Below are 71,582 nucleotides of genomic sequence, written 5' to 3' on the forward strand. Positions count from 1 at the left end.
CCGGCCTCGCCCTCAGCCCGCGGCCTGGCTGGCCTGGCTGCCTCCCCGGCCCAGCCGGATCCGCACCGGGCCGCCTCCACGCGCCGTGGCCCACGCGGCCTGGCCTCTCCCCCGCGCGGCCTAAGGGTTTCCGCCGCCCAGCGCGCTAACCACCGCGCCCGGTCGGTGGGCCAGTCCGACCGGACAGGCCACCGGCCTCTCCGGCCCAGGATCCGGTCGGCTGGCCTGCTGACCGGCTGGGCATCTTTTTTAGCCATTTTTATGCGTTTTTCACCCCGTTTCTTCCCCAACGGTTATTTCTTCTTCCCCCACTATAAATACCTTTCTCCTACCTTGAGACACCCACTTCTTCCCCTTTCTCTCACCTCCATTGTTGCTTTTGAAGAAGTTGCTCTCTCCCTTGATTCCTCCAACCGTTCTTGCTCATATTTGAGGATTTGAGAGAGGAGATCTAGATCTACACTTCCACCAAACCGTTTCTTCTCTAAGTGAGGGAATCTCTTGGGATCTAGATCTTGGAGTCTTTGGTTGACTTTCCCCCTTGTTCTTCCTCTCCAATCTCATCCTAGCATTCGTTGCTTTGGTGGGATTTGAGTGTGAAGGACTTGAACACCTCCGGTGTTCTTGCTTTGCATCATTGCATAGTGTTGAGCTCTCCACCACGATTTGTTCGAGTGAGAGACCGTGAGCTTGTTACTCTTGGAGGGTGACCTCCTAGTTGGCTTGGTTGGTGCCCCGGTGATCTCTTCGTGGAAGATTGTGAAGGGGCCCGGGCTTCTCCTTCGTGGAGCTTGTGAAGTGGTTGTGGAGCTTGCCATCTCCGGAGCGGAGGAAAAGCTAACCATAAGGAAAGGGCCATTATCCTTCGTGGGTGTGGTTCGGAGAATAGGGTGAGCCTTCGTGGCGCGGGGAATCCTTCGTGGGACCTCCACTCCTCCAAACGTGACGTACCTTGTTGCAAAGCAAGGGAACACGGGAATACATCCTCGTCTCCGCGTGCCTCGGTTATTTCTATACCCGAGCTCTCTTTCCTTGTGATAGCCATCGTGCTTGAAGTATATATATCTTGCTATCACTTGTGCTACATATATCTTGTGCCTATCTTGCTTAGCTCTAGTTGCTATTGTTACACTTAGTTGAGCTTAGCATATTTAGGGTTTGTGCTTGTAAACTAAACGATAGTTTAATTCCGCATTCTTACAAGACAAATCCGCAAGAATTTGTAATTGCCTATTCACCCCCCCCTCTAGGCGACATCTCGATCTTTCAATTATTTTATTTACTACTTTGTTTGCTGCATTATATCAAAACACAAAAAAAATTAGTTGCTAGCTTTACTTTATTTACTGTCTTGCACTCTATATCAAAAACACAAAAAAATTAGTTACTTTATCTAGTTTGCTTTATTTACTGTTGCTAAAATGGGTACTCCTGAAAATACTAAGTTGTGTGACTTCACAACCACAAATAATAATAATTTCTTGTGCACACCTATTGCTCCACCTGCTACTACAGCAGAATTCTTTGAAATTAAACCTGCTTTACTGAATCTTGTTATGCGAGAGCAATTTTACTAGTGTTAGTTCCGATGATGCTGCTGCCCATCTCAATAATTTTGTTGAACTATGTGAAATGCAAAAGTATAAAGATGTAGATGGTGACATTATAAAATTAAAATTGTTCCCTTTCTCATTAAGAGGAAGAGCTAAAGATTGGTTGCTATCTCCGCCTAAGAATAGTATTGATTCATGGACTAAATGCAAGGATGCTTTTATTGGTAGATATTATCCCCCTGCTAAAATTATATCTTTGAGGAGTAGCATAATGAATTTTAAACAATTAGATACTGAACATGTTGCACAAGCATGGGAAAGAATGAAATCTTTGGTTAAAAATTGCCCAACACATGGACTGACTACTTGGATGATCATCCAAACCTTCTATGCAGGACTAAATTTTTCTTCGCGGAATTTATTGGATTCAGCTGCTTGGAGGTACCTTTATGTCCATCACTCTTGGTGAAGCAACAAAGCTTCTTGATAATATGATGATCAACTACTCCGAATGGCACACGGAAAGAGCTCCACAAGGTAAGAAGGTAAATTCCGTCGAAGAAACCTCTTCCTTGAGTGATAAGATTGATGCTATTATGTCTATGCTTGTGAATGATAGGACTAATATTGATCCTAATAATGTTCCGTTAGCTTCATTGGTTGCCCAAGAAGAACATGTTGATGTAAACTTCATTAAAAATAATAATTTCAACAACAATGCTTATCGGAACAATTCTAGTAATAACTATAGGCCATATCCTTATAATAATGGTAACGGTTATGCTAATTCTTATGGGAATTCTTACAATAATAATAGGAACACACCCCCTGAACTTGAAGCTATGCTTAAAGAATTTATTAGTACACAAACTGCCTTTAACAAATCTGTTGAAGAAAAGCTTGGGAAAATTGATATACTTGCTTATAAAGTCGATAGTCTTGCCTTTGACGTTGATCTTTTGAAATCAAAAGTTATGCCTAGTAGGGATATTGAAAATAAAATTGTTACTACAGCAAATGCCATCCAAGTTAGAATTAATGAGAATATAAGATTAATGGCTGAATTGCGTGCTAGGTGGGATAGAGAAGAAAATGAAAAACTAGCTAAAGAGAAGAATGTAGCTAAAGTTTAGACTATTACCACCACTAGTAATGCTAATGCTACACATGTTGCTGCACCTCCTACTATTAATAATAAAATAATTGGTGTTAGCAATGTTTTCACTTCTAATGCAAAGCGCGAGAAACTGCCTGAAATTGCTAAAACTGCTGAAACTGCCTGTGATAAAACTGCTGAAATTTTTTCCAACCTTGGGGATGATGATCCCATTGCTGTAGCTCATAATGATTTAGATGATTGCCACATCTCTGAAGTTATAAAGTTCTTACAAAAACTTGCTAAGAGTCCCAACGCTAGCGCTGTAAACTTGGCTTTCACGCGACATATTACAAATGCTCTCATAAAAGCTAGAGAAGAGAAACTAGAGCGCGAAGCCTCTATTCCTAGAAAGCTAGAGGATGGTTGGGAACCCATCATTAAGATGAAAGTTAAAGATTTTGATTGTAATGCTTTATGTGATCTTGGTGCAAGTATTTCCGTTATGCCTAAGAAAATTTATAATATGCTTGACTTGCCACCGCTGAAAAATTGTTATTTGGATGTTAATCTTGCTGATCATTCTACAAAGAAACATTTGGGAAAAGTTGATAATGTTCGCATTACCGTTAACAATAACCTTGTCCCCGTTGATTTTGTTGTCTTGGATATTGAATGCAATGCATCTTGTCCCATTATATTGGGAAGACCTTTTCTTCGAACTGTTGGTGCTATCATTGATATGAAGGAAGGTAATATAAAATATCAATTTCCTATCAAGAAAGGTATAGAACACTTCCCTAGAAAGAGAATGAAGTTACCTTTTGATTTTATTATTAGAACAAATTATGATGTTGACACTTCGTCTCTTGATAATACTTGATACACACTTTCTGCGCCTAGCTGAAAGGCGTTAAAGAAAAGCGCTTATGGGAGACAACCCATGGTTTTTACTACAGTAATTTGTTTTTATTTTGAGTCGTGGAAGTTGTTTACTACTGTAGCAACCTCTCCTTATCTTAGTTTTGTGTTTTGTTGTGCCAAGTAAAGTCTTTGATAGTAAAGTTCATACTAGATTTGGATTACTGCGCAGTTTCAGATTTCTTTGCTGTCACGAATTCCGACCTGCCTCCCTGTAGGTAGCTCAGAAAAATATGCCAATTTACGTGCGTGATCCTCAGATATGTACGCAACTTTCATTCAATTTGGGCATTTTCATTTGAGCAAGTCTGGTGCCATTTTAAAATTCGTCTTTACGAACTGTTCTGTTTTGACAGATTCTGCCTTTTATTTCGTATTGCCTCTTTTGCTATGTTGGATGAATTTCTTTGATCCATTAATGTCCAGTAGCTTTATGCAATGTCCAGAAGTGTTAAGAATGATTATGTCACCTCTGAACATGTTAATTTTTATTGTGCACTAACCCTCTAATGAGTTATTTCGAGTTTGGTGTGGAGGAAGTTTTCAAGGATCAAGAGAGGAGTATGATGCAACATGATCAAGGAGAGTGAAAGCTCTAAGCTTGGGGATGCCCCGGTGGTTCACCCCTGCATATTATAAGAAGACTCAAGCGTCTAAGCTTGGGGATGCCCAAGGCATCCCCTTCTTCATCGACAACATTATCGAGTTCCTCCCCTGAAACTATATTTTTATTCCATCACATCTTATGTGCTTTGCTTGGAGCGTCGGTTTGTTTTTGTTTTTTGTTTTGTTTGAATAAAATGGATCCTAGCATTCACTTTGTGGGAGAGAGACACGCTCCGCTGTAGCATATGGACAAGTATGTCCTTAGTTTCTACTCATAGTATTCATGGCGAAGTTTCTTCTTCGTTAAATTGTTATATGGTTGGAATTTGAAAATGATACATGTAGTAATTGCTATAATGTCTTGGATAATGTGATACTTGGCAATTGTTGTGCTCATGTTTAAGCTCTTGCATCATATGCTTTGGACCTATTAATGAAGAAATACATAGAGCATGCGAAAATTTGGTTTGCATATTTGGTCTCTCTAAAGTCTAGATAATATCTAGTATTGAGTTTGAACAACAAGGAAGACGGTGTAGATTCTTATAATGTTTACAATATGTCTTTTATGTGAGTTTTGCTGCGCCGTTCATCCTTGTGTTTGTTTCAAATAACCTTGCTAGCCTAAACCTTGTATCGAGAGGGAATACTTCTCATGCATCCAAAATACTTGAGCCAACCACTATGCCATTTGTGTCCACCATACCTACCTACTACATGGTATTTCTCCGCCATTCCAAAGTAAATTGCTTGAGTGCTACCTTTAAAATTCCATCATTCGCCTTTGCAATATATAGCTCATGGGACAAATAGCTTAAAAACTATTGTGGTATTGAATATGTACTTATGCACTTTATCTCTTATTAAGTTGCTTGTTGTGCGATAACCATGTTTCGGGGACGCCATCAACTATTCTTTGTTGAATATCATGTGAGTTGCTATGCATGTTCGTCTTGTCTGAAGTAAGAGAGATCTACCACCTTATGGTTAAGCATGCATATTGTTAGAGAAGAACATTGGGCCGCTAACTAAAGCCATGATCCATGGTGGAAGTTTCAGTTTTGGACAATATCCTCAATCTCAAATGAGAAAATTAATTGTTGTTACATGCTTATGCATAAAAGAGGAGTCCTTTACCTGTTGTCTATGTTGTCCCGGTATGGATGTCTAAGTTGAGAATAATCAATAGCGAGAAATCCAATGCGAGCTTTCTCCTTACACCTTTGTACAGGCGGCATAGAGGTACCCCATTGTGACACTTGGTTAAAACATGTGTATTGCGATGATACGGTAGTCCAAGCTAATTAGGACAAGGTGCGGGCACTATTAGTATACTATGCATGAGGCTTGCAACTTGTAAGATATAATTTACATGATACATATGCTTTATTACTACCGTTGACAAAATTGTTTCATGTTTTCAAAATCAAAGCTCTAGCACAAATATAGCAATCGATGCTTTTCCTCTTTGAAGGACCATTCTTTTACTTTCATTGTTAAGTCAGTTCACCTATTTCTCTCCACCTCAAGAAGCAAACACTTGTGTGAACTGTGCATTGATTCCTACATACTTGCATATTGCACTTATTATATTACTCTATGTTGACAATTATCCATGAGATATACATGTTACAAGTTGAAAGCAACCGCTGAAACTTAATCTTCCTTTGTGTTGCTTCAATGCCTTTACTTTGATTTATTGCTTTATGAGTTAACTCTTATGCAAGACTTATTGATGCTTGTCTTGAAGTGCTATTCATGAAAAGTCTTTGCTATATGATTCACTTGTTTACTCATGTCATATACATTGTTTTGATCGCTGCATTCACTACATATGCTTTACAAATAGTATGATCAAGGTTATGATGGCATGTCACTCCAGAAATTATCTTTGTTATCGTTTTACCTGCTCGGGACGAGCAGAACTAAGCTTGGGGATGCTGATACGTCTCCGACGTATCGTTAATTTTTTATGTTCCATGCCACATTATTGATGTTATCTACATGTTTTATGCACACTTTATGTCATATTCGTGCATTTTCTGGAACTAACCTATTAACAAGATGCCGAAGTGCCAATTGATGTTTTCTGCTGTTTTTGGTTTCAGAAATCCTAGTAACGAAATATTCTCGGAATTGGACGAAATCAACGCCCAGGGTCCTATTTTGCCACGAAGCTTCCAGAAGACCGAAGAAGAGACGAAGTGGGGCCACGAGGTGGCCAAACCCTAGGGCGGCGCGGCCTGGCCCTTGGCCGCACCGACCTGTGGTGTGGGGCCCTCGTGTGGCCCCCTGACCTGCCCTTCCGCCTACTTAAAGCCTCCATCGCGAAACCCCCGAGTACCGAGAGCCACGATACGGAAAACCTATCGAGACGCCGCCGCCGCCAATCCCATCTCGGGGGATTCGAGAGATCGCCTCCGGCACCCTGCCGGAGAGGGGATTCATCTCCCGGAGGACTCTACGCCGCCATGGTCGCCTCCGGAGTGATGTGTGAGTAGTTCACCCCTGGACTATGGGTCCATAGCAGTAGCTAGATGGTTGTCTTCTCCCCATTGTGCTTCATTGTTGGATCTTGTGAGCTGCCTAACATGATCAAGATCACCTATCTGTAATGCTATATGTTGTATTTGTCGGGATCCGATGGATAGAGAATACTATGTTATGTTGATTATCAATCTATTACCTATGTGTTGTTTATGATCTTGCATGCTCTCCGTTATTAGTAGAGGCTCTGGCCAAGTTTTTACTCTTAACTCCAAGAGGGAGTATTTATGCTCGATAGTGGGTTCATGCCTCCATTAAATCTGGGACGGTGACAGAAAGTTCTAAGGTTGTGGATGTGCTTGTTGCCACTAGGGATAAAACATTGTTGCTATGTCCGAGGATGTAGTTATTGATTACATTACGCACCATACTTAATGCAATTGTCTGTTGTTTGCAACTTAATACTGGAAGGGGTTCGGATGATAACCTGAAGGTGGACTTTTTAGGCATAGATGCATGCTGGATAGCGGTCTATGTACTTTGTCATAATGCCCAATTAAATCTCACAATACTCATCATAATATGTATGTGCATTGTTATGCTCTCTCTATTTGTCAATTGCCCAACTGTAATTTGTTCACCCAACATGCTGTTTATCTTATGGGAGAGACACCTCTAGTGAACTGTGGACCCCGGTCCAATTCTCTATACTGAAATACAATCTACTGCAATATTGTTTTACTGTTTTCTGCAAACAATCATCATCCACACTATACATCTAATCCTTTGTTACAGACAAGCCGGTGAGATTGACAACCTCGCTGTTTCGTTGGGGCAAAGTACTTTGGTTGTGTTGTGCGGGTTTCACGTTGGCGCCGGAATCTACGGTGTTGCGCCGCACTACATCCCGCCGCCATCAACCTTCAACGTGCTTCTTGGCTCCTACTGGTTCGATAAACCTTGGTTTCATACTGAGGGAAAACTTGCCGCTGTACGCATCACACCTTCCTCTTGGGGTTCCCAACGGACGCGTGTTGTACGTGTATCACCATTCAGGATGACGCTCGGCATCCCGATAAGAAGTCGGCTCGGAAACGACAGAGAGACCATACTGACTAGGAGAGTAACGAGCTGGAGCATGACGCTGACGGATAGACCGTGAAGGGGGAAGGTCATCAGCAGAGGACAACTCATCAGAAGAAGCGGAAGAAGGGACAGCATCTGAAGGATCCGAAGCCGGGGAACGAGGAGTACTAGGTGGACTAGACAGAGGAGAGGACAGCGCCGAAGGGGGCGCATCAAGACTAGGAGTGGGAGGAGATGGGATAGCAGGGGGTGCATCCGGAAAAAGAAGAAAAGAGATATCATCCACCGGGTAAGTACCCGAGGTGGGACGAGGATAGAAGGGACGCGTCTCATCAAACGTGACATCACGAGAGATGCGCATCCGACGACCAACGGGGTCCCAACAGCGATAGCCCTTATGCTCATCACTGTATCCGAGAAAAACACACTCAACAGACTGAGCGGTCAGCTTGGTGCGATCGCGAGGAGGGAGAAGAACGTAGCAAACGCAACCAAATAAACGAAGTGTCGAGTAATCTGGAGAGCAACCAGAAAGACGCTCCAGAGGAATGCCACCTTGAAGGGTAGCAGAAGGCTGAATGTTAATCAGGTAAGTCGACGTAGCGACAGCCTCAGCCCAGAAATGCGGCGGAAGAGAGGAAGCAATTATCATAGCACGGGTAGTCTCAAGAATATGACGATGCTTACGCTCGGCGACACCATTTTGAGCATGGGCGCCGGGACACGAGAACTGGGCAAGGGTGCCCTGCTCAGCAAGAACACCACGCGAGTGCTTGGGAGATATACTCGCCCGCGGAGTCAGCACGAAACACACGAATAGGCGTGGAATACTGAGTACGAACCATGGCTGCAAAACGCTGATAAATAGAAAGCACCTCACTGCGAGAGTGCATAAGAAAACAACCAGGTGTATCGCGAAAAATCATCAATAAACAAAATATAGTATCGATGACCCCCTTTCGAAGGAAAGGGAGCCGGACCCCAAACATCCGAATGAACTAAATCAAAAGCTCTGATACCATGTTAAGCTTAATGCACTAACCACTTGAACCAAAAGTCCGAACTGATGGAAAGGGCTAGGCAATCTACTTTATACACGTCAACACCCCCTCTCACGTGTGACGGGAAGACGAGAAGACAAGTCAACACGTGTAGAGAGGCAAAGAGGCAGCGGAAGGCCGGATACACACGGCGGGGATTTTTAGAATAAATTGGGAAAGTCAGGATTTGAACTCGAGACCTAGGGCTCTGATACCATGTTAGGAAATATACTTGTTGTATTACCAGGGGGCCAAAGGCCACAATATATAGTACATGTACAGGTGCACATATGCAGAAAGCCCCCTAACATATGGGAAAACTACAATACATATATACATCTAACAATTTGATCAGTACGTGATGGCGCGAGGTCTCGTCCCCACTCAATGGAAACAAATCGGTCGGTCAGATGGCCGGGTTGACCTTGTCATTGCTATACTCGGCGGCTGCTAAGAATTGAGACGTTCTGGTTTTCTATTCTGGTTGATGGAGCATAGGGGTAGTTAGCGGGCATATGGCTTTGTTTTGTTTAGATTTGTTCCTTTGCATGTCTAGCGCATACAGGATGCTTCTATGCGGCCCTGCTTCGTGAATTGCTTCATTTTCTACTACTGCTTCCAAAACGCCCGTCCATCCGCTGGCATGCACGTGCCTTTCCGTACGTGAAAACCATCGATCGACTGCCTCAGTGAGAATCAATCGCGTGTATAAAAAATATCTTGCGCAATGCATCCGCTAAGAGCAACTTTAACGAAGACGCTAAATGGATTGCACGCTAAAATAATTACTAATTTGCAGCGTGGCCGGCAGGCGCGGTAAAATTGCCCGCGCTAAAACATTTACCGTGCGTCTGAAAAAGCGGTGACGCACACGCTTTCTTTCATGCCCCGGTGCGCGCTATATAAAAGACGTGCCACGCGTGTCCTCCAACCATCTGACATTTCAGCGCGCGCTTCCCCCTCCCCACAGATATAACGCCACCGCAATGTAGTCGCGACGCCATTCGAGCTCTGGGTATTGCGGCGTCCACGGGCACCCCAATGACGCCTTCTACGTGGGGATCCGGACCGGCGACGAGCGCATCGGCCTCGGAAAGTTCGAGACCGCGCACGAGGCGGCGCACGCGTACGACGCCCTGGCCTGGCGGCTCGGGCGCCCGCGTCGGACGATGAACTTCCATGACGTGTGGACCCGCCAGTAGGCCGAGGCCCTCGCGCCGCCGCCGCGCCTTATCACGCAAGAGGAGCAGCGCCCCTGCAAGAGCTGGAGCGCCATTTTCTCATCGCCGAGCGGGATGAGCATGTGTTGCTCGAGTGGGCGGCCGGCTTCCCTGAGGGTGTTGCGGCCGAGAAGAAGCACTTTGCGACTGCAAGGAGGGGCAGACGGCCGCGAGGAGGTCAGCCTCGCCTGGATGGCCGACAAGGCGGTGAGGCGGGCCTTCATCGAGGCGTAGATGGCCGGTCCGATGACCATCTCCGAGGATAACCCCCGTTGGGCTGACATGTTCTCGTCGACTTCAGTGTCGACCACGACACCGGACTCGTCCGATGTCGAGTTTTTAGATTAGGTTTATTTTTATCTACACTAGTTTGTAAAATATAAACTATCTCTATTTTCTTCTATCTAAACTAGCTTTATCATATTTTCTAGATCTTGTTTTATGCTATTTCTTTGCAAAATGGTGTTTACGGCGCTGCATTTTAACACCCCTGCTGAAGGGAGATTTTGGCAATTTTTTGCGCGTGGCTTTTTAGCACTTCCGGTGGAGAACAAACTGATGTCACGTGCTATATAAGGATGCAGCGCAGTCACTGTGGCCGCGTGACATTTCTAACCTTTTTGACACGAAAATAGATGGCAAGTGAAGAGAATCCGTTTGTCTACAGAATGGAATGGGATCGAGGCTCCAGCCTAACCGGTGGACGAATTTCTATATCCTGAAAGTACCCTTTAATGGGCAGAAATTTACCTATTTTACTCTTTTGTGAAAAAATACTACTCCTTTGCATAACAAGTATTGATCAATCTCAGCCCTTAGATCTGGGTAGTTGGACGGTTGATGCGTCTCTGTCCCTACCGTAAAAGACTCGTTGTTAGAATACAAGTACGGCTGAGATTAGACTAGAATTAGATCATCTTGTACTCCAAATCTATCTCCTCTTTGTACCTCTATATATACCTTCAAAGAGTCATGACAATACAACAACACAATTCTAGAGTTCTACAATTTCTATACTCGTATTCAGGAAAGAAAATACCACCTCCGGAAATCTGAGCAAAATATCAGCTCTTATGCTTCAACCTAGCATGCAAAATGTGGTACCGAGTAGGACTAAACAAACCGTATTTAACGGGAGTACTTGTACCCAAAAAAGAAAGAAAAAGAAAAGAAAATACAGGTCAGAAAATCTAAGCAAAAGACCGGCTTTTATGATTCAATCTAGCATGCAAAATCTTGGTTGTCGGTTAATCTACGTCTCAGCAGGCCCCTTTCACAAAAAGGGTAAACAACATACGTTGGTAAAAGTGACCACCGGCGTCAATGTCACCTTTGAAAAACGTCGCAATCTTTGTCCACGCGTATTTACTTGCAAGCAAGGTAACGCCACATTTACGTACGTAGTAGTATGTTAATACTGCATGATCAGTTCATATTTCGCCATCTCGAAATGTTGCAGTCTCAAAATCCTCTTTTTGCTCTTCGTGCGTGCGTGTTGTTACCGTTGCCCGTGCGACCACCCGACGTTGATTGATCCCGTTCGCGTACGTGCGTCTGGTTTGCGATTTCGACTGATCAACCTACCTGCATACTACTATAAGTCTATAAGCAAATGGCAGTCCAATGGCTTGGTCGCACGAAGCAAACCTAGCTGGTCTTGAGTCTAGAAGAGATCTATTCACGCCGTTCTAAAAGTATCTCCACCCGTTGGGCCTCAGTGCCGGTCCTAAGATTTTTGGGGCCTGGGGCGGAACCCAAATCCAGGGCCTATTTATAGGAATCAAAAAGAATAATTTGTATTTGTATATATCAATGTTTCCAATGAACTTGTAAAGCAGATAGAAGTCCTAAAGTACAAAAAAACAATATATTGATGATAAATAATGTATAAAATTTTAAAAAATCTTATAACATAACTAGATACGAAGATAATGGTGTGTCAATGTGCCTAGAACCATGTCACCGCAGGGGCGTCGATGCAGCGTATATTTGCCCCTCTCAGCGACTCGGCTTCTTCTTGTCGATGTTTGGTTTGGTAGTTTCCAGTTTCAAGAATGGTGGAACGGTGCAGCCCTCATTTAGTGGCCTCGCAGTTTCATATGTTCAAGCGATCAGGAAAATCAAGGCGTAATAAAAAAGAAAATTGAGCCGATTCTTTTTGTACTAGAAGACAAAATAAGTTGGTTTATTTATTATTAATCTATTTTAGAAAAGTTCTTTTTTAGTGGAAGAAAGAAAACGAGCCGTGTGCTGTATTTCTGGATCATTTCTTTATCAACCGGGCCCCATGCTCACGCTAAATGAAGTGAAAAGCCCAAGTTAAGAAAACGGACAAAAGGCCCAAGTCCACAAGTACGACGCATACGTTATCGCTTCGTTTTCGTCTCTCTGAATCGCACGAGAGAACCTCCTGATCAGCTCTAATGGCGCTGCGAAAATTAGCTCTTCGTCTGCTGTGTTTGCCTTATCTAAGTAGGATTTGGGGGCCCTTTGGTTCGGGGGCCTGGGGTGGCCGCCCTGCCTGCCCCCCCTTAGGGCCGGCCCTGGTTGGGCTCCCCAGGTCGTAAAGCCGGATAGATGTATTTTTTGGTATGAGGAGATCCATTTTTTTAGCAGCGAGTCCAGAATGGATGAAAAATTTTAACAAAAAATTACGAATTCAAACAAAACAAGGCGAAATTCGTTCAAACATAAGCGAAATTTAAAGATATTTAACATATATATGCGAGTTCGTACATATATAGGCCGAATTCGTACATATATTTGAATTCGAACGGCATTCTACATGCCGAAATGGCGGTAAAAGGACGTGTAGTCGCCGCCGCCGTCGTCGTCGCTCGAGTTGCCGGCGTCCTCGGACGGCCGCGCCTCGTACCAACGGCTAGAACCCTGGCCAGGGTCGTCGGTGCGTGGCGGTGTCGGCCGGTAGAGCTCATCGTCGCTGCTCTCCTCGAGCTTGATCAGCGGCACGGGCCTGGGCGCGACGTTCGTTGCGGCGGCCGGTGCGGCGGCGCGGACGGTGTGTTGTCGCGCGGCAGCCAGGTTCAGCAGGCGACGCTGTTGCTCCGCCTCCTGCCACTCCGAGTCCCGCCTGGACCAGTGGAGCGCGGCGTCCATGGGGAGCTCGTTGTCGGCGGGGACCAGGTCGTTGAGCGACCTGGCGATTGCCTCCGCCACCGCGGCGTCCTCGGCGCGCTTGGCCTCCTCCTCCTCGGCGAGCTGGTTCGCGGCGGCGGCGACGGCGTCTTCCTTCTTCGATGACTTCCTCTTGCGGCTGGCGAAGACTGACCGGCGGCAGACTTTTACAGCGCGCGGAAGATAATGCGATGAGGACGACGATCGGAATTTCTCGCCGACAAATCGGGGCACCAGCCGCGCGGGAAGTTTTCTCGGCGTTTCTCGCGCTTTCGTTTCGTCCGGAGTCCCCGAGCGCTCGCTGGGGGGACGGGGATGACCTAGGTTCCCCGAATGGATGAAAGCATAAACCCGAGCGAAAACGAGGATATGGGGACACACTGAATCGTTTTCTTCTATCCGGGAAATGCTCTAAAATGTTGTATATTCTGTGCGACTCTCTATCCTTGGAGTAGTGCTAGCTGTTGGGCAGCTTTCGAGATCGTGTGTCGTGGCCTCGATCTCGCAGTTGCAATTGGGGCATCCGGGATGGTCTCCGTCGCAAAGATAGGCTAATAAGAACAACACACCAATTGGACCAGCACATCTATCCAAGTCCTACTACAGTCTAGAGCGTGCACCACCGATCGATCGACCAGCTGCTGACTAACTGCATCATCATCAAGGTTGAAAAGGGTACTACCAATATGGATGTCTCTGTCCGGATTTAACAGATTTTCCAGCTGCGTTTGGCCACTGCAAGATCCAGGAGCGACCGTTGCAGGAGCGACCGTTACAAACAGCTTAGTTGCTGACTTCGTTAATGGAAGATGGTCATTTCATCGGTGCTGTTTGTTGGTACCCGGAGAGCTGAGAGCCTTAGCGACGAAGTTAAACAGGGTTAGCGACAGTAGAAAATGAGCCGCGAAGGTAAGCCGGCAAAGTATGTTCCGTGCCGTCTCGGCCAGGTATATGATTCCGGCGGGGGACCGACGGTAGGTTAGGACGTTAGGTGCACGAAACGAAGTTCCTGACGGGAACGTGGTGTCGACTGTCGACAGAGAACGCGGTGGAGGAGCAGGGCCGACACGACGTATAAACAGGCTACTATATACGTGAGGTGTTGGTGAGTTCCTCAAGTATTAATCGCTTTGTTGTCGCAGTCGCCGTCGAAACGGACATATATATTCTCTGGGAATAGATCGATCCTACGCAATTTTACTCAGACTGCTAGAATTTAACTTTGGAGATAGTGACTAGTCCTGACTGATGCAAGAATTCAACACGTAGCAGGAAGACGTCCATATTATTTATCGAAAGAAAATGCCACCCAGCAACGAAAAAGCCAAAAGCACGGAGCAAAAGCCAAAGCCGAATGGACTGCACGTAGAGGAGGGCTGCGCCTGGCTCGAAGGTTCTATACTTTGATCGGTCTTCACGACCGATCGAGAAGAAGATTCGATGGTGGCAACCGCGCGAAGCAACTGACGGACGGATCAACAGGGGCGCGTTTGGTATCTGTATCCATTTCGTGGCTCACTACGTCAGCAAGATAGGCTTACCTGTGCATCATGAATGGGTCATGTGTCATGAAAGTCGGGTCATTTGGTAGCCTATACGGTCTTTTGCGCGAAAAAAGAAGTTAGGTCCCATCGTTTGGTTGCATGTTTCCACTATTTTCTTCGCTGCTGGTGCATCCCACAACGTCTTTGGTTGCACATAGCTGCTACTATGGTAACTCCTTTCCTTATAGTGGTGAGGTTACCTAGTACTGAATAACAGAATAACAACACACATATCAGATTCAGTTCATCATAAAATGTGTTGGTAATACACAGTAACTACTTAGTGGACGATGCATCACGAGCGAAGCAACTATACTTCGTGATGCATCACATGTTCATCACACGAGGGGTTAATATATACCACCTCAACAAATACTTCATTACATACCGAGGATCAGGTTGTAGCAAGTCCTAGCTATTGAGGGATACAAGATCACCTCCCAAAATCAGCATGCCACTGCATGGTGTAGTACGCAAGTCGTTAATATAACACAAGGGAAACACCGTTCCACTCAGATTACATCCCTCAGAGTGGTATAACATAAACATATGCGAGTCCAAAGCATGTCTATAGAAGGATAGATGAACTGTTTACAGAAGATCAACATAGCCTCCTACTTTACAGTGAGGTAAAACTTCAAATAAAGCTCCAAAAGAATAACTCGTAGCCTATATTATTGCTAACACTAGCTCTAGAGATACTTGGCTTGCTATAGAATTTTAGCTACTTAGGTGCTAGGATTAGGTGAATGGTTCCCTTCTATTACTAGTCTAGGTTTCCACTCTAGCTGATGCAGAAGCTGACTCCATTGACTTCATTGATTGAGTTTTCCATCTTGTTGTAGTTGACTCTTTGTCTTCGAGTTCCGCGGTAGTTCCTCCTCCGATGATTTTGATCTAAGAAGGGGTTCAAAAGGGAGGGAATGAGTACGAGCGTACTCGGCAAGTTCATTATAGGAAATATGTGTATCATTCGCTAGCTACAGCCATAGACCAGAAAATCATAGGCGAATGCAAGTTTTTGTAAATATTTCTTCAAAAGATTTATTTTATTCTGAAAACTATGCCTGCCAGTCTTCACAGGTTGACCAGAACTTCACGGAGTTCCTTTCCTACCGCATTCGTAGTTCCCTTCCCGGAACAGGGAGTGACAGCCACAATTTAATACACTCTGCAGAGGTGCGTTACTTTTCCCATAAGAGAACTTATCCTTGTTGCCAACCGGGCAGCTTATTCTCATCCACACTTCCTTTGGTGTGAGGCCCAGTATGATCCAAGTCAATCACTGTTCTTCTCCGCAGCCTCGCATACCCACCCTTTTGTAAGTCTGTCCTGTCATTTATCTATAGGTAGACTAACACAGACATTTGTTCTCTCCTTTACCATTAAGGTAGACTGATACGAACAATCCACACGCATGGTCCTATACACTATAGATAGACTAACCCGGACAACTCTTACAATCCATCATAGACCTTTAACAAGTCTGCCCTTTCCTATATCTATTGGTAGACTGTTACGGACCGATGTCCTCACCTTTACCAATAGATAGACTGATACAGGAGAGGAAAAAGATACAGCTGGCTTCTCGAGAGCCATTATAGATCTCATGGTTAACGCGATATGTACGGCGCTAGAATCAGTAGACGGCATTGGTGATTAGTCCTAGATGAGTAGTACCCTTGCAATGGAACCTCCACCATCAACACATACCATGGTTCCATTACCCACCACATAGTCATATTCATAATTGTAAAGTAATGTTTTGATTTTCAATGCAGGAGTGATAAGTATAGTATTTTGCATAATTTGATAAAAATAATCAAATGATATGTGCAAGCGATGAACTTTCCTTTCTTGACTGCAAGATTATGCGGGCAAAAGCTTCGATACATGATAACTTCAAATTCTGAAATTCCATCATCGTCTGGTAAGGACAATGTTTAAAGAACTGGCAAAGATGCTATAATGCATAGTACGAGATGCAATCGTTCTAAGCGCAACCTAACCCCGATGATTTATGATTGGTGACTTATAAAGTTTTCTTTAGGGTGTGTTGCACTTTTAGAGTGGTTTCTGAAACAAGGTTCTTATTAGGGTTTGATTATCTTAGTATCTTAAACAAGTAATATAATGCATCATAACAAGCATACACACAAAGGAATTGTAGTTGAATAATATGTAAAGAGTAGTTGTCAGTTTTAAGTTTTACAGGGCCTCGTTGATGATTACTTCAAAACAAGAACATTCTAAGAACATGTTATATAAGAAATAAGAAGTATTTGAAGTAAGAACTATTGGCTTTTATGGTTTGCTTGATATTTACTTCAAAAGAATAACTTTTAAAGAACATGTTTAGTAAAGAACAAGAATTACTACAAATAGGAGCTAGGTGCTTCTAGGGTTTACTATTGGATTCATTTAGTTCACTAATAGGGACTAGTTGGTTCTTAGGTAGAATGGTTCTATATGCAGCAAGTATTGGCAAATTTATTACTATGGTTGATCATAGGTATCATATCAAAGGATGGTTATCAAAGTGGTGTCATGAGTTAAACATTAGGGTTTACTATGACTTCTCATTTGCTTCACTAAGTAATCAATAATGGGTTCCTAAGAAAGGTGGTTTATTATCCTCAAGTAGATTTTAGTTGAGTAGGAGCATGTAGTGTGAATTACTATCCAAGGTTGGTGTTATGGTTGATTACCATGGTTCTACTAAGTAATAATGGTTACGGTTGATTCCAATGGTGTGGTATTTAGGAATGGTGATCAATGGTGTTAATATGTGGGTAACAAGCTAGGATTTACACCTAGGTGGCACTAGTGGATAATATAAGGTTTATTCAGAAATGAAGACATGAAATGATGACTTCACTTGTATTTGGGTTTGTACTATTTTAGTAGAACTTGAGTATGCATCAATTCTATTACGATGAATCTATGAGTAAGGGTGCAAATCATATGATCCCATTTCATAACTTCCTAGGGTTTTAGAAGTGGGAGAACTTAGGGTTATAACATAAAATAATAGGGTTAAGGATTTTTATTCTTATTGGAACTAGGTTTCTAAATTGTGATACAATTCATAAAATAATAATTGGCAATAGATTTGAAGTTATTAATTAGTTATAAATAAAATTAATAATGATCTTAGCATTTTGTTATTTTAAAAGATTTAACAGTTAAGATAAATACTTTTAGGTTTAATTCAAGAATTAGGGTTTTATAGTTGTTATTAAATTTTAAAATAATAACTTGTTAACTAAAAAGGTTAAAGTAAATAAAAAACCTTTGAACTACCAAAATAATATTAGATTTTAATATTTTCTTGCTTTGTTATTATTTAAAGAAATAGTAAATGGTAAGTTGCAAGTTAGGGTTTATAAAATACCACTAATATTTAAGTTAATGAAAATATGATAACGAAAATTAATCTTAATATTTTCTTGACTTACTGAATAGCTATTATTTATTTTGTAAAACTTAACTAATTATTGAATTCTATTTGTATTTTGGATAAAAGAAAAGGCATAATTAATAAAGGTTGAAATAATTGAATTTTTATTTTGACAAACATTTTCATGTTATATTTTTATTGGATATAGTTTAATTTTGTGAGCATATTAATATCTTATTTGTATTTTTATGAGTTGATATGAATTTTATTTATTTCGGCAAAGTTTCAGTTATTTTATGGTTTTTGAATTAAAGGACAAATACTAAACTTACCGGTTTGACTCTACCCCTAGACACAGACAGGTGGGGCCTTTGACCAGTCAACTGCCACGTGGGAAGAAGACCAGGTCAAAGCTGCTGACGGGGCAGGGACACGTCACTCTCGCCGGAAAACACGCCGGTGAACGACAGCGACGGTGTTCTGGCCATCCCGCGGGTGCGCGGATGATACCAAACGAACGGCCTCATCATGCCGAGCACGATGGTGGTGCCACTGCTACGAAAAGGTCACCGGAGCTAGCTCCGGTGAGCACTACCGCGGCGGTGTACTCCGGCGACTAATCAATCGTGCGATAGAAGGCGCTTTAGGAAGAAATAGAGGGTGCTGGAGATGCACACGATTGACCTAAGGCTGATGAACAACTTGGAGACGGTGGCAATCGAGCGTTTTCCGGCGAACCGGAGCGAATGGGAACGCCAAAATTCACCCTCCTCCTTGCTCCCCTTGATGCTGTGCTCCTCCAGGATGCTCCTGGTGGTGATGTGCGTCGCCTGGACTGCTTGGTTGGCCCAGGGGTGGCTTGTACCGTCGAGTTCTTCCTCGACGCCGACGATAGTGAGTGGAAGAATACGAGAGATAGATGGCGACTGAGAGGAAATGGATGGGCGTCGAAGAACAAGGATGACACGGTGATGCTTCAGGTGTATTTATAGAGCCAGGGGAGTAGGGTGTCAAGGTGGGATCCCGGTGGGATGTCATTTTGTACTATGTAGTTTAAATTTTGATGTCAAAATTTGTACTAAAAAAGTCAAATTATACTACAAGTGGGACAAAAATGGGATCCCACTTGACACCCTTACAGGGGAGGTCGGCATGGTCATTTCCTCTCCGGCGATGGCTCAGATGTGGCGGCATCATTGGCAAGGTTCTGGGCGTTGATCTTGATGCTTTTCGGATAGGACAGACGTGAGAAGTGTTGGGTGCGGTTCAGAGATGGTCTGCGGCGTCCAGGGTCGCTCTTATCGTCGACGAGGACGTGGCCGTAGCTGCTCCGTCGCGTTGTCGACCTCCAGGGAGAAGAAGACTCAGTTTTTCTTCTATTAAACGAAGGGGTACGATGGGCTGGGCTGGACTGGCGGTGTGGACTTGCTCCTGAGCTGCTGATGGGTTGCTGAGGTTCACCAGGTATGCTTCTCTTCTTTTTCCTTTTTCTGTTTTTTATTTTCTTTTTCATTTTCTGTTTTATATTGGTGGTTTGGCATTATGGCAGCCCAATAGCTTGGCCGCACGAATCTGGGATGGTCACCATCGCAAAGATGGGCGAAGAAAAACACGCTAATTGGACCAGCACTGCAGCACATCTATCCTAGTCCTGCTACATCGTGCGTCGATGTCGTATCGATCAGCCGCCGATTAACTGCCTCATCAAGGTTGAAAAAGGTAGTATTCCGTACCAATATGGTTTTCCAGTTGCGTTTCGCCACTGCAAGAGCGGTTCATGTGAAGGGAAGCCATGAATTAACCAACCTAGCAGCTCCCGTGTGGTTTCAGAAACCAGCTGCTGACTTCGTTAACGGTGAGATAGATGGTCATGTCGAGAGAGCCTTAGCGAGTAAGATGAAAGCTGGGCGAAGCATGCAGTGTGCCGTCTCTACCACGGGGTAGAGGAAGAGGATTCCGCGGCCGTCGGATAGAAGCTGCACGAAACGAACTTACTGGCGGGAACGTGGTGCCCACAGTCGAGAACACGGTGGAGGAACAGTAGCTGTTATGTATGTACGGGTGGCGTCCGTGAGATCCAGAAAGATGAATCGCTTTGTTGTTGCAGTCGGTGTCGAGCCGGACATATTCTACGACGAATAGACCTTTTAGAATTTCGCTCTGAAAAGAGGGTTTTGTTTTTTTTTTTTTGCTCCAAAGAGCATTAGCACCGGATTTGGAACCAACCGGTGCTAAAGGGGTTATTAGCACCGGTTCGTGCGATCTGGACGTCCAAGGGACCAGCCGCGGTATTAGCACCGGTTCGTGCGGGACCTTTAACACCATTTCGTGCCACGAACCGGTGCTAAAGGGTTGGCGTCAGGCATAAACCTGTTACGAATCGGTGCTAAAGGTTTTTCAGCTCCCCACGCACCTCACCCCCCCTCCCCTCCCCGTGGATTTTTTTACTTTGTAAAATACAAAAGAAAATGATAGAAAATTCAAAAATAAAATGTTTTCAGATTCTTGTATGTTATGCAACCTACTAGTGGGTGAAATTAAGAAATTTGAATTTCCATTTTTTTTGTAAAAAAAGGTTTGAAAAATGGTAAAACCGCATTAACTTTTGCATACGACGTCGGAAAAAAACGTATAATATATCAAAATCATCGTGGAAAAAAGTTTTAGATTCCCAAAATTCCAAATTAAAATATGAAAGCAGGAAGATTTTAGTTTTTTGCTAGAAATTTAAGATTTTATATTTTTTTTACTTTTTTTAAATTTAAATTAATAATTCCTTCTTGCATAAAGGTTATTATTGATTTTAGAAAATTATAAGATTTTCAAATTTTCAGGTTTTAGGTTTGGCAAAAAAATTAAAAAATATAAATTGAAAATAATTAAAAATAATACAAATTATAAAGTTAATGCTTATTTATTTATTCAAGATTATTATTATATCATTACTTTTGTTTATTAAAAAAATTATTTGAAATTCGAACAATAAAGAAATATGACATCGACCGACATGTTAATAGGATTGATATGATACTAGTATCACATACATACGCGAAGCACTTGGATGCGGGACGGAAACGAACTTGAAAGTTAAGCGTGCTAGTGCTAGAGTAGTGGGAGGATGAGTGACCGAGCGGAAAGTTTGAGCACGAGTAAGTAATTGGACTAGAGATAAGGATAGTTACAGACTAAATTTATGATATAACTAAAATATTAGAAATTTTGAAAAAAAAGAAAAAAGAGGGAGTGAAAAATAATTTGAAAAAAAATACGGTAGCGGGGTTCCACCGCGGCAGTGTTTTGGGGCGTTTTCCTGCTGCGGCAGACCCATAGCACCGATTCGTATTACGAACCGGTGCTAAAGATCCTCTCGCTCGGGCGCCCGGCAGCCGCCACGTGGTGCCCCTTTAGCACCGGTTCGCAACTGAACCGGTGCAAAGGGGGGAGCTTTTGCACCGGTTGAGCATCTGGTGCATATGTCCCTTACCAACCGGTGCAAAAGCCCATTTTCCACTTGTGTGACTAGTGAAATTTGAACTTCCGAGACAATGAGTACGCCTCAGCGGATGCAGGAATACGTCCACGTTGATCCAAAGGAAAACGGCAATAACCAAACGGGAATAATAATAAATAAAAATGCAGAAATAGGGGAGGGTAGGAGTAACACGGAGCAAAAGGCAGGAGCCGAATGGGCTGCAGGCAGCTGAGGCGACGCCTAGCTCGAAGGTTCTATACTTAGATCGGTCATCACGATTCAGAAGAAGACCGTTTCTGGTGGAAGCAGCTGACCGTTTCTGGTCACGACTGATGGTCTCTTTTGGCGCACGTTGGACTCGCTTTCGCTACAGATCTCGTGAAGACTGTAGAGAATTCGTCGTGCGTACATCGATTTGCCTCTTATTTGGCGGTCCATCAGGCAGCCGTTGCGAAGTAAGCCAAATTGCCCTAATCAGGCAGGCAGGCTTTCACGCAGTGGACGAGCCGAGTATCGATCTTTTTCTTTTTTTTTAAAAAAAAAAAAAAGAATACGCGCGTCGCCTAGATAATGTACGGCCACCCGGCGACGGTGATTCCTATTTGACGCCTATTGCGTTGGTTATCCTGACTACATGCGACGGGACAAAATGGAGCACGAAGAAGCAACACAGTGGAGGCCCAAATAAGGGGCAGTGTCATAAAAGAGGCCTGCTCCAGCGGAAGACATGCTTTCAAACCGCTCGGTTGGGCCTGCTCGAAAGTGCAAAGTCAAACCTTTTCGGCCTTTCCTGGAAAGTGGAAACCAAACCCTGCTCCTCTTTTTTTTTAAATGCTTGCTCAGCGATATCGCTGGCTACCAGACCAGAAACAGAGTATGGAGTATACTCGATCCACTCAGAGAGATTGGTAAATCCGCCCTAAACCCATATTGCTACTGCTGCCGCTGTCATCAGCCCTGGTGAGTATTTCATCATCTACGGACAGGAATTTAGTGCACATGAATACCAGTGCTTCCTTCATTTTTTTTTATTCTAAAATCTTATATTTTTATTTCCTTAAAAATTATGGTGTTAAATATGTAGATAGATATGCACATAAAAAGTGTGTGTAAAAAAGTCCTGATATAAAATACTTTAAATTTTGGGAAATACAAAAAAGACAAATTTCTGATAAAAGTTGAAAATACAATATTTTTAACGAAAGTTTTTTCTTGCATACACCACTCTCATATATCTATCTGTATATTTAAAACTATAACTTTTTAAGACTTAGAAACGTGAGATTTTAAAATTTTCAAAAGTCTAAAACTGAAGAGAGCATTGATGCCCATGTGTCAAACACACTTTCCGATCCTCTACTCGTTAGTTCCATTCAAATAGCCATACTACTCCCTACTAGTTCTCACTACACATTGCTATTCACACTGCATGAATTGGTGGAGGGCACGGCAGGCGCTGAATTGGCGGAGGCGATTTCCTACGCTGTCCAGAACGGTAGAGCCGCCACCGTGTACACCAACAAATCGTCGAACACTGTCCAGATCCCGTCGCCAAAAAGCTGATGAGGCAATAACACGGGCCATGCGAGAGGTCGAGGCTGCTGGCCTTAAGCGTGAGTGCGTTGGATGAATTCTTCGAGCAAGGACGTTAGTGGCGGCGAGTTTTCGCAGCCTCGTAGGCGCTGTCAACCATGGAGGCCACCCTGAACAGCTTTTAGCTCACGGTGGTACCGACAGCAAGGGCCAGGAGGGAGAAGATGAACCTTCGCCGACCTTGGCCGCTGCACAAACAGGACCCGTTGCGGGTTGGTGTCTACCCGAATCTTCAGGTTCAGCGGCGCCGATATGTGCGATTGTGTTGGCAACCAGTGTTGGGGATGGTAGAGCACGTGGCGTAGCAGGTCACAATGGAGGACTTCCACCAGCTGTTGATGCGCGCTGGACGATCAGAGGCCCTGCATCGGGAGAGGCTAGCTTGGACTAGCAGGTCCCGATGTTTATGCTGAAGGTTAGGCCTCGATGTTCTTCAGTGCCAAGCACGCTGCACCATTAATCTCACACGGTCACACCTACTTCCAGGGAAGGTGCTCTGCAGCAACAGATTTGATCATCTTTGAGCGGGGATGTTGTTCCCGTCAGGCACTCCAAGACTGCCTATGCGTGTGCATCTTATGAGTGAGAGCTGGACTTGAGCGAGTTGTTTCAGGTACAAAAATCTGTTTATGAGAGGTGGTGGGGTTCTGCACGTGCTTCTCATCTTTCACTTCAATTTTAAAATTACTACGATTTAAAATTAAAACAAAAGTTAAAATATATTAAAATGGGACAAACCAAAAATCAAAATGAAAAAAAAATGAATTTTTTATTTTATTTTAAACCCGTTGCAAAGAACGGACATCTTTGCTAGAATTAATTTAATCCTTATGAACTTACTTGTACTTTCTCTAAATTGAGCTACTAAGAAAAGACGGCGTCCTACCAAACGCGTCCTGAATGTGCCCGAGTTCGAGGCACGGTGCAGGGATGCTATCGATCGAACCTGACTGTCGATTTTGCAGTTCCGGGTTTTTTCGTACTCGTGTCTGAGGACCAACTAGTTGATCTCTCTCTCTCTTCAGGGTCTCTCTCGAAGCCTCGTTCTCTGGTCTCCTCCACAGCATTCCCGGGCCGGACCGGACCTCTTTCCGCCGGCGACGCCGCGCGGCAAGGGCAAAGGGATGGCGCCGGTTATAGTATTAGGCTTAGTATTTGTCTAGTTGTTGTGTTTTCCCTTGTGGATTTTGGCAAGATGCCGTGTGGAAGCTCTCTCTTGGCGTCTGCGAGCGGCGCCGGAGTGAGGCAAGGTCCTTCTCCTTGCTGGCGTCCATGGAGGACGATGGTGAGGCGCGGATCTGGCCGGGGCTTCTTAAATAAGCTCGTGGCTCTTGGTGGATTTTGTGTCCATGGCCAAGGATTGGAGATCTCGTTCTCTCGCTCGTCAAGGGGACGGGGAAGATGGGGATTTCCTTTCTTTTCGTCGCCGGGCGCATGGATGCAGCGACGGGGAGCTTGGAAGCTGCTCCCGGGAGTGAAAGTTCGGCTGCTATTCTTCCGCAGCCGCTCAAGGAGGTCGGCAGGCGACCACTCCCTCCCCTTCTGTTGGTTTCGGTTCGTTCGGCCGACGATTGAAGGCGAAGATCAACAACCTCCAGGCTGCTATGCCGATGCGGAGGCCCCTTTGTTGCAGCTCAGTTGGCTCCTGGAGCCTCGTCCCAAGTAGTACAGTCCCCGGCGGCGAGGATCTTTGCTGCGCTGCGACATGGCGATGCGGTGGTGACGGAGCCGGACCCGATGGCTTTTCCTGTTCATCTTTCAGGGTCCATAGTGCAAATAGTTTGGATCTGGTTGTAATTTCATTTTTCCTTGTGGTCCTCTTTGTAAACTTGCCACCGATCCATGAAAGCTTCTAGGTCCCTCCGGGACCATCCCCTGTTCAAAAAAAAAAAAAAAAAGATTTTGCAGTTCCGCATTTACTGGTCTGTCGCGTGAACCTCACGCTGGGAATTTAACTGCAATCCCACTCTCTGGTAACTCGCCACCTGGAACTACATGCTGCCCACGTGTCGCACGCACGAATGGTCCTCTCCATGCCAAGCTCCACCTCGCAAACACAGGGAGCACCGAGGATGCCCACAGGCCAGAGCACGACCCAAGTCCCCAGCGACACCACAATGGTAACAAGCTCGCCGGCGAGCATGAAGCTCTTCGTGGACGTCGGCGCGGGGCGCGTGGTGTTCGCGGAGGCCGGCAAGGACGTGGTCGACTTCCTCTTCTCCCTCCTCGCCCTGCCCCTCGGCAGGGCGGACAGGCTGCTCGCCGCGCTCTCGGCGGCACGGGCGGCTGCGTCGGCAACCTCTACGTCAGCGTGGGGCAGCTGGACCCGGCGCACGTCCACACCGGCGCGGCGGCCAGGGAGACCCTTCTCCAGCCCACCGTTCTCTCCCCGCCAGCGGCGAGCGCCAAGCTCAGCTTCCACCAGCAGAGGAAGCTCTACACCTGCTCCAACTCCATCTACCGCTTCACCTGCAGCTCCAGGAACGTAACGGACGACACAGGCACAATCTGCCCGTCCTGCGGCAAACCGCTGACGGCGTCGGCGCGGTACGTGCCGCCCGGGTCGTCGGCGGCGGGCGACGTGGGGTTCGTTCGGGGCGGAGAAGGGTCCAGGTATGTCGTCACGGACGACCTCCGCGTCATGCCCGGGCCGACGACGGCTGGTGAGCATATAGATATAGCATTGTTGACGGCCCTCGGTGCGGGGAACGTCGACGCGCTCCAGGAGTTGGAAGTGCAGCTTGGGCTCACCGAGGTTGGGAGAACATATAGGGCAAATTAATCATGGTGTTTACACTTTACACTTCAAAACTATCAAATGCAACTGAGTGATTCCTCTATTGGACTTTGCAACTGCAGTGTACAGAGATACTGAAGGCGTCGCTGCAGTCCAAGACCGTGCTCACCCATGTCTTCCTTCGCCGGCGAGCACCTGGAGGCGAGGACAACTAGTTTCCCGAATTAACATGCGCTCATCAACTTCCTAAATTGCAAGGTACGTGTCAGCTGGATATGGCAGATACAATCTAATAGCTAAAATGAAGATAACGTGCTAATACTATTGTGGAAGGGTTCATTCAGTCTTATATGTTACTATTCAGTTCCGGAGGGATCATGTTGTTGTACGTCTTGTGCAATTCTTCGATATCAAAGGCAACACCGATCCAACTCAAACCTTGTTTTCTTATGCAGCAGCGAAGGAAACTAGCAGGAGAGACAGGAACAAGGCGTCATGGATTAAGAAGCCGGTTCTTAGAGGCTTTTACTCTTTGTTTACGTTGTATCTGACGTGTTGTTCTTCCGTTGTTCTGTTGTTCTTCTAGGGTTCTGGGTAGCTGCTGAACCTACTATTATGCTTGTGACAATGTATATAGGCTAGTTGCTTAGGCGTTAAGAAGGTGTGATTACCGTCTTGCCAATGTCTACCTTAGCTTCGGCCTCCGGCCAAGTTTATGGTACTGAAAATTTGTAAGCTGGTAAACGCAGATGAATATTATCCATACTAGGAAGGTTGGCGCGGCAGTTTATTCCTCGGTGTAGAAGAAAAGATACCACAGAAAATTGGAAATAGAAATGATGTGCCAGTATTTGGGATACAATAATTTTTAACGGAAGTTTTTTTGCATACACCCCTCCCATATATATCTATCTATATATTTAAAGCTATAATCTTTTAAGACTTAGAAACGTGAGGTTTTAAAATTTTCAAAAAATCTGAAACTGAAGAGAGCATTGATGCCCATGTGTGAGACACTTTCCGATCCTCTACTCCTTAGTTCCATTCAAATAGCCATACTACTCCCTACTAGTTCCGAAAAGTGTATTTGGTTCATGGGCACTAGTGCTCCTGCTATTTAAAAAATTCGAAACTCATACATATTTGTTTCAAAAAAATCTGAAAATAAATCTAGACATAACAAATAACGTAACCTACGAGCGTGTAAACTTTTAATATGAAATTTTTTATATTGTAGACTACACAAAAAGACAAAATCTGTTGAAATTTGGAGATTTGAAATATGCATACCCAGATCCACACATTTATTATTTTTGTGTAGCCCATAATTTTTTGTTTTTGAAATTGAAATTTCTTTCATTTATGGGATAATTCATTGGCTACACCATGATTTTTTTTTCAAATTTTTTTGAAACACATAAATAGGATTTTTATGTTTTCTAAAATAGCAGGAGCACTGGTGCCTAGTAGCACCAAATCTCTGTCCCTACTAGTTCTCACTACACATTGCTATTCACGCATTACTAGTATAGTATCATGGGGAGATGCTTGTGTACTTGTCTCTCTGGGCTATCGGATTGCTCTGCAAGAACTACTACATTTGCATCGCGTGTGACACTGACGCTGCCTATTAATCTGCATCAGGATGCAAGTAACTCTAGGGATGTTTTTTCGACCCAATTTGGCACTCTGTTCACAAATTATGATGCTTACTCTCCACTTCGCATTTACAGTGCTCAAGGGATTGACGTTGTAGATTAATCTGCAGTGTGCGATGCAAATTAACTCTAACGTGAGCCATGTGCTTCTTTACATCTAATTGCCACTCTGAATTCAGTTTGGCAATCAATGTACAATGCTTTATTATCCACTTAGATATGTAAAACAGTGCTCAAGTGAACCGTGCTCCTAACTTATACATTCAGTTCACAAGATATTTGGGCATCTCCGGGATGGAGCTAGAGCGTTGGGCCGAGGCCAACTGACGCCAGCACCTCTGGCCGAAAACCTCTGCACACGCTAGCCCGCAGCAAAATAACGCTAGTAGGAAAGAGCAGATCGAACCCCCGATAAATGATGCAACGTGCAAAGCACCACCCGGGCTCTTTCCTAGGCCCAACGAGGCACAGCACCAACAAGCAAGGAAAATGCAAGCATGGATTGATCGATCGCTCCCTCCAGAAACCAGGCTGCTTCTCTGATCCTGTTCAGAAACCAGAATGTTCATGACGCAGCCACGCAGGGAGTGATAGTTCATTTTGCATCTGAGGTGATAACTTGCTAAGATCCTTGATAATATCCTGTCATTGTAGTTGTAATTAGTGGGGCAAATAGATAGATACATTTCGAAAAACTGACAAAGTGAAGTAAAAGATGAATGTAGTAGGGAAATACAAAACTAACTGGTTGAACAATATACGTTTTGCTTAATAAGTTTGTACCTTCAATTGTAATATTAATTCACTGAGAATATTCTTCACCTCGAGTGTGGGCTTATTGGGGTTCATGTTGAGCGATTTGAGAATTGCACTGGACACAGCATTATCCTCCGCCATGTCCTGGCTTATGGTTTGTACACAGACATGTTCAAGCGAAGAGAGGTTCTCCAGGCCCAGGCCACCGTATTGACGCATGATGTCACGCACTCTGAAACATAACTTGAGGGTTCGGAGCTGTTGCATGGCTCCTTGTGTAAACACCAATTCCATATCGTCAGTTCTACCCCCAATACTGAGCTTTGTTAGACACCGAAATCGATAACCATTGTCAATGATCAATCTTCCATCTCTGCCTTTTCTGGGGTCATTCACCCATATGTCGAGGTCACTGAGCGACGGCATGCTCCCAAGAACTTGAAGGTCCTCCTCTCCCAAGGTTTCCACTGCGATGCGTAGGAAGGAAAGGGAGGATAGTGAGGGAATCAATCTTGGTACTGCACAGATGATACCTTTGGGCATGTCAAGTAACACCAGTTGTGTTAGTCGCACAAAGGTTGATGGCAGCTCTTCTTTCAGCTCTGTGTCACTCATATCCAGCACCTCCAAAAATCGTAGATTCCCAATCTCCCTTGGGATCTTCTTGACAGATGTCTGATGTAGGCGCAAATACCTCAGATGGAACAAATTGCAAATATCCTTTAAATGATCATCATCCACCTCACGGCAACCACTAAAATCCAATGCACGCAGGACAAGAAAACCCGAAAGTGTTGGCAACAAGCTGAAAGCTGAATTTGCCACAGTAAGTGACCTCACATGGGACAGGCTCTCAGTTGGCAGCTGAATGACCTCTCCATTGCTTGTTTGGAGGGATAGTCGACGGAATTTACTTGGTACAGAAACGAGCTGCTGATCACCTAATCTTGTTAGGAAGTTTTCGTCATTTGAAAAGGAAGTGATGAGGTCACGCACCATATCATGTACACGACAAGATGTCACTATTTTATTACTGTCAATGTATGCCGGTTGGAGCAAACTTCTATTGATGAGCTCAACCAAGTAATGTTCTCCTACTTTGTAGGGATTCTTCCCATGTTCCTTTTTCACAAAACCTTCACCCACCCATTTCCATATCAGTATGGTGGTTTCAATCTTATAATCCTCTGGATACAGACTTAGATACAATAAACAAGTCTTAAGATGTGGTGGTAGATCATAGTAACTGACTGATAATATCCTCATCATATTCCTCAAATCATCAAGACTATTTTGTAGCCCTGAACCCATAGACTGGTACACCATTGACCAATACTCATATGCATTTGTGTTCCCCTCTTTACTTGCCAGTAAGCTGGCAATTGTAACGATAGCTAATGGTATTCCACCACATTTCTTTAAAATGCTCGTGGCTATTTGGTCCAATTGTAAAGGGATGCCTTTTTCCTCGCCGCCAAATATTCTTTGGTAGAATAACTTTCTTGAGTCAACAATGGAAAGAGATTCTAGCTGATAAACATGACCAACTTCTTTGGCAATATCAAGATTGCGAGTTGTTGCAAGTACCCTACTTCCATATTCATTCTCAATCAGAGCACGCTTAACGATTTTCCACGCAGTTTTGTCCCACATGTCATCAATAACAATGAGGTACCTAAGAAACAACACCAAAAGAAAATATATTAGTAATGTTGCGTGTGTCCTGGATATTTGGCTCCCAGGCTCATGTGAGCCCTTTTAAAAAAAGGCATTCACAAGTGCATTTGAAAACTCAAAAATATTAAAAAAGTAACCATACATGTTATAGTGTTATTACTATATGGTCAATTTGCAACTATTTTTCAGGATACCAAATTGTATCTCATGCATTAAAGGACGGGGATAAAGAGATAACATGTTATGAGAATAACCAATTCCAGAGAGCCTCTTCTAATCTTTTGTATTCCATGATGTGTCCTGCTCATGTCCAAACAGTGTCATGACCGCATAAATAACTATATTGGCGTGGGTACTGTTGTGCCAAAAAAAACAGCGGCCACAAAAGGATACTCATATATCATATAGTAGTCTCTCAAATAACTGCACAACATTCAATGGGTCTCATAATGAAACCAAAGTAATATGTTAAAGTAAACCTTTCATACTCAAGCATGAAGCGTTGAATATGTTGTAATTAGTTGGAGACATTTATCTCCGAAATTCAGATTGCTGCACTTTAATTTCTGGTTGCTTATTCTTCTTTTCTTATATTTTATTTCTAAACTTACATAAATTTGTGCTTACTTTTTAGGAACCTTCATGTTTGTCTTTGACACGGTACTACTTAATGATAAGAAATGATCCGAGGGATGAATTCCTATTCAAATTGTTTCATTGTATTACACTGAAATGTTTTTATTAGATCCCGGCGGCAGATGTAGGACCTCTTTCCTCTTATGTGGTAACAATAGGAATATCAAGCATCATATGATAACGATAAATTAACAGAAATGAGTTGGGAGAGTCTTAAAAAACTTCATAATGTAATGCTAAAATATTCATAGGTCAACAAAACCAAACCAAAGTAATGCTAAAATATTCATAGGTGAACAAAAACAAACCAATCATACTTATGGTGCATAGGCAATACCTCTTGTTCTGAAGGAATTCACGTAGTTCCCTGATGAGTTGTTCCTGGTCCCAGTTGTCCTTCCCAATGTTCATGTTCTTCTTATCAAGTTGATTGAGCAAGTTTTCAAATATCTTCTTCATGTTAGGAGTAAGAGAGACGGAAACAAAAGCGCAACAATCAAACTGAGGCTTAAGCTTCTGATACACCACATTGGCAAGAGTTGTCTTGCCTAATCCTCCGAAACCAGCAATAGAGACCATCTTAAGTTGCTTCTCCGATAACTCGCCCCCGTCCTTCAGCATCTGCAGTAGCACTTCGCTCTTCTCTTCGATACCAATAAGATCTGCAGCATTGTCGTACAGAGCTGATAGGCGAAGGCTGTCAACGGTTGGACCAATAGGCTTGGAACCTATATTATCAATTTTGTACCTATCACGCTGCTCACTGATCTCCTTGATGCGGCTCTTGATGCCTTTGATATCGACGCCGATCTTGTGTCGAATCTTGCCCTTTGTTAGCAAGTTGAGGCTTCGATGGACATAGCCCATGAAACTATGAGGCTCATGGGTGTCAACACGCACCATATATCTGTCGATGCTGTCCTCAAGATCATAAGACAAATCTCTGACGGCCTTTGCCCAGATCTTGACTTGGTTATCCGGTGGCTGGTCGATGGGAGCGTCGGAGACCTTGAGGAGTGCGGCCTGCATGCTCTCCATTTCGGCTTTCAGGAACATGATCTCACCCCTGACTCCCTTTTGCAGCTTGTACTCCTTCGTCAGCAGTTCGCCAAGCTTGGGCAGGAGTGTGCCCATCGCCCCGGTGATGAGCTCAGTCATGCTTGGTCGCGGTAGCTCTCAGTGGTTGCTGGTGTTTGGGCAAGCAGCAACCTTGGCGTCGTATTTTGTGGAGGATAATCGCGGGAAAGATTAGGCAGGACTGCTGATAAGATACACAATTAGTCAGGATTCAGGAGGGTAACAAAGTCAAAACCTCGACAAAAAAAAATCCCTGATCTACCGTTACCGGCACCTCAACTGATTATAGAACCGTAATCTACGAAAACTGCAAACGGAGACCGAGCTCTATGTTGCCCTTTATTTTCAAAAATTCGGAAATCATAGTTTTAAGTTTTAGAAAAAAGTGAAAACATTCGTAGGTGTAGACAATGATGAAATCTACAAACATCCAAAATCTCAATGTGAAATTCTTTGTATTGTAGACTACACAAAAATGAGAAAATCTGACAGGTTTTATAGTTTTGAAATGTGCACTATTCATTATTCTCAGATCCACACATTTGTCATTTTTTTGTAGCCTAAAGTACTAAGAATTTCACATTAAGATTTTGCACGTTTGTAGATTCCATCATTGGCTACCTCCAGGCCTTTTTTCAGAATTTTCAAAACTTAAAAATATAATTTTCGCAATTTTTAAAATAATCTAGTACAAAATAATCATTGGCTACATGTAGCTGGGCTTCCATTTGTCCACTCTCATCTAATCTGAGTAGTACAAAATAGTTCCGTGTCGCCGGCTCGCCGCGCACAGCGCGCGCGCTCGGTTTCAGAACAACCAAAATGAGGAGAGGGAAACCCACCTTCACCACGCACGCGTCTTTTTGACGGCGCGACGCTTCGAGGGTGGGCGGCGAGGGGCTCAACCAGCGCCGCGCAGGATCTGGAAGGCGGCGCGCACGGGACTGTCTCAGCTGGCACTTGGCAGCGGCTCACGCGTGGGTCAGGCGACGGCGGCGTGGCTTTCCAGAGGGAGATTGGAAATGGAAGCTGGAGAAGGGGACGGGAAGGGGAAAGTTGCAGGCGGGGGCACACTCGTCCCACTCGTCAACGGTAGTCGTTGGCTCTTGGCTGCCTGAATTGGATCGTGGAGGCACTCGTCCCGACAAAAAGAGAACTTCACCAACCGATTTGATGCGGTTGAATACTCCATTATCGTCCAAAGGGTCCGTTTTTTCATACTCCCATCAAGCTTGTCTAATCTTCAGTCGCGTATTCTAAAGCATACCTTCAATCACGACGGATCGAGTGTTTGGAGACGTTGTTTCTTCATGTCACACATCGCTGCTGAGTCGGGTCCCTCAACGCCTAAACATAAATTTAAATATTTCACATTTAAAAGAGATCGTTTTCGTTGAAGTCATCATAATCAAAGTAGCCGCGATCATATTATAGACCAGGGGTGCAAATAAGCAAATTGAACATAATTTATAAGAAGGAGTTCGGTGACGCCGGCAGCGCATACTAAGTTGACTAGGCCCGTCGAGCACGACAACCTCGTCGTGATTTGCCCGATCTGGTTGCTCCGTCGCTGAGGCCGACGCTGATGCCGATGCCGCGGACGTCGGTGTACTAGCAGACGTTGTCGACGACACGCCTGCTGGTGTCGTCGTTGCCTCCGGGGGCGGGGTTGCTGCCGCTGCCTCGGCCGCCGCTATTTTGGTTTGGATGTCGTCGATGATCATGCCTTTGTAGAAGTTGTACGCTTCCAGCGTCCGGGGAGACATTCCAGCTGTCAACGCGGTCAATAGGGAGAAGTCCTCCTTGCATTTCTTGAGCTCCATCTTCTCTTCTTGACGGGAGAGAATAGCGGCGGCGGGAGGGAGAAATTAATTGGCGGGAGGGGTGAAATCATTTGGTAGCGGGAGACTAATTATATTTCAATGGGTTAATGACCCGTCGGGTCCGCCACTCCCCGGCTTCTCGCTCTATCCGGCGTGCCCGAAGCATCCTTTATGGAGCTGGGACAGGCTCGGAGCGCCGGACACCGTATTGGACCGCGCGGACAGAAGAGGCGTTTGGGGCGAGGGACTGGGACCAAAAAAATGTCCGGCGCCCTCCCCCCCCCCCCAACCCAAAAAAAAAACCTTTGGGGACGCTTTGAGGGATGCGACTGGAGATGGTATAATATTTGATAAAATTTAAATGTATCTAAACACTATCTAGTGTCGTTTAGGTACTTTAAATTTTGATAATTCTCAAACTACTTTTGTGGGATGAAAAAATACTAAATATATCTAAATCTTTACAAATTTTAGACAAATTTGATGGAATGGAGGGTGTACTAAATTAAAGTCAGTTAGTAAGGAAAGGAGGGAGTATAAAATAGTAAGAGCATCTCCAGCCGTCTCCCCGACGAGGCTTCCAGAACGCCTTTTTTTTCATCCGGATGGACGAAAACGGCCCAGCTGCGCCCCCGGCTCCTCGTTTTCGCTCGGATTAGGCCTTTCATCCGTTCGGAGATCTCAGGCCATCCCCGGGTTCCCGAGGCCCGGTCGGGGACTCCGGACGAAACAAAACGCGCGAAACGTCGAGCGGGCCCGCGTTGTCCGCTACAGAATTGGTAGTTCCCTCCATGAATTTCGTTTTCCCTCCAAAATGCGCCGCATAGAACCATTTTCCCCGCAGAATTTCGGAGGAGCTACCGCCATTCTCCCCCACAGTTGCAGCTCCTCCTCTTCCCTTCCACCACCATGCCGCCGAAGAAGCTCGCCGCCGATTGCGCTCCGAAGGCGAGGAAGCCGCGGGCGCCAAAACATAGGTTGCCGGGCATCTCAAACGCGGAGTGGGCGGCGGATGTGGAGCGGCGGCGGAACGAAACTCGCGGTCGGGCGGAGAGGATGAAGAAGTGCAACGCGAAGAGGGTGGTGGCGGCGGACGAACAGGCGAGGCTGGTGTCCATCAACTTCGGCCAGCCGCGCATCGCCCAATTCCCCGGGCCATGGCCGATCCAAAGTATGATCGGCTCTCGTTCCTTCTCGCCGGCGTCGCCGGCCACGGCCATGTTCCATGACACCTACGCCGCCGGCATGGCCGGGTTTACGCCGTCACCGCCGAAATGATTCTTTTGTGTAGCGGGAAGACGATTTTTTAAATCTATCGCTGCTGATGGGCGAATGCCGGGGGTGCGACTGGAAAAATGTTGTCCCCCACGGCCTTTTTACATCCAATCCGATGTTTGTTATATCCGGATTTTCACCCGGAGGTTTGAACGGGCTGGAGATGCTCTAAGCACACCAAAACAGTCCCAGAACTTGTTTTGAACAGCCACATACGGTATACATATTGCAGTGACGTGACAATACGGTAGACCTACGACGGCGCATCATGGTGGCCCCAAACGGTTGCGGGCAAGGTCTGACGTACTGGTTCTAATCAGCGCAATTTCCCGTTCCAAACCATAAATCGAGGGATTTGTCATCGTCGGCGAGTGAACGGCGACGGCTGGAGCTCGATGTTGTTGCCCCCTTCATCCCGCTCGTCTATGTTGTTGACTCCATTCATAGGCAAGCTCCAGCACCCTCGTCTGCTTCGTCTTTTCTCTTCTCATGGGTGGCGATGGCAATAGCGGAAGCTCGTCGAAGCACATGTTGTCACGTTTCCCGCTGGTGATCTGCGACAGTGGCAACTTTCTACAAGTGCCCGAATCATGGGTATGTGCTCCCTCTTCTTTTTTTGTTTTCTATCTAAAATTTAGCTTATGATTTCTATTTTATTTGCTTGTTGCAGACGCATAAAGGTGGTTACAACTTCTGAAAATGGGAGGATGTATATGAGGAGCATTTGAAAAAAAAAATTGGTGAAATTTGGCAAGATCAGACCAAGGAGAGTAGACATCCATGCTGCCTGCAACCTTGTACCCTATTTGCTTAATTATGTCTTGAAACCGCAGAGAGGACCAAGTATCAGCATCACAATCGTCATAGCACACTTTGTGCCCATCAACGTGCCCTACTGCAACCACAACCAACAAAAAAACCTTCATAGATCACCTCCGCGGTAAAAATATCATTTCCTTCCTCTACGCACTGAACAAAAGCAAAAAATCTTCAGACCTTTGGCCCAGCTTAGAGCATCTCCACCCGCGTCCCCCAAAGCGTCCCCCAAAGGGATTTAGGGCGCGCCGGACAGAAAATGCGTTCCAGCCGCGTCCCCCAAAGCGTTTTTTTGTCCGGCGCGGCCCGATACGGTGTCCGGCGCCCCGAGCCCGTCCCCGTCCCACAGGGGACGCACCGGGGACGCCGGACACAACGAAAAGCTAGGCGAACCGACGTGGGCTCGACCCGTCAGCGGCACAGGAAGGCTAAAACCCCGTCGCCTACCTTTGGTCAAGCGACGTTAATGGCGTCCCTGTTTTCCCAGGCGACGCAGGGACGCGTCTCGTCGTGCATGGCCGCGTGGCCGTCCGCGGCTGGAGTTATTGTGTGCAACCACCCGCTGCCGCCGCTTGTTTTAAGACGCCACTGCGGTTCTCGCCGCTCATAATCCTTCTCGTCGCCGCCGCCTCCCCTCCCGGATCTTCTCCTCGCCGCTCAAAAAATGTCGAGCTCGTCCTCCCGCAAGATCGCCGCGGCGAACGGCTTCGGCCGCGGCGGCCTCACCGTGGCGGAGGCGTGGGCGTTGTACCACGCGCCGGTATCCGGTCCCGCCGGACATGCGGGCTGCCAAGCGGCGGCGGGCGGAAGATGGCCGTGAACGGCATTGGCGTTCCGCCGCCGCCGAGCCGCGCACGGAGCAATGGTGGGACGCCGTCAAGGCCCGTCGGGCTCAACTCACCGCCCGGGAGCGGTTGGATCCGACGTGGGCGGTCGACAACAACGACGCTCGGTGGACGACGTACTTCAAGGCGAAGTACGACATCGAGATGCACGGCACCGACAACCTCGTCGGCGGCCCCAATAGCTGGAACAAGGACGGTCGCGCCCCGTTGCGGGGCGTTCGGGCGCACCCTCGACAACGTCATCCGCGAGCATCCGCAACGGCGCTCCAAGGCCGGAGATGCCGTCGTCGCCGCCGCCGTCTCCTCAATGGCAGCCGAGGAGGACGACGTACTCGTCCTCCTCGCACTCTTCTTCCTCGGGACCGGCGCGATCGACGCCGTCCTCGTCTTACCGGTCGGCGCCGTACACCGTTCCCAAACGGGAGGTGAAGGAGGAGCCGGCGACGCCCGTCAACACGAGGCGTGGCGGCAGCGGCAGCCGGCGGCCGCAAGGGAGGCGCGGCGGCGCCCTCCTCATCCCGAGCCGGAGGTAAAGGAGGAGCCGGAGGAAGCGTCGCGAGCGGCGCTGCCGGCGGAGTACGAGCGGCGGCAGCGGCTCATCGCCGGCGGCCGACGACCCCGAGGACTGCCCAGGGCTGCGGGCGGCGTTCTTGGCGTCCATGGACGACAAGGACGCATGGAGGGGCGACCTGGACGCGGCGATCGCCATGTCCATCCGCGACTCCGGCAAGCCGTTGGTGGATCTCACCGACGACGGCGAGGCAGGACCAAGCGGCTTGGTGAAGGACGAGCCCGTCGACGAGCCCGTCGACGAGCGCGTCAAGCAGGAGGTCGTCACCGACGAGATGTACAACTTCCAGCAGTACTACGACGCCTCCGGCCGCCGCAAGTGGTTCTAGATTAGGTTTAGTTTAAAGTTAGTCAAATTTCGTTCGAATCTATGTAAGTTTGGACGAATCTAATCGAATCTAGTTAAGTTTAAAATTTGCGAAATTTTGTTTGGGGGACGCGACTGGGGAGCGACGTCCCCAAACGCGGCACGAACGAAACACGTCCCCCAAACGCTCAATCCGGCGCGGTTTGGGGGACGCGACTGGAGATGCTCTTAAACCCTAAATCACAAAACCAAATAGCTACCAACAAGTTGAGAACAAAAATATACTCTAAATTACTATCTGCCAGCTCATTGAGCACAAAAATCTACTCTAAATCGACATCAATATGATGACCAAATAGCAGCAGAATCGAACTCACCATACACAAAGAGCAGGTTCTCTTTCCAGTCGCCACATGGGAGACATCACCAGCGCAGAAAATGTTGCCCTCTCCACCACCATCAATCAGGTTGTTCCAGCGATGATCGCCTTGTTCCGCCACCCTCACGGTTCACCTCAAGCGCTCCACAAGAATAGAGAAACAGGGGAAAAAATAGACCTCCATCCCAGCCAAGTCACTGGAGCATGCTTTTCAATTTCTAAATGCCGAGTTCTGGACTGTCATAACAGCTCCAAGGGGCGAATGCAATTTCGACACGTAATCTCGAAGGGACACAGCCATCGTGAGCCCACATGGCACCTCTTAATCAGCCCACCACAAAGCCATCACACCCCTCCCTATACTCTCAGGACAAGTATCCAGGTATGTGGACATCCAGAACACTCCGTGTAAAACAACACTCTTGGACGAAGTATTTGATGATGAACATGATATTTTGCAAAGATAAATTACTACATTGCATAGAGGTGCAAAGGCAACTGGATGCCTGCCAAGCATAATATGCAAGTAAAACTTGCAACAGGAGCGAACTTTTAGTTTTCCACCTCATGATTTTGCAAACAGAAGCGATTATGCAGGACAAATCACTGGCCTCAATACAAAGCCAACCAGCAGTTGTTAAACTGAATTGCAGAAAAGAAAAGGAAAAAAAAAGCAAAACAAATAAGGAGCGGATCCTCCTGACATCGCATCTCTATACAGGTTCGTTTTGCAACAAAAACTGCCAGCAATGCCCAAGGGTTTTGTTCAGCAATACTTATTTCTCCTCGGTATCTCCTCCTATAGAAGAAGAGTGTCCTTCAGGTTGGCGACCTATGGGAGTGTAGCTCTCAACTCCTTTCTGTCTGCGCCAAATGACTGCATCATCCAAGAGTGTGTTAGAACTGGTTCATCTCCTTGAATAGTGCAACTATGGTTCAACTAGTACATAATCTAGCACATGGTGCTTTCAGTAAGTGGTAAAATTGACAGTTTCGTGTAAAATCGAAGAAAAAAAGATCTCATCTCGATCCTGTATAGTAGCTTACTACTAATACAACTGAAAACAAACAAGATAGTATTTGTTTCAAAAAAAACTCGTTTAAAATCGAAGAAAAAAAGATCTCATCTCGATCCTGTATAGTAGCTTACTACTAATACAACTGAAAAGAAACAAGATAGTATTTGTTTCAAAAAAACTCGTTTAAAAAAACAAGATATTAGACTAAAATGCCACATCACAAGATAAAGCTGCCACTACCAGTTTGACAAGTCCAGAATCTCTTCAGATAATATAAAAATGGTGAATTCACTTCTGAAGAGGCCAAATAAAAGATTAGACATCAACTAACCTCCACGCCGAAACCTTTGACATATACATTCGTAAAGAGCTCAGAAACATCGGGCATAGGACTTTCCTGAAGATATTAAAAGATGTTTATGTAAGTAAAAAAACCACAACCAATTCAACCTGGGCTAAAAGAGTACGTCCAAATGCAATGGTAACCTTGGCCTTAGCGATGGCAGTGTCGACTTCTTTCCTAATTTCTTTCTCCATGTCCTGAGAAAACATAGATCTATACTTAGAAAAAGAACACTCCTCTGAATGAAATACTTATACTGTATGTATGAATCTCAATGAAAACCATTTACATAGTAAACATGCTTGACATTTTTCGACAGAATCTCATACCTTGAGCTCAGCAGGGGTTGCTAGGTCATGAGCCAAGAGCAACTTTCTAACTCTTTCAATTGGATCACGCTCCTGTTGGGACCATAAAAATAATTGTCTGAAATAAATACATTTGGCACTACCACTTAACCTTGAACTAAAAAGGTCACGACATTCCAACCTGTCTGACACCTGAGATCTCATCCCTGGTACGGTAAGTGCTTCCTGGGTCAGACATAGAGTGGCCGTGGTATCTGTAGGTGTCCATTTCAAGAACCTAAATAGTAGGAATTTTATTAGTACCCAGCATTCAGTACTAACAAAATCTCTCCACACCCGAAACCATTATAAAATCATAGTATTTGTTACTAATAATTAATAGCAGGTAGACTAATATGGAAACAATCACGGCCATATATAAAAATGACTGTAACTGTAACTGAAGTGAAGCAGAAAAGAGATTTAAGCATCCACACTCAACTGTGTTCAGCTCATGACCATGCATTATTAGCAAGTTAGTAATGAAAAGTATCATCAGCAGACAGTAATAAATTAAAGTTAGCATCGTGTCAATCATTGTTCAAAGCTGTAACAATCAGGACATAAGCTAGTGTGTATTATTTTCATATTTTACATGTGAACAGGGTAAATTAGCAGAAATTGGCATTGCACAAACATGTAGCTTTGGGGATCTGGTAACAGAACAATCTTAAAGAGTTTCAATGGGAAACAATAGAAGGCAAACAGAGATGGAATCGCTGTGTTAGATGGATTGATCATCAATGAATATATAACCTATTTTAGTTCTAAGCCTCCAATCCATACTATCTCCTATATTACATACCTATGTTCATCACATCGGCTGCCAAAATCACAATCAACACCAGATCGTTACATATAATTCAAGCAACCTACTCTAGCATGCAATCAATTGATAGACCAAATTCTATGGAGATATCGAACAGATTTTTAATGTCAGGAAAGATCCAACACCTTTGTTAGGCATAGCAGATATATATTTTCGGGAAAAAATGTGAGTTCGGCTCAATTAAGTTAATATAGTCTTAGGCATTGATCCTTATTGCAAACCTAACCAAGAAATACAAAAGAATAGCCACAGCCTAGTAGCGCCACTGACCCTACGGAGCTAGCTAAACCCCTAACAAACCATCAAGCTCTCTGATATTCTAACTTAAAATTACAGAAGAAACAAGGATTCTCGTGTACTCACAATTGGGCCATTTGCAATGGCATGCTCCTTCGCAAATTTGCAAGCCTGCTTCACAGCAAGAACATCCATTCCGTCGACCTACAACAGACATAATTTGACGATGTCAATAGGAAATACAAAGTATGTCAGACATGAGTGTATAGCTTAAAACAGAAAAAATTCACAAATAGGAAGAAAAGATAACAGACTTCAAAGTATAGCTTAACTCATAATGGACAATAAGCCAGAGGAGAGAAATGGTACTCCTAAGAACACAACAGTGTAGCTTCTGTTTGCAAACATATTAACTCAGGACAGATTAAAGTTGCCTTTAGGGAGCCATAGTAAATTATTGAAGGCATTGCTTCCTGTGCATGTTTTAACAGCTAATCATCATGTGATAAAATACCATACTGAACAGTTTATATCCTTCAATCAAGTAATGTCCTCTTCTTAACCTACATGCTTTAAGAGCTAATCATGTGCTGCTAAAATACCATACTGAACAGGAGGTTACATCATTCAATCAAGTAACAGCCTCTTCTGCAACTTAAAAAAACAGACACGGAGAGGTCCGTCAAACCATCCCCACGAAAAGCAAACAAGCATACCGCACATAAATAAAATTCGTGATGCCCTCATCAATCCATGCACGATTATGAGGAAAGCGAACAAGAGGAATTCGAAATTACCTTCAGTCCAGGCACATAGTCTCCACGCTTGTAGTACGAGGGGCTCTTGGCCGCCCTCCACTCAGCGGTTCCCATCCCATCTGCACATTGGAAACCAGATCGCATCAAATCAGAAACAGGTATACCAGGATTTAATCCCTACAATTGGCAAGTAGAATTGGCGGAGGAACTTACAATGGTTGTTCTCGCAGACCAGAATGGCGGGCAGCTTCCACAGTGCGGAAATATTGAGCGCCTCGAAGAGCTGGCCCTGGTTGGCGGCACCATCGCCGTACAACGCGAAGGATACGCTGTCCTCCTTCCTGTACTTCTGCGCGAAGGCGAGTCCGCATCCCAGGGGCACCTGTGCGCCGACGATCCCGTGGCCGCCGTAGAAGTTGGCGTCCTTCTTGTAGAAATGCATGGATCCGCCCTTGCCGCGCGAGCACCCGACCTGGCGGCCCATGAGCTCGGCGAAGGCGGTGACGAGGTCGCCGCCGCGGGAGAGGTAGATGCAGTGGTCGCGGTAGGCGGTGATGATGGAGTCCTTGCGGGTGATGGCGGCCTCCATGCCGACGGTGACGGCCTCCTGGCCGTCGTAGAGGTGGCAGAAGCCGCGGATGAGCTTGGCCTTGTAGAGCGAGTCGGCGGCGATCTCCATGCGGCGCATGAGGGACATGTCGCGGAAGAAGGCGACGAGCTCGGCGGGGGTGGTGGCGACGTCGCGCGAGGGCGGGTCGACGATGTGGGCCGTGAAGGGCATGGAGGTCTCGATGGTGAGCGGCGCCGTGGAGTCGGAGATCGGGCGCGCCGCCGCCATGAGGGCCGCGCAGGGGGCGCGCGCGGCGGGGACGCGGCGGAGGAGCGCGGCCGCGGCCATGGCTAGGGTTCCGGGGCGGAGGCGGAGGCGGGCCGGGGTGGGTGGGAGGTGGGAGAGATAAAAGGAAAGGGGAAATTATTCTTGTGGTTGCCTCCTTATTAAGGGGAGGAGACGGTTGCAGAGGCGAAGGAGAGAAAGAGGATGGTGGGTTGGTGCTGGGTGGGCTTGGCGGGCCGGCGGCGCGATCTGGTACGGCCCTGATCGTGCAACGCGATTCTATTGGTTAAGCCCAGATTTGACTTCTATATGATGATGCAAAAAATCACAACATGGATTAAGATCCTCTAAAAACTTGAGAAGACGACATTGCTGCATGAATTTTTTACGCCAATTGCATCAGGAGTTCTTTAAAAGATTGAGCAGAATCTAAAAAATAAAGAATAAGAACCGTGTTCTATGTTTTTTTTAGACCAATTGCATCATGCTGCAGTTGGGAACATCGCTTAAAGTTCAGCTAAGAATTATTGCAGTGCCGCTGTCCATGACGTTGGGAATATTTTGGGTTTAGTTATTAGGAGGACAAAGCTAAACCAACCAATCCTCTGCATCATAAACAAGTGGAACAACCCTGGCAATGGCCAGGGGGCAGTTCTATAACTTGGCTCAATCAACCATCACTTTCATGCCTCCTTCAGCATTGTCTACATCAAGCAAATACAGCTTACCAGTTATCACAACATGAGTTCCCTTTTTTTGTTCCCTTCCTAACATTTTGCTTGAATTGAAAAAAAAAACATTTCTCGCCAAAAAAAAAAAGAAAAAAAAATACATGGCTGGAAGGATGCAACTCAGTGATTTCACAACTTAACTTGACAGGTGTTTTCAGTTTGCTTAACTTCAAAAGTGTTTTCATACAAAAAATAATAACTCAATACTGTTTTTATGTACTTGAATCAAAAATTCCAGGTCAGTTCATTGACGGCCAAAAAGATACGCAGAAAACATAATGTAATGATATGATCCAAGCTGTCATAACAGTGTGGTCAAAAGCTTTAGGATGCAGAAAACTGAATACTGTTTTTATCCAGATTGTCTGTCAAAGCATATACAATTGATTACTGTTTTTATGTACATGTATCTGAATCAAAACATTCATGTCAGTTGACTGTCACCAAAACAGTACACACACAGAGAATGTTATGATCCAAGCAGTTAGAACAGTATGGTCAGAAGAAGATTCAGAATGCAGAGAGGTAAGCACGCTTGTAGGTGCAAGAATGAACAGTACACATAAGTTACAGATTGACAATGAGAAAATATTTCCCTCCCTCTCCTGACTATAAAGGCCTAAAGATTGCCTGCATTGAGCAAATACAATGAACTGTAGGCCTAAGTCATCTATTTGTTTCCTCTCCTCTTCTATTTGGACAAATTGTACAGGCCGAATCCCAAGCACGCACTAAGAACTGCTGTGCTTGAGTTTATGGTGTTCCTACAAAAATTGGTTGTTAGCAGGCTTCCCGAGATGTTGCTGCATGATGCTGCTACCCTGTGAAAATTCTGAGTACCAGGACTTCCATGCATCCACATAATGAGCGAAAAGGTCACCAAGTTCTGCAGTCAGAAAATTGCAGAAGAAACTGTGAGTTTTACTGATCCGATGCCAGAAAGTTCGAAAAATAGAATTATATGAATATGTCAACTGTAGGCTTTTCTTTGTTGACAAATTCTCGAAAGAGGCCAGACCTTTGCAATTCATTGAGAAAAATAGAATTGGCCAATAAATGATGTAGGTCATTCCATTATGTTCACAGACAGCTTGCCTTTAAGAAACAAATAATTTCCTTCCAGAGAGCCCATATACTACACTATTTCTATGAGTCCAATCTGAATTCCAAGCTGGTGTACAGAGGTACACTCATCTTTTGTGGTGGAAATTATTCAGAGAAAACTAGTACTTGCATGGACGAAGTCTACTAACCAACACCACCTAAATATTGCAGAACCTAGTACGCATAACAATTATGGTAATATTGCAGAACCTAGTATGAGTACGACAATTGCAGTATCATCCCAAATGACAAATGCGGCATTAGTTAGGATCATTAATTGGGAGGTTGATTTTGAATCCAGCAATCAAAAGACAAACGTTTTCTATAAGAAATTAATATCCGCGGCAACAATTTGATAGACATCTCATTATTTAAGACGGCGCAACCTTTGACAAGGAGCAGAAACCATATGTAAGAAGTGCTAATATTATGTTCAGATAACTTGCTTGTAAGAAGCAAATAATTACCTTCCAGAGAGCTCATGTGCTATACTATTTCTACGAATCCAATTGGAAATGGTTCAATAGCTATGATACTACTATATATGTAGAGAGCTATACACATCTTTCGTGCTGGAAATTATTCAAAGAACTACTACTTGCATACAAAGTCTACTTACCAACACCAACTAAATATTGCAGAACCTAGTATGACTGTGACAATTATTGTAATATTGCAGAACCTAGTATGACTCCGACAATTATAGTAGCATTGGTTACTGTTAGTATCATTATTTGAAAGGTCGCTTTTGAATACCATGTTTTACTTTCTATGACATCTTTCTGTTCCCAAATTATGAATGCCATAATCAAAGGTGTATCAGGTCATATTCGGTAGACGTCACTCCCGCTAGATTGGTAGTAACAGCGTAATTCCTATTTTAGCGTAATAAAATCAAGCAACAAGCATTTTCCTATGAGAAATTAATATTCGCGGCAACAAAGTTATTAGGAGGACAAAGCTAAACCAACCAATCCTCTCCATCATAAACAACTGGAACAACCCTCGCAATGGCCAGGGGGCAGTTCAATAACTTGCCTCCATCAACCATCACTTTCATGCCTGGTTCAGCATTGTCCACATCAAGCAAAGACAACTCACAACATGAGTTCTCCCGTTTTATTGTACTGGAACGATTACAGGCTTCAGGTATGATGTATGCAAACCTTCATATAGCACCTACTCCGCAAATACTATGATTTGATTCCTTACAGTTTGCTTGAACTGGGAAATTACAAGCCTGCAAGGATGCAGTCCGTGTTTTCACTAGTACTTAACTTGACAAGCCTTCAGTTTGCTTAACTTCAGAAGTGTGTTTCATAAGTAAGATGAGGTCATCCAGTTCTATCCACACAAAAAATAAAGCTGGATACTGTTTTTATGTACCTGAACCAAAATTTTCCATGTCAGTTGATTGACGGCCAAAAAGACACGAAAAAAACATAAGGTGATGATATTATCCAAGCAGTCAGAAGTGTGGTCAGAAGCTTTAGGATGCAGAATACTGTTTTTATCCAAATTGAATATCAAAATAGATACAACTGATTACTGTTTTTATGTACATGTACCTGAATCAGAACATTCATGTCAGTTGGCAGTCGCCAAATCAATACGCGCATAGAGAATGCTATGAGCCAAGCAGTCAGAACAGTGTGGTCAGAAGACGAATGCAGAGAGGTAAGCACGCTTGTAGGTGCAAGAATGAACAGTACACAAGTTACAGATCGAGAATGAGAAAATGTTTCCCTCCCTCTCCTGACTATAAAGGCCTAAAGATTGCCTGCATTGAGCAAATACAATGAACTCTAGGCCTAAGTCATCTATTTGTTTCCTCTCCTCTTCTATTTGGACAGATTGTACAGGCCGAATCCCAAGCACGCACTAAGAAATGCTGTGCTTGAGTTTATGGTTTTCCTACAAAAATTGGTTGTTAGCAGGCTTCCCGAGATGTTGCTGCATGATGCTGCTACCCTGTGAAAATTCTGAGTACCAGGACTTCCATGCATCCACATAATGAGCGAAAAGGTCACCAAGTTCTGCATTCATAAAATTGCGGAAGAAACTGTGAGTTTTACTGATCCGATGCCAGAAAGTTTGAGCAGTAGAATTATATCAATATGTCAACTTGTAGGCTTTTCTTTGCTGAAAATTTCTCAAAAGAGGCCAGACCTTTGCAATTCATTGAGAAAGATAGAATTGGCCAATAAATGCTGTAGGTCATTCCATTATGTTTACAGACAGCTTGCATTTAAGAAACAAATAATTTCCTTCCAGAGAGCCCATATACTACACTATTTCTATGAGGCTGGTCATAGTGCATAGTATCATATTGTAGTATCATGCATATGATACTTGTCTATGCTACTATCACTATAGTGGGTGGTATTATAGAGTAGTATCATAGTCTTCTAAATTTATTGTTTTGTAGAATCCCAATATAAAATGTGTGTACAAGATCTATTTAGCATTAGCTTTTCTCGTAACGTGCGCTATGATATAGTATCCACCTATGTTACTCTAATCTTATCTCTCCTCATTAATTAGATGCCACATCAGTATTTTTGTGGGCCTAAGATGCATGATACTATCTAAGATACTAGCACTATAGCCAGCCTGAGTCCAATCTGAATTCCAAGCTGGTGTACAGAGGTACACTCATCTTTCGTGGTGGAAATTATTCAGAGAAAACTAGTACTTGCATGGACGAAGTCTACTAACCAACACCACCTAAATATTGCAGAACCTAGTATGCGTAACAATTATGGTAATATTGCAGAACCTAGTATGAGTACGACAATTGCAGTATCATCCCAAATGACAAATACAGCATTAGTTAGGATCATTAATTGGGAGGTTGATTTTGAGTCCAGCAATCAAAAGACAAACGTTTTCTATAAGAAATTAATATCCACGGCAACAATTTGATAGACATCTCATTATTTAAGACGGCGCAACTTTTGACAAGGAGCAGAAACCATATGTAAGAAGTGCTAATATTATGTTCAGATAACTTGCTTGTAAGAAGCAAATAATTACCTTCCAGAGAGCTCATGTGCTATACTATTTCTACGAATCCAATTGGAAATGGTCCAATAGCTATGATATTACTATATATGTAGAGAGCTATACACATCTTTCGTGCTGGAAATTATTCAGAGAACTACTACTTGCATAGAAAGTCTACTAACCAACACCAACTAAATATTGCAGAACCTAGTATGATTGTGACAATTATTGTAATATTGCAGAACCTAGTATGACTGCGACAATTATAGTAGCATTGGTTACTGTTAGTATCATTATTTGAAAGGTTGCTTTTGAATACCATGTTTTACTTTCTATGACATCTTTCTGTTCCCAAATTATGAATGCCACAATCAAAGGTGTATCAGGTCATATTCAGTATACGTCACTCCCGCTAGATTGGTAGTAACAGCGTAATTCCTATTTTAGCGTAATAAAATCAAGCAACAAGCATTTTCCTATGAGAAATTAATATTCGCAGCAACAAAGTGATAGACTTTTCATTATGTAAAATGGCACAACTCTTGACAAGGAACAAAACCATAAAAAAAAGTGCTCATAAATACCCACCTTGGTTCTGGTACTGTGGTTGGAAAGAATCAGCGAGGCTCTCCCAATCCTGGGCACCCTTCTTTTGTCCAGCATTCTTACAATCATCAGGCTCCTGTTTTCTTGCACAGGAAGGGTGGAAAGGTCCATAGACAAAACCACTCTTGTTAGCCTGCCTGAGCTGCCCCTGCACGGCCACCTTGTAGGTATTCAAGATATCTCCGCCACCCTGCGCCAGCTTTGCTTTCTTCTGGATTGCTGAACCCAGTTTGCTTCTGTTTATGTCAATGTTAGTGAGTTCAGTCCCAAAGGCTCTCTTGTTGGGCAGAGTCTTCCTTGCCGGGGATACAGCAACTGTGACACCATTTTCTGGTTTTGGTTTCCCATCCATGCCCAACCACCGGAATGCAGGCTTCCTTGTGTCTACCTGTGTCTGAATGACAAGATTCAAGAACAGATTCAGAAACATTGCTTATCATTTAAGTGCAGCTGACTTGACAGTTATTCTATTACAGCCTACCTTCTCAATGAGTTTCAATGAAGACAGCACATTGGCAATGTCATACAACCTCCTGACTTTAGCTGCGCCACAAAACAATTACAGGAATTAGCTTTGTTTTGCTTAATTTCCATAGTTGTACATCTGCAGAATTACATAGAGGAAATGCGAGTACTAACTTCTCATATTGGACTCGTCGTGGCCTTCTCCGAGGAGGAGCTTTGCAGCTTCATCTAGTGAGATCGTGTTAACCTGCTCAATGTACAGATTTCAAACAATGAGCACAGTCCCACAAACCATAAACCTTCAAAACAGAAACAGGGAAATGCAGAGGTCCCACCTCCATGGTGAGGAACAGCTTCACGAAATTTTGCGTGAGCAGCCCAAGAGACTTCTCCTTCCTATGATCTGAACATAAAACAGCAAAGCTCTAAGCCTGACATGACAAAAAAAAAGTGACTAAAGACATCAACATTACAACAGAGAAGCTGTTATACCGGATCGAAGCTGGCAGCGAGGTGCATCGGGCTTGTCAGAAGGATTGTCAACAGTCTGGCTCAGCTTCTCGCTCTCAGTGTCGCCCTCCGGATCGGCCAACTTATCATCGTCTTCGTCGTCGGACAGCTTTACGACATCGAATGGAACAGGGGAAAGGCATAGTCAGGAACTACATTCTGGATTAATGCCGCATGGACAGGTTCAAATACTGGATGCAGATAAGAAATCATACATTGGCAGCAGAGTGCTCCTCCAGCTGCAGAGGGGCCAAGCCAGACTTCTCGCTTAGTGCCCTCTCCTGATGAGCAAATAAAGGGAGGCCAAAAAAAAAGCATAATTGAGACGGATTACATTGCCAGTTCTTGGTTGGATTCATTCCCATGGTTAGATTATCGATTATGGCAATGGAAAACTGGAAATGCGGATGCAAACCTTGAGCTCCCGCAGCGCCATGGGGACCCCGCCGAAGCCTATCCAGGAGTAGCGGTTCTTGGCCTCCCTGACAAGAATCTGTTCGCGCGGGATGACGGAGCAGAAAAGAGTCAAAACCCCATCGAGGTAGACTGACCAAGAACGGGCGGAAAAGAAGGAAGAAAGAAAGAAAGAACTGACCCCGATGCTCTCGAGCACGTTGACGATGTCGTAGATCCGGCGCCGCTCCACGCCGAGGCGCCGGGCCGCGTCGTCCAGCCCGATGGAGTCCACGCCGTCCCGGTCGTACAGGGCCACGAAGCTGCAGACACCCCCAAGAATTCGGTGAGGAAGGGATCTCTTTTGGAATTGGGTGAGGCGCGGGATGGATGGATCCCACTCACTTGGAGCAGAGCAGGCCGAGCGACTTCTGCTTGCGGCTGTAGGCGTGGTGGCGCAGCTTCCCGTCGTGGGCGAACAGCTGCAGCGGATGGGGGAAAGAAAGAGGCCGCGGCGGCGTCGTCGTGTCCGCGGCCGCCGACGCCGCGGCTGCCTGCTGGGCCGTGAGAGAGGATGACGCAGCCATCGGCGCCGATCCGCGCGCGGGGAGAAAGTTGCAGGATCTGCGTCGCGTGGTATCGGGATCGGAGGAGGGAATTCCGGCGGTGGTGTTTATAGATGTGGAAGATCTGCGCGGGTTGGGTGGGAGCGCCGGCCGTTGAAGCGAATCCGAGGTGCTCGAATTGGCGCGGCGGCGGTGGCCTCCCCCGCTTTTGAAATTTTCCTCTGCGCTCCGCTCCGCTCCTGTGCGGTGCGGCGGTGCGGCGCGTGGTTCGTTCGCGTCGGGTTCAAATTTAAGCGGCTGTCGCGCGCGGCTTTGGGTGTGCGGTGTCGTGTCGTGTGGGGCGAGCGGACGGAAATGGCCTCGTGGTCTGGGGATGTTTTACGCGGTGCGGTGGCGGAGCTCGGGGCACTTTGGCCATTTGCGAGCGGCTCACGGAGTGCGAGCGAATGGCACGTGCGGTGGGAGCGTGATTTGTGGCCGAGTTGGCTGCTTGTGGACTAGCTCGATCCCCTGCTTGCCTTGATGCAATTTCCTGCCGCGCGTAGCACAGGTGCGTGCTGTGATGGCACCGCAACCACGCAACAGAGCCTGATTGGTTGCTAGTAGTGTTTGCTCACGTCTGTAGCACACAGGGGCCTGGTAGCACATGACTCCGTGGATGCTGTCAAAAAAAATGCAACTTCTAATCCAAGTTATGCAAGTTATTTGGTTGCAAATAATTTCTATTTTGTATCAGTTGTGAAACAAAGTCTCTGGGGTTCAATTGCTTTGAAATCGTGTTTCAACAAATGCAACGGTTGTTTGGTTACATCATGTTTGCCCAATGCGATCACCTCCTACCCTTCTTGGTGAGCTTACCCAGTTCACAATATATGCCCACAAGATGTTTGATGCAATAGAAAGGACGACAAATATAGATCACATAATCAGCAAGCCTAGCACACGGATAATAGTTCTAGCAGCGGATAATAGTGTTGCACCACAAGTTCAAGAACAATACCTCGTGATGCAACATAAGTTCATCAATCGAGGGGTTACGTAAATACCACCTCGTAAAATATACAGACGTGACATGAGTGCAGATCATACCTAGCTACTCCCAAAATATATATCTTGGATGTGATGTTCATCATCATCAGCAGAACAAGCACAACAAGAAGCATCCGATGCTCGGGCTCCTAAGAGGTAATACTTCGTCAGGAAGGTGGTGAACCAGGCCATCCTGTCAGCAGAGGTCATCGCACGATACCTTTTTGCGTGTGCTTTTGATCCATGAGGTGGCTCAGAGCACGATGGAGCGCGAAGGGAGTGAGCGGAGCAGCTGGAACACGGTCGGCGTAGATCTTCTTCATCTGAGCATAGTCTTCTATGGGCTTGTTGATGAGATCCGCGTCCCTAGGGCGAATCTGTGATGATGAGGTTCTTAGTTCTTCCTCATGTGCAAGCTAACAACATTCATCATAAATTACTTAGTGAATGAAATGCAGAAAAAGGTGCAATGTGCTAACCTAGTTGTAGACATAGTATGCATCATCGTTCATCATGGTAGGTGATGTCTTCTCCGCCCAATGCACCCCCTCCAGCATTTTTAGCATGCATACATAAACCCACCTTGCTCTCCAGTGCCTCGAATGGTTGTAGAGTTGATCGACACCAACCTCACGGCCAGCGAACTTCAGAACAGCCTCTACAATCGCTTTCAGGTCATGGTTCTTGAAGAACTGCACTCTGATCGTCTCTTCCTTGACCAACTCGCACACCCGATTTAGCACGAAGGTGGACAGAGCGGAAGATCATATCGTAGTTTTCTTCTTCCTAATAGGGCAGTATCTATCAGGCACATGGATGTACCGGAGTGGCTGAGCCGGCCGCACAAAGTTCGCTGACATATCAAGGGAGGTCGCGTCCTATACAGACATCAAAGTAGCAAAGTGCAAGAATGATGGTAAGCAAGCTATTTGTTTCACACTTACAAACTCTCGGGGCAACATCATTGACAATGGTAAGCAAGCAAGCATGTTAAGAAGATTCATTGAAGTATCAAACACCTTGTGTGCACACAGTTTGAACATAAGACAATACTAATCTTTTGTATCTGTTGCCATGTATAAGTGCATAGCTGGTACAAGGAGAAGTTGTACACATTGTAGAACCAATCTTCGTACCAACTATCGCCCTTATACGTGGACGATGTAGCTTAGAAGAATGCAGAAACAGGTGTTCAACAAAATAACCCCCACTCGAAATCTTAGGAACGCACTCTAGGCTTACAAATCGAAGTAAGAACTAAGCAAGACTACTCTACTCTTATAGATCGAAGCAAGAACTTACAAATCCAAGAATAATCTTAGGAAAAGTACTCTACAAGTACAAATCGAAGTAAGAAACTAAGCAAAACTATTTTAGGTCATACGGATCCAAGCAAGAAGTAAGCAAAGTTACAAGATCGAGCCAAGAACTTTCTATCCATACAGATACCACCTACCTTAGTGCAGATCTAAGCAAGGGTTGGGATGTACTCATGGTGATTGGTGTGCAGTCGACACGTCCGTTCGGAACCCCAAAAGGAAGGTGTGATGCGTACAGTAGCAAGTTTTCCCTTAGAAAGAAACCAAGGTTTATCGAACCAGGAGGAGCCAAGAAGCACGTTGAAGGTTGATGGCGGAGGAGTGTAGTGCGGCGCAACACCGGGGATTCCGGCGCCAACGTGGAACCTGCACAACACAATCACAGAACTTTGCCCCAAAATAACAGTGAGGTTGTCAATCTCACCGGCTTGCTGTAAACAAAGGATTAGATGTATAGTGTGGATGATGATGTTTGTTTGCGAAGAACAGTAAAGAACAATTGCAGTAGATTGTATTTCAGATGTAAATAATAGGACCGAGATCCAAAGATCACTAGTGGTGTCTCTCCCATAAGATAGCAGATGTTGGGTGAACAAATTACAGTTGGGCAATTGACAAATAAAGAAGGCATAACAATGCACATACATATATCATGATGAGTACTATGAGATTTAATCGGGGCATTACGACAAAGTACATAGACCGCTATCCAGACATGCATCTATGCCTAAAAATTCCACCTTCGAGGTTATCATCCGAACCCCTCCGAGTATTAAGTTGTAAACAACGAGACAATTGCATTAAGTATGGTGCGTAATGTAATCAACACAAATATCCTTAGACAAAGCATCGATGTTTTATCCCTAGTAGCAACAGCACATCCACAACCTTAGAACTTTCTGTCACTGTCCCAGATTTAATGGAGGCATGAACCCACTATCGAGCATAAATACTCCCTCTTGGAGTCACAAGTATCAACTTGGCCAGAACCTCTACTAGCAACGGAGAGCATGCAAGAACATAAATAACATATATGATAGATTGATAATCAACTTGACATAGTATTCAATATTCATCGGATCCCAACAAACACAACATGAAGGATTACAAATAGATGATCTTGATCATGATAGGCAGCTCACAACATCTAACATGATAGCGCAATGAGGAGAAGACGACCATCTAGCTACTGCTATGGACCCATAGTCCAGGGGTGAACTACTCACACATCGATCCGGAGGCGATCATGGCAATGAAGAGACCTCCGGGAGATGATTCCCCTCTCCGGCAGGGTGCCGGAGGCGATCTCCTGAATCCCCCGAGATGGGATTGGCGGCGGCGGCGTCTCTTGGAGGTTTTCCGTATCGTGACTCTCGGTACTGGGGGTTTCGCGACGAAGACTATATGTAGGCGAAAGGGCAGGTCAGGGGGCCACACGAGGGCCCCACACGCCAGGGCCGCGCGGCCAGCACCTGGGCCGCGCCGCCCTAGTGTGGCGGCGCCTCGTGACCCCACTTCGTAAGTCCTCCAGTCTTCTGGAAGCTTCGTGGAAAAATAGGCCCCTGGGCGTTGATTTCGTCCAATTCCGAGAAAATTTCCTTACTAGGATTTCTGAAACCAAAAACAGCAGAAAACAGCAACTGACTCTTCGGCATCTCGTCAATAGGTTAGTGCCGGAAAATGCATAATAATGACATATAATGTGTATAAAACATGTGAGTATCATCATAAAAGTAGCATGGAACATAAGAAATTATAGATACGTTTGGGACGTATCAAGCATCCCCAAGCTTAGTTCCTACTCGCCCTCGAGTAGGTAAACGATAACAAAGATAATTTCTGAAGTGACATGCTATCATAATCTTGTTCATACTATTGTAAAGCATATGAGATGAATGCAGCGATTCGAAGCAATGATGAAGATAATGAGTAAACTAATGAATCATATAGCAAAGACTTTTCATGAATAATACTTTCAAGACAAGCATCAATAAGACTTGCATAAGAGTTACTCATAAAGCAATAAGTTCAAAGTAAAAGCATTGAAGCAACACAAAGGAAGATAAAGTTTCAGCGGTTGCTTTCAACTTCAACATGTTTATCTCATGGATAATTGTCAACACAAAGCAATATAACAAGTGCAATAAGTAAACATGTAAGAATCAATGCACACAGTTGACACAAGTGTTTGCTTCTGGGATAGAAAGAATAGGCAAACTGACTCAACAATAAAGTAAAAGATAGGCCCTTCGCAGAGAGAAGCATTGATTACTATATTTGTGCTAGAGCTTTTCATTTTGAAAACAAGAAACAATTTTGTCAACGGTAGTAATAAAGCATATGAGTTATGTATAAGACATCTTATAAGTTGCAAGCCTCATGCATAGTATATTAATAGTGCTCGCACCTTGTCCTAATTAGCTTGGGTTAACACGGATTATCATTGCATAGCATATGTTTCAACCAAGTGTCACAAAGGGGTACCTCTATGCCGCCTGTACAAAGGTCTAAGGAGAAAGCTCGCATTGGATTTCTCGCTTTTGATTATTCTCAACTTAGACATCCATACCGGGACAACATAGACAACAGATAATGGACTCCTCTTTTAATGCATAAGCATTCAACAACAGTTAATATTCTCATAAGAGATTGAGGATTTAGTTGTTCACACTGAAACTTCCACCATGAATCATGGCTTTAGTTAGCGGCCCAATGTTCTTCTCTAACAGTATGCATACTCAAACCATTTGATTGTGAGAACCGCCCTTACTTCGTACAAGACGAACATGCATAGCAACTCACATGATATTCAACAAAGGTAAAAGAGTTGATGGCGTCCCCAGAAAACATGGTTACCGCTCAACAAGCAACTTACTAAGAAATAAGACACATAAGTACATATTCTTCACCACGATAGTTTTTAAGGCTATTTTGTCCCATGAGCAATATATTGTAAAGGTAAAGAATGGAAATTTTAAAGGTAGCACTCAAGTAATGTACTTTGGAATGGCGGAGAAATACCATGTAGTAGGTAGGTATGGTGGACACAAATGGCATAGTAGTTGGCTCAAGGATTTGGATGCATGAGAAGAATTCCCTCTCAATACAAGGCTAGGCTAGCAAGGTTGTTTGAAGCAAACTCAAGTATAAAAGGTGCAGCAAAGCTCACATATGAACATATTGTAACTATTATAAGACTTTACATTGTCTCCTTGTTGTTCAAACACCTCAACCAGTAAAATATCTAGACTCTAGAGATCAATCATGCAAACCAAATTTTAACAAGCTCTATGTAGTTATTCATTAATGAGTACAAGGTACATGATGCAAGAGCTTAAACAAGATCTATATGAGCTCAACAATTGCCAAGTATCACATTATTCAAGACATTAAACCATTTACCACATGCAGCATTTTCCGTTTCCAACCATATAACAATGAATGAAGTAATTCAAATTTCGCAATGAACATTAAAGATGAAGCTAAGAACATATGTGTTCATACGAAACAGCGGAGCGTGTCTCTCTCCCAAACAAAGAATGCTAGGATCCGATCTTATTCAAATAAAAACAAAAACAAAAACAAACAGACGCTCCAAGTAAAGCACATAAGATGTGACGGAATAAAAATATAGTTTCACTAGAGGAACCTCGATAAGTTGTCGATGAAGAAGGGATGCCTTGGGCATCCCCAAGCTTAGACGCTTGAGTCTTCTTAAAATATGCAGGGATGGACCACGGGGGCATCCCCAAGCTTTGACTTTTCACTCTTCTTGATCATATTGTATCATCCTCCTCTCTTGACCCTTGAAAACTTCCTCCACACCAAACTCGAAATAACTCATTAGAGGGTTAGTGCATAATCAAAAATTCACATGTTCAGAGGTGACATAATCATTCTTAACACTTCTGGACATTGCACAAAGCTACTGGACATTAATGGAACAAAGAAATCCATCCAACATAGCAAAAGAGGCAATGCGAAATAAAAGGCAGAATCTGTCAAAACAGAACAGTTCGTAAAGACGGATTTTATTAAGGCACCAGACTTGCTCAAATGAAAATGCCCAAATTGAATGAAAATTGCGTACATATCTGAGGATCACGCACGTAAATTGGAAGATTTTTCTGAGCTAGCTACAGAGCATATGCTTTCGAATTCGGTGAGGAAGGGATCTCTTTCGAATCCGGTGAGGCGCGGGATGGATGGATCCCACTCACTTGGAGCAGAGCAGGCCGAGCGACTTCTGCTTGCGGCTGTAGGCGTGGTGGCGCAGCTTCCCGTCGTGGGCGAACAGCTGCAGCGGATGGGGGAAAGAAAGAGGCCGCGGCGGCGGCGTCGTGTCCGCGGCCGCCGACGCCGCGGCTGCCTGCTGGGCCGTGAGAGAGGAGGACGCGTCCATCGACGTCGCCGATCCGCAGGGAGAAAGATGCAGGATCTGCGTCGCGTGGTATCGGGATCGGAGGAGGGAATTCTGGCGGTGGTGTTTATAGATGGGGAAGATCTGCCCCGCGGGGCGGGTGGGTGAGGGAGGGAGGGAGCGCCGGCCGTTGAAGCGAATCCGAGGTGCTCGAATTGGCGCGGCGGCGGTGGACTCCCCCGCTTTTGAAATTTTCCTGTGCGGTGCGGCGGTGCGGGCGCGTGGTTCGTTGGCGTCGGGTTCAAATTCAAGCGGCTGTCGCGCGCGGCTTGGGTGTGCGGTGTCGTGTGGGGCGAGCGGACGGAAATGGCCTCGTGGTCTGGGGGTGTTTTACGCGGTGCGGCAGCGGAGATCGGGGCACTTTGGCCATTTGCGAGCGGCTCACGGAGTGCGAGCGTATGGCACGTGCGGTGGGAGCGTGATTTGTGGCCGACTTGGCTGGTTGTGACCAGCTCGATCCCTTGCTTGCCTGGATGCAATTTCCTGCCGCGCGTAGGACAGGTGCGTGCTGTGATGGCACCGCTACCACGCAACACAGGGTGTGATTGGTTGCTAGCAGTGTTTGCTCGCGTTTGTAGCACATGACTCCGTGGATGCTGTTAAAAAAAATGTAACCTCTAATCCACGTTATCCAAATTGTTTGGTTGCAAACAATTTCTATTTCGCATCAGTTGCCCAGAAATTGTGTCTCAACAAATCCAACGGTTCTTTGGTTACATCATGTTTGTTGAATGCGATCACCTCCTACCCTTCATGGTGAGTTTATCCAGTTCACCATACATGCCCACAAGGTGTTCGACGCGGTAGGAAATAACTAAACGACAACCATAGATTACATAATCAGCAAGGCTAGCATACATATAACAGTTCTACCCGTCCATCATGGTGTTCCACCACGAGTTCACGAACATCAGCTCGTAATGCGACATAAGTTCATCAACCGAGGGGTTAGGTCAATATCACCTCGCAAAATATACAGACGTGCCATCAGTGCAGATCAAACCTAGCTACTCCTAAAATATACATCATGGATGTGATGTTCATCATCATCAGCAGAACAAGCACGACAAGAAGCATCCAATGCTCGGGCTACTCAGAGGTAATGCTAGGGTTTGCTCACATCTGTAGCACATGACTCCGTAAATGCTGTAAAAAAAATACAACTTCTAATCCACGTTATGCAAGTTATTTGGTTGCAAACAATTTCTATTTTGTATCAGTTGTGAAGCAAAATCTCCAGCGTTTGGTTGCCTAGAAATCGCGTTTCAACAAATTCAACGGTTCTTTGGTTACATCATGTTTTCCGAATACCATCACCTCCTACCCTTCCTGGTGAGCTTGTCGAGTTCACTATATATGCCCACAAGATGTTTGATGCAATAGGAAATGATAGGACGACAAATAGAGATCACATAATCAGCAAGCCTAGCATACGGATAATAGTTCTAGCAGCGGATAGTAGTGTTGCACCACAAGTTCACGAACAACAGCTCGTAATGCATCATAAGTTCATCAATCGAGGGGACGTAAATACCACCTCGTAAACTATACAGACGTGACATCACTACAGATTATACCTAGCTACTACCAAAATATACATCTTGGATGTGATGTTCATCATCATCAACAGAACAAGCACGACAAGAAGCATGCAATGCCCGGGCTCCTCAGAGGTAATACTTTGTTAGGAACGTGGTGAACTCGGCCATCCTGTCAGCAGAGGTCATCGCAAGATACCTTTTTGCCTGTGCCTTTTTGATCCATGAGGTGGCTCGGAGCATGGTGGACCACGAAAGGAGTGAGCGGAGCAGCTAAACCACGATCGACGTAGATCTTCTTCATATGGGCATATTTCTCTATTGGCTTGTTGATGAGATCCGCGTCCCAGGACGAGTCTGTTATGATGAGGTTACTTAGTTCTTCCTCATGTGCAAGCTAACAACATCCATCATAAATTACTTAGTGAATGAAGTGCAGGAAAAGGTGTAATGTGCTAACCTAGTTGTAGGCATAGTATGCATCATCGTCCATCATGATAGGTGATGCCTTCTCCGCCCAACGCACCCCCTCCAGCATTTTCAAAATGCATACATGAACCCACCTTCCTCTCCAGTGCATCGAATGGTTGCAGAGCTGATCGACACCAACCTCACGGCCAGTGAACTTCATAACAGCCTCTACAATCGCTTTCAAGTCATGGTTCATGAAGACCTGCACTCTGATCGTCCCTTCCTTGACCAACTCGCACATCCGGTTCAGCACGAAGGTGGACAGAGCGGAAGACCATATCGTAGTGTTCTTCTTCCTAATAGGGCAATACATATCAGGCGCAGGGATGTACCCGGAGTGGTTGAGCCGGCCGCACATAGTTCGCTGACATATGAAGGGAGGTTGCGTCCTATACATACATCAAAGTAGCTGTTGACGTCAGAAACCCCCTGGCGGGCAGAGATGGTCAACACGGTAGAGCCGGGAACAACTAGGGCTGCGGCTGGCCCCAGTCCCTCAGAGCGACGGCCCGCAAAGCCTCCTGGTCGCACGTCCGATGTTTATCACAAGGGCGTGCCACCCGACCTATACCCGGTCGTGAAGGTGTGGATGATGCCTCGCTTAGTTTCCTGCAGGGCACACACGTAAACATTAAATAGGAGCCTCGATCGGCTCTCAGTTTATCCTGTGAATCGGCTCAAGGAGCCGATCCACCCATGATCCGGACGAGGTGTCCGAATACATGGTGGTCCTGCTTGATCAAGATAAAGCTGATGAGATCTACGACGATTTAGGGTTTTCACCGCATAATCGGATCATCCTACTCACGATTGGGCCTCGCGCTCGCGCACGGTGACCGTAAGCCGATCCTAGACAGGGCCTAAAAACCAACACGAGGTTGATCCCCGAAACATCCTTTCTAGGGCCAGCAAACGCCACCCTACACGCCGCTGGATCCTCCAACCCTTTGTAAGGCCTAACCATTGCGGATGTTAAACTAATCCTTGATGAAACAAGGAGCAACCGTAACGGATCAGATCTACTAAACTATGATCAAGCGGGTGCCGCCCCTACACCTAAGATAGGTGTAAGGGCGGCTAGACATGCAAGGGTTGCACTACGAAAGCATGTAATATGAAGAACAATGCTAACCCTAACACATCTAAGATAACTACGTTGCTCGCCATCAAAAAGGCTTCGATACGAGCAACGCATGAACAACGGGGCAGCTTAGTGCTGCCTAGATCGCAAGATGCGATCTAGGCAGCATGGTGCTTACCGGTAGAAACCCTCGAGACGAAGGAGTTGGCGATGCGCCGAGATTTGTTTGTGGTTGAACGTTGGTTGTTGTTTATTCCGTAAACCCTAGATACATATTTATAGTCCATGGGACTTTCTAATGTGGGCGTGCACTAAACCGTGCACGAGATAAACTCTAACTTTTAATCTAGATACAATCTATTGCAATTAAAGATACATGGGCAATCCAGCCCAAATTCTCCGAACAAGGCCGCTTCAGAGATCTTCCACGTGTAATCTTTCAAGCCCATCTTGATCACGGCCCACCTCCTGATTTAGCCAAAATCTGGTGATAACACATGCCCCCCTGGTTTTGGTAATGATAATTTCAAAACCACTCTGTTTTTCCTCCGAGGGTCATGTCGTGGCGAGAGCGTAACCGTCGCAAGTATGCTTCATCATGACGACTTGCCTTCCCAACTTCTCCGCACGATTTGACAGCTTTGGCACCATGTCCTCGAAAACCGCTCGAAAATTAAATCCCCATCTCCTTTCATTTAACCGCATCGAACAGCTTCTCCTCTTCATCCTCTTCGCATTAGCACTTCCAAAAAAACCCTCCTCTGCCACAATGTCTTCTTCCTCCTCCGCTTCGTCGGATCTTTCCACCCAGTCCTCTTCGTCTCGCGAGCCGACGCCGGAGCCGAACCCGGCGGCGGTCCACACGGCCAACATCCGCCGCGCTATTGAGGCCGGGGAGGAGTCGAGCCATGACTTCTCCCTCTGGTCGGAGGATGACAAATCCTCGACGGATGGGGAGAGTGACCTCCGCTTCCTCGCCGACGGGGAATCGGAGGAGGAGAGCGATGACGATCGCTTCTCCCGGGACGACTTCACCACCTCCGAGGAGGTGAAGGAGGAGGAAGAGGAGGACGACGACGACGACAGCTTCCCCGACGAGCCGCCGGCCAAGCGCCATTGCCCCCGGCCGGGGAATCTGAGTGACTTCGACGGCGACGACGACGACGACGACGAGGAAGACGAGGACAACGAAGGTCCTGCCGGCGGCCGCTGGAGCAGCGACGACGAGCCGGCCGGGAGCAGCGCCGACAGCGGCGATGACGGCGACGACGAGGGCAGCAACGGCCCGTAGATAGGACCCTTAGCGTAGGATCAGTAGCAGTAGTAGACGGGGCAATGTATCCCCTAGTACTTCCTTTTGAGAGCAATCAGCTCTTCTATGTAAGAAATCTGGTTTATCAATGAAGAAATTCCCCAATTTGATTTTGCCGATTCCCTTTATGATAGTTTAGCCGATTGTCCTTCGTACTGATTCTGCCGATTGTCAATCTGGTCAATGCCCAATAAGCCGATGGCATCGCATCGGTCTCTCACGATAAATTTCGAGATAGATCCATCCGGACCCAAACTCCCGGTCAAACAAGGCCAAGCCATAATCGCGCAAACCCTAGGCCTTTCGTACATTCTTCTCGCCGCATCCTTCCCTTCCGCATCCTCTTTGCCTTCGGAAGAGCCCTAGGACTGTTGCTCGGATCAATTCAAACGCCGAAGCCGCCACTTCGCAGGACGGGCATCACTTGCCCACAAATTCCCTCGCGATGGTATGCAGTGACGTTTTATAATCCTGCTCTGTTCTCTTTCAGCAACCATTGCTCAAAATCAAACTGAGATGCAGAGCCAACCGATTTTAGCAAAATCGGCTTTCTTATAGCAAAGGACTTCTCGTGGCAAGCTGCCCTCCGAGCCTCAGCCGGGGTGGAAACAGTGATGAGGACCCGTAATTCAGGCAAACAGGCCTGGGCTTGACCATGTCTGAGAGTGCTATCGTGCGGGGCCAACCAATTGATCACCTTTCATCCGTTGACAATCTATACAGTCGATCCAGCAGGCTAGTAATCCGGTGTTGAGTAGGTGCCCTCAACATAGTCCTGGGCTTGTCGCTGAATCAACTGGCATGCTGAAACTGACGATTTTGCAACATTAGTACCATTCTTCAGACAAATTGCGATGCAGAGCCAGCCGATTCCAACAAAATCGGCTTCCTGTAGCAAAGGATCCTTCGGGGCAAGGTGCCCCCCGAGCCTCGACCGGGGCGAGAATAGCAGATGAGCCGACCACGCCGGTCATCCTCGGTTTCCAACTCGTAATGCAGCATCAGCCGATTCAACAAAATCGGTTCTTTAGAGTGAGGAAATTTCAGGGCGAGCCGCCCCCCCCCGAGCTTCTTCAGTTCAATCCTTGCGCCTTGCTGATCAGATCGGCTCATCATCTTCGGCAGGCTGCAGCAACTTCCGGTGAGGATGTCCTCGCATTTCTGACGCCCTCCAAACTCTGGGCGCAACAACCCCTGGAAGTGACAGTTACTGAGTCAAAACGTGACAGCCGATGGCTTCGTCATCGGCGGTTCTCCTGGTCTTAGAAGAGATATGCTCCCCTGACTTGCATGTTTATGCTGCCCTTGCCGTTAGTCAGGGTTACGATCCGCAATCCTGCAGTCCTGGTTCTAGATGTCACGTTCCTCGCTGCTAACGCCGCTGAACTTGAAGACTTGCCAATGGGAATTAGGGGTCCTTGAAGGGAAGACCCACTCCCTGCTCCATTGATCCTTAAGTCGATGTCCGCACATCGGCTATGCTTGAAATTTTTTTGAATTTTCGGCCGATTTGTGTATCGGCCCCCATACTCCAATACCCATCATCAAAGGGTCAGACGCTTCCACTACATATCCGTGTTTTATCCACCTGGGTGCCCCCCGGAGCCGATTCTGTCAAGAGAATTGATGGTATCGGCTCTGTTGGATAACATGTTGAACCCAGGCAGAATGGATGGTGAGGATAATTTTGGCCGATTGCTGAAATCGGCCTCCCGTTGCTTTCTCGGTGAAGGTTTTGTGATGTCCCTTCATAAATTTTTTGGGGCCGATCACAAGGATCAGTCTCGCTACGTTTATCCATCGACATTTGCTTTTGTCACACGGTCAGGCCGGTGGATAAAACCAGCCTAACCCCGTTCTTTGTCACGTCGATGCGCTCACGATCGTCCAAACCGATGCCCGAGAGCGGCTCTTGGCCCGATGTCTCCCAAATGTCCATGCCGGCCGTTGAGACCTCGACCGAATCATCCGCATGGACGACTTCTACTTCATCTCCATCCCACTCGTATCGGGCATTGGTGCATCGTGGATGGAATGCAACAGTTGGCGTGGATCCAATCTCTCCCTAGTAGGACAAGCGTAGGTACTCTTGCCGTCGACGATAAAGAACGTCGTAGGGACAGTTTTTCTTCCTACGGTCAGATCCACATTCAGTAACACCTTGTGCGTCGGATGCTTGGCCGTTGAAATCACTCGGTGTCACATTGGTCTTGATCAAATCCGAGCTCGAGCGTCCCAACCGACGTAGCATGGAGTATGGCATAATGTTGATCGCCGCTCCGGTGTCCACCAACATCTTGTTGACAGGCTGCCCATTGATGTAGCCTCGCAAGTACGGGGCCTTCGGATGCCCGTAACTTCTTTCTTTTGGCTTCTCAAAGATGACCGGCCGTGGGCCGCAGATCTAATTGTGCCACGGGTGCTTCATATAATCTTGGAGCGCTAAACTCCGTTGGAAGAATGAAGACCATATTTGTGCCAGCCGATGTATCATCATCGGCTTTCCTCTCGCTTGGGGCGCCACTCTTTTCTTTGTGGCCGACCTTCTTCGTCCGTGGTTCGCCGAATTTTGGCGGCCGATCAGGCCGTGCCTTCCTTAGCGTGCGCAGGTACAATCTCTCAGCTTCTTCCAACCCACGCAGACGCTGAACCCTTCGCTTCTGGGAATGGCTGAGCCCATCAGGGCACCACCTGGGCCGATGATATCTGTATTCTTCATCATCGTCCTCTAGTTCCTCGAGATCTTCCACCCGAGCGGACCCAGCATGCTTGTTCCGAGGCGGGAGAGGCCCTAGACGCTTGAACACGGACACGTTAGCGGCATCCTTCTTCCTTTGTTTGCATTCTGGGCAGTTCTCGATTGTTAGCAATCGGCTCATTCCTGAGTCCCAGCAATGTTTGAAGAAAGGACAGTCCCAGTGCCGATCCATGTCATCCTGTCCCTTCGACCTTCCTTCGGCGTGACGATTGTACCCGCCGCTTGTTTCTATCATGTCGACGGTACCTCCCGTCCTCTGCATCGGACCGACAATTTCTCTCATCATCTACGTCGTAGCGCCGACGTCGGTCGTACTGCTGCTCATATTTGTTGAGGAGATGCTCGGAGAGTGGACGTCGATACCGCACGCTTCTCACTTCCTCCTCTGCCAGGTACCGTCTGTCATCATCTCGGGGCCGGTCGCGTGGATCGGCCTCCTCTTTGTCCTTGCCACGGGAGTGGCTGCTTTCTGCTTCGTCTTTGCCATGGCGGCTCGCAAGCCCTGCCATGTTAACACCAAAGGAGAACTTTGGCTGGCCTATGGAGTGGCTGAGATCCACCATGTTGACGCCCGGCGACGGACGTGAATCTCTACCGAGCTTGATATCGTGCGGCCGGGTCTTCTCAGAGGAGCCGATGAGTTCGGCTTCGAGGGTTGCCTTGATCTCGTCATGTTTCTTTTTGAGCTCCTCGGGCAGATCCTCGTACTTCAGCGACCTGGTGCGTTCTTCTGACGGGGCGGACAGGTCCACTCCATCGAGTGCGCCTCCAGGTGTGAAACCCTTCCACCTGACGCCATGAGAGCGGGTTCGGTGGAAAGAGCCGATGAGTTCGGCTTCGAGGACCGCCTTGATTTCGCCATGCTTCTTCTTGAGCTCATCAGGCAGATCCTCGTACGTGACCGGAGTGTCTTCCGCCATCTTGGATGTAGATGGCGATGTTGTGGATGACGAAGGGTGTCCCACCGGGCGTGCCAGAATGTGTTGACGTCAGAAACCCCCTGGCGGGCAGAGATGGTCAACACGGTAGAGCCGGGAACAACTAGGGCTGCGGCCGGCCCCGGTCCCTCGGAGCGACGGCCCGCAAAGCCTCCTCGGTCGCACGTCCGATGTTTATCACAAGGGCGTGCCACCCGACCTATACCTGGTCGGGAAGGTGTGGATGATGCCTCGCTTAGTTTCCTGCAGGGCACACACGTAAACATTAAATACGAGCCTCGATCGGCTCTCGGGTTATCTCCGTGAATCGGCTCAAGGAGCCGATCCACCCATGATCCGGACGAGGTGTCCGAATACATGGTGGTCCTGCTTGATCAAGATAAAGCTGATGAGATCTACGACGATTTAGGGTTTTCACCGCATAATCGGATCATCCTACTCACGATTGGGCCTCGCGCTCGCGCACGGTGACCGTAAGCCGATCCTAGACAGGGCCTAAAAACCAACACGAGGTTGATCCCCGGAACATCCTTTCTAGGGCCAGCAAACGCCACCCTACACGCCGCTGGATCCTCCAACCCTTTGTAAGGCCTAACCATTGCGGATGTTAAACTAATCCTTGATGAAACAAGGAGCAACCGTAACGGATCAGATCTACTAAACTATGATCAAGCGGGGTGCCGCCCCTACACCTAAGATAGGTGTAAGGGCGGCTAGACGTGCAAGGGTTGCACTACGAAAGCATGTAATATGAAGAACAATGCTAACCCTAACACATCTAAGATAACTACGTTGCTCGCCATCAAAAAGGCTTCGAGTACGAGCAACGCATGAACAACGGGGCAGGCTTGTGCTGCCTAGATCGCAAGATGCGATCTAGGCAGCATGGTGCTTACCGGTAGAAACCCTCGAGACGAAGGAGTTGGCGATGCGCCGAGATTTGTTTGTGGTTGAACGTTGGTTGTTGTTTATTCCGTAAACCCTAGATACATATTTATAGTCCAGGGGACTTTCTAATGTGGGCGTGCACTAAACCGTGCACGAGATAAACTCTAACTTTTAATCTAGATACAATCTATTGCAATTAAAGATACATGGGCAATCCAGCCCAAATTCTCCGAACAAGGCCGCTTCAGAGATCTTCCACGTGTAATCTTTCAAGCCCATCTTGATCACGGTCCACCTCCTGATTTAGCCAAAATCTGGTGATAACAGTAGCAAAGTGCAAGAATGATGGTAAGCAAGCTAATTGTTTCACACTTACAAGCTCTCGGGGCAACATCATTAACAATGGTAAGCAAGCAAGCATGTTAAGAAGATTCATTGAAGTATCAAACACCTTGTGTGCACACAGTTTGAACATAAGACAGTACTAATCTTTTGTATTTGTTGCCATGTATAAGTGCATAGCTGGTACAAGGAGAAGTTGTACACATTGTAGAACCAATCCTCGTACCAACTATCGCCCTTATACGTGGACGACGTAGCTTAGAAGAATGCAGAAACAGGTGTTCAACAAAATAACCCCCACTCGAAATCTTAGGAACGCACTCTAGGCTTACAGATCAAAGTAAGAACTAAGCAAAACTACTCTACTCTTATACATCGAAACAAGAACTTACAAATCCAAGAATAATCTTTGGAAAAGTACTCTACAAGTACAGATCGAAGTAACAAACTAAGCAAAACTATTTTAGGTCATACGGATCCAAGCAAGAAGTAAGCAAAGTTACAAGATCGAGCCAAGAACTCTCTATCCGTACATATACCACCTACCTTAGTGCAAATCTAAGCTAGGGTTGGGATGTACTCACAGTGATCTGGTAGTCAGATCCGACGGAGGAAGACGACGCCATGTCGGCCAGGCGTAGGAGGATGAACTGCCACGGCGGAGGTTCACCGTCTTGACAAGAGACCGTCCCTTACCTTGGTGGCTGGCGAACAACTATGGAAGGAGAGCTAAAAAGGGGGAAATGGTGGTACGGCTTTGGGAGGTGAGGCGGGGAGGTGTAAATAGGGGGAGTATCAACAGGAGGTGAGCGAATTTCTCCTGCCGTATTTTCCCCGGCACGCTTGGGCTGCTGCCATCCCTCCCTCGCATCAGTGCAGCACATTTTTGCCCCAGCAAGCGCGAGACGAGGCTACATCACAAGAAATGGCCGAATCGAGCATTCCCCTCATACAACTTTTTTGAGTTATTTTAAAGTTTGTGTGATGCCGGAAATCTTTCTCCCGTGGGCATCCAAATGCCCTATTTTGTCTCCACGCATGTGTGAACTTACCATTGTTACCAACCAAACATGCGCAAAGTTTACGAGATGCCCGCGGCCGGCGTGTGATTCTGTTGTCCGCCCCCACGCCCAAATAAGCTACAACTATTTCGACTACTAATGGTGTCCCTAGCAAAACATTTGAACACCTATGGCCTCTCCGGATCACGCACAGTGATGGACCTAGCCTATTTTACTAGGGTGGAGTAGGTCTAATTTGGGCTAGCTTTTTCTCCTTTTTCTTATTTTTCTATAAATAATATATTGGCTATGCCAAATCTTAGGGTGGGGCTTCCACCCTGCTGGCTCCACCACTCCTCACGTCAGTATAAACGACGCGATATGCCTACTTAAAAAGGTCAAATGTCGAGGCAGGTTTTGCGCTATATTGTATTTAACCATGGTTTACCTAAGTCAACGCCTTTTTATTCACTATATATAATGCAATACTTCTCACCTGTAAACGCAGTGCTCTCCACTTGTCAAAACCATATGATAGCTCAGTTGGGTTCCCTATTTCGTGTCCCAATGATGTCTACGCACGCTTCTATTCATGTAGACAGTGTTGGGCCTCCAAGAGCAGAGGTTAGTAGAACAACAGCAAGTTTCCCTTAAGTGAATCACCCAAGGTTTATCGAACTCGGGGAGGAAGAGGTCAAAGATATCCCTCTCAAGCAACTCTGCAATTACGATACAAGAAGTCTCTTGTGTCCCCAACACACCTAATACACTTTTCAAATGTATAGGTGCACTAGTTCGGCGAAGAGATAGTGCAATACAAGTAATATGGATGAATATGAGTGGTAATAGCAATCTGAAATAAAGATGGCAGCACGCAAACATGTAACAGAACTTGTTGGAAACGGAGTTTCAATGCTTAGAAACAAGGCCTAGGGATCATACTTTCACTAGTGGACACTCTCAACAATGATCACATAAATAAATAAGTTCTCTTCTCTTATGCTACTTTCAAAGACTCTATTGTTGGATAACAAACACCATTCATTGTGTAGGGCTACGAGAGCACCCTCAAGCCGGAGTAAACAAGCTCCACAACGTCACAAAGGAATCACACACGATGCAAACACTGTCACCTGTCACACCATGGACAGTGAATCCGGAGTTCATATTAAAGTAACTCTAGAGTACATAGTAATAGTTAACTTCATAATCTACAAGAGATCACAATCATAACCTACACCAAGTACTACATGATGCACACACTGTCCACATTACATCATGAAGGAGGAATATACTACTTTAATAACATCACTAGAGTAGCACATAGTAATAGTGATACAAAGCTCATGATCACATAAAGATCACATGGGAGAGAGAGATGAACCACATAGCTACCGGTACAGCCCTTAGCCTCGGGGGAGAACTACTCCCTCCTCATCATAGGAGACATCGATGGCGATGAAGATGGCGGTGGTGTCGATGGAGATGACTTCCGGGGGCAATTCCTCATCCCGGCGGCGTGCCGGAACAGAGACTTCTGTCCCCCGAAACGGAGTTTCGCGATGGCGGCGGCGTCCCTGGAGTCTTTATGGAGTTTCGTCAATTCGTATCGCGTTTTTAGGTCGCAAGGGCTTATATAGGCGAAGAGGCGGCGCAGAAGGGTGATACGTCTACAACGTACCTATAATTTCTGATGTTCCATGCTTGTTTTATGACAATACTTACATGTTTTGCTTGCACTTTATAATGTTTTTATGCGTTTTCCGGAACTAACCTATTAACGAGATGCCACGGTGCCGGTTCTGTTTTACTGTTGTTTTTGGTTCCGGAAAGGCTGTTCGGGCAATATTCTCGGAATTGGACGAAATCAACGCCAAACATCCTATTTTTCCCGGAAGCATCCAGAACACCGAAGGAGAGTCGGAGGAGAGCCGAGGGGCCACCACACGGGTGGGCCGCGCGGCCTACACCCCGGCCGCGCCGGCCTGGTGTGGGGCCACCCTGTCGCCCCTCTGCGCCGCCTCTTCGCCTATTTAAGCCCTTTCGACCTAAAAACGCGAGTACCTTTTGACGAAACTCTAGAAAGACTCCGGGGGCACCGCCACCATCGCGAAACTCCAATTCGGGGGACGAAGTCTCCGTTCCGGCACCTGTCGGGACGGGGAAGTGCCCGGAAGCCATCTCCATCAACGCCACCGCCTCCATCATGCTCAGTGAGTAGTTCCCCCATGGACTACGGGTTCTAGCGCGTAGCTAGTTGGTATTCTCTCCCCCATGTACTTCAATACAATGATCTCATGAGCTGCCTTACATGATTGAGATTCATCGATGTAATCGGTGTTGTGTTTGTCGGGATCCGATGGATTGTTACGTTATGATTGTCTATCTATAAAGTTTGTGAAGTTATTGTTGCTGCAATCTTGTTGTGTTTAATGCTTGTCACTAGGGCCCGAGTGGCATGATCTTAGATTTAATCTCTATACTTATTGCTTAGATTGTATCTACAAGTTGTATGCACATGTCTATGTCCGGAACCAAAGGCCCCAAAGTGACGAGAATTGGGACAAGCTGGAGGGAAAGGCTTAGATATGAGGATCACATGTTTTCACGGAGTGTTAATGCTTTGCTCCGGTGCTCTATTAAAAGGAGTACCTTAATTTCCGATAGATTCCCTAGAGGCCAGGCTGCCACCGGACTGGTAGGACAAAAGATGTTGTACAAGTTTCTCATTGCGAGCACGTATGACTATATATGGAAAACATGCCTACATGATTAATGATCTTGATGTTCTGTCTTAATGCTATTTCAATCCTATCAATTGCCCGACTGTAATTTGTTCACCCAACACTTGTTATTGGAGAGTTGCCACTAGTGTAGATAGCTGGGAACCCCGGTCCATCTTTCATCATCATATACTCGTTCTACATGTCATTGGAAGTAGTATCAACTATTTTCACGGTGCCATTGCTCTCATATTACTATTACTGCTTCGTTGTGTTACTGTTACTACTGCTCTCATATCACTGCTACTTTCACATCACCCCTATTACTAGTGCTTTTCCAGGTGCAGCTGAATTGACAACTCAGTTGTTAAGGCTTATAAGTATTTTTTACCTCCCCTTGTGTCGAATCAATAAATTTGGGTTTTACTTCCCTCGAAGACTGCCGCGATCCCCTATACTTGTGGGTTATCAAGAGCGTGTTTCACGGCGCCGTTGCCGGGTAGGCATAGCTCTACTCATAAGTTCACCTGGGGAGTACACTCTACCTCTCTCTGTTTTTGTTTTATTTTATTTTGTTTTGCTTAGTTTACTTTTTCCTAGTTTATTTGTGCTTAGTTTATTTCTGTCTTGTTTTATTTTTCTTAGTTTACGTTTGTCTAGTTTCTTTTTGTCTTGTTTTACTTTTCTCATATACCCATAAATCCATAAAATTTTAAAAAACCTAAAAATTAAAAACTGCTATTATGGGAGAACCTATAACCTATTTGGAGCTTATAGAATATTATAATAATTATAGAGAATCAAGAGCGGGAAAAGTGATGAGTGATGTGATAGAAAAATTGAATACAATTGCTAAAATCTTGCTTAAACGCCATGATATAAACTGTTGCTCTCAACGGGACACTAAACATCTTAAATTTCAATGTGGCTTTAGTGAGGAATTTTTAATTAAGAACTATAATCGGAATAGCTATATTCATTTTGGGTTTGAAGAGGTAGAACAATTTGTCATATTTATGGGAGCCTCTGAGATAGAATCCTTCATGGTTAAAAAATATGAAACTTGTGTTGTTTGTAAGGACCTTAAAGATTATGTCTCTTCTATCCTTAATTTTTGCAATGAAAGTTACACTAATAATCCTTATATCATTTATTATAAAGAGAGACTCATTAATGCACAAGAATGCACTCACAGTTTGCAGGGACCTGTGGAAGAAGAAATTGATGAACCTGAAAGCTCATTGGATGAAAAAGAGGAGGAAATTGATGAACCTGAAAGCTCATTGGATGAAAAAGAAGAGGAGAGTGATGAAAAAAAGGAGGAAGAATGGATTAGCTACCCATGCCAACCTTCTAATGAGAGTAACTCTTTATCTCTTACACTATTTGATTGTCCTCCATGCTTACCGAAAGAGGTTGAATGTTATGTTCCTGTGGATTCTCTTGAAATATTCCCTATGAGTAAAACTTGTGAGAATAATTATGCTACTGTTATTTATGATAATCCATGCTACTTTGATAAATCTTATGATAATGCTTTGTTTGTGCTCGATGTCGAAATGCATGGTACTAAAGAATTTTGCGTAGCAAATGTTTATGATAAAGCTCTAGATGATGGTCCTATGTTACTTGATAATATTAATTGTACTACTAATGAAAATGGGATTGGAGAGGTCTTGACATTATCTATGAGTCCCATACCTCTTGAGATTGATCAACCATCTTGTTATATTATTGATAAAAGTGTGTTTGAAAGTTTTAATCGCACTATTTTTGAGCTTGATAAAAATTATGTGTTTATGGATCATGAAAAGCATGCTATATGTGATAGTTATATTGTTGAGTTTGTTCATGAAGCTACTGAAAATTATTATGAGAGAGGAAAATATGGTTGTAGAAATTTTCATGGTACTAAAACACCTCTCTATATGCTTAAAATTTTGAAGTTACTCTTATTTTATCTTCCAATGCTTGTCACTTTGTTCTTCATGAATTTATTTGTGTACAAGATTCCTATGCATAGGAAACATGTTAGATTTAAATGTGTTTTGAATTTGCCTCTTGATTCTCTCTTTTGCTTCAACTCTTATTTCTTGCGAGTGCATCATTAAAACTGCTGAGCCCATCTTAATGGCTATAAAGAAAGAACTTCTTGGGAGATAACCCATGTGTTTATTTTGCTACAGTACCTCTATTTTATATTTGTGTCTTGGAAGTTGTTACTACTGTAGCAAACTCTCCTTATCTTTATTTTATTGCAATGTTGTGCCAAGTGAAGCCTCTAATCGAAGGTTGATACTAGAT

At 45.5% G+C, this 71,582-nt stretch overlaps 3 protein-coding genes across 5 annotated transcripts; all 3 read right to left on the reverse strand.

Moving 5' to 3' along the window:
* Positions 1-27,572: 27,572 nt before the first annotated feature.
* LOC124693097 (disease resistance protein RGA5-like) lies at positions 27,573-32,639 on the reverse strand. Of its 3 annotated transcripts, none has more exons than XM_047226550.1 (4): positions 32,537-32,639; positions 30,955-31,875; positions 28,332-29,979; positions 27,573-28,190 (listed from the first exon to the last, which is right to left on the reverse strand). In XM_047226550.1, exons 2-4 carry the CDS (start codon positions 31,773-31,775, stop codon positions 28,098-28,100), a joined length of 2,562 nt encoding a protein of 853 aa, XP_047082506.1. In that variant the 5' UTR covers positions 31,776-31,875; positions 32,537-32,639; the 3' UTR covers positions 27,573-28,097. The 3 variants fall into 3 exon arrangements, with proteins under 3 accessions (XP_047082506.1, XP_047082505.1, XP_047082507.1); XM_047226549.1 differs by having other exon boundaries at positions 30,955-31,878; XM_047226551.1 differs by having other exon boundaries at positions 28,082-28,190; positions 28,310-29,979; positions 30,955-31,878.
* Positions 32,640-38,242: 5,603 nt separating this feature from the next.
* LOC124693098 (pyruvate dehydrogenase E1 component subunit alpha-1, mitochondrial) lies at positions 38,243-42,140 on the reverse strand. Its single transcript, XM_047226552.1, has 8 exons — positions 41,456-42,140; positions 41,282-41,361; positions 40,611-40,688; positions 39,561-39,656; positions 39,401-39,472; positions 39,215-39,268; positions 39,060-39,125; positions 38,243-38,586 (listed from the first exon to the last, which is right to left on the reverse strand). The coding sequence occupies exons 1-8, from the start codon at positions 42,138-42,140 to the stop codon at positions 38,542-38,544; spliced, it is 1,176 nt and encodes a 391-aa protein (XP_047082508.1). The 3' UTR covers positions 38,243-38,541.
* A 3,543-nt stretch (positions 42,141-45,683) lies between these two features.
* Positions 45,684-56,208, reverse strand: LOC124690643 (E2F transcription factor-like E2FE). The gene is made up of 10 exons (XM_047224003.1): positions 56,027-56,208; positions 49,095-49,215; positions 48,915-48,992; positions 48,715-48,780; positions 48,482-48,608; positions 48,325-48,392; positions 48,164-48,236; positions 48,006-48,067; positions 47,507-47,918; positions 45,684-45,948 (listed from the first exon to the last, which is right to left on the reverse strand). Exons 1-10 carry the CDS (start codon positions 56,206-56,208, stop codon positions 45,827-45,829), a joined length of 1,311 nt encoding a protein of 436 aa, XP_047079959.1. The 3' UTR covers positions 45,684-45,826.
* Between the last annotated feature and the right edge of the window lie 15,374 nt (positions 56,209-71,582).

This window comes from Lolium rigidum, chromosome 2, assembly GCF_022539505.1.
Source record: "Lolium rigidum isolate FL_2022 chromosome 2, APGP_CSIRO_Lrig_0.1, whole genome shotgun sequence".
In the NCBI taxonomy this organism is placed as follows: Eukaryota; Viridiplantae; Streptophyta; class Magnoliopsida; order Poales; family Poaceae; genus Lolium; species Lolium rigidum.

What these genes read in the sequence shown, in the direction of transcription:
- LOC124690643 (XM_047224003.1), bottom strand. Translation starts at nt 56,208, where the DNA reads ATGGACGCGTCCTCCTCTCTCACGGCCCAGCAGGCAGCCGCGGCGTCG. An exon ending in AGGAGCACTCTGCTGCCAAT is followed by an intron (nt 48,609 to 48,714) that starts GTATGATTTCTT and finishes GATGTCGTAAAG; the next exon opens with CTGTCCGACGACGAAGACGA. An exon ending in CGACGAGTCCAATATGAGAA is followed by an intron (nt 48,068 to 48,163) that starts GTTAGTACTCGC and finishes TTTGTGGCGCAG; the next exon opens with CTAAAGTCAGGAGGTTGTAT.
- LOC124693097 (XM_047226550.1), bottom strand. Translation starts at nt 31,775, where the DNA reads ATGACTGAGCTCATCACCGGGGCGATGGGCACACTCCTGCCCAAGCTT. An exon ending in GAATTCCTTCAGAACAAGAG is followed by an intron (nt 29,980 to 30,954) that starts GTATTGCCTATG and finishes GTTGTTTCTTAG; the next exon opens with GTACCTCATTGTTATTGATG. An exon ending in AATTAATATTACAATTGAAG is followed by an intron (nt 28,191 to 28,331) that starts GTACAAACTTAT and finishes CTACAATGACAG; the next exon opens with GATATTATCAAGGATCTTAG.
- LOC124693098 (XM_047226552.1), bottom strand. Translation starts at nt 42,140, where the DNA reads ATGGCCGCGGCCGCGCTCCTCCGCCGCGTCCCCGCCGCGCGCGCCCCC. An exon ending in ACTATGTGCCTGGACTGAAG is followed by an intron (nt 40,689 to 41,281) that starts GTAATTTCGAAT and finishes TGTCTGTTGTAG; the next exon opens with GTCGACGGAATGGATGTTCT. An exon ending in CTGCCATCGCTAAGGCCAAG is followed by an intron (nt 39,126 to 39,214) that starts GTTACCATTGCA and finishes TAATATCTTCAG; the next exon opens with GAAAGTCCTATGCCCGATGT.